Source organism: Etheostoma cragini, chromosome 20 (assembly GCF_013103735.1).
Source record: "Etheostoma cragini isolate CJK2018 chromosome 20, CSU_Ecrag_1.0, whole genome shotgun sequence".
Classification (NCBI taxonomy): Eukaryota; Metazoa; Chordata; class Actinopteri; order Perciformes; family Percidae; genus Etheostoma; species Etheostoma cragini.
The window spans coordinates 20201083-20262704 of NC_048426.1; the positions used below are offsets into that span (position 1 = coordinate 20201083).

Below are 61622 nucleotides of genomic sequence, written 5' to 3' on the forward strand. Positions count from 1 at the left end.
ACGTACAGGTGCCCTGACCACAAAGGAATCGATCAAAACAAAGGATTTGCTGGTTTCATTTCATCCTTCTAGCAACAGGGGAAAACATCTATTTAGTCAATAAAACTGCAATATTCAGATTGGGGAGCCTTGTTTTTTATTTCAATATAACATACAAAACTGCTCCAAACAAAGACTACTCACTGGATAAACAGTTTTCAACTGCGATTCAACTGCAATCTAAACATGTACTTACTGGACATCTTAAAAGAATAAAAAAAGATTTTTTTTTTATAAAGAGATATTTCTACAACTACAATTTGGTTTTAAATATTTTCAAGTCAAAATCAGCAAGTAGGGCACAAACCAACATGTCAGAAATCTGCCTGCACAGTGGCTCAAGGGCTGTGTTAAAAAAAGAAATTAAACTCATCATTAGCAAATAAGAGCCATTTTTGATTATGAGAGAAAAGACATAAAAGTGGTCTTTGAATAGCGCCTTTCAGAGCAGCCTTAGGGAGGATATAATCAAATGTTGATTCAGTCATTGGTGAGGGATAATTAGACTCCTCTCCATATGGAAGGAGCTCGCCACGCTGCGACAGGAGGCATCCATCCAGACAGGGTTGGGTGCGCTGATAGCCACTTACGACCTTCTTTCAGCTGCGGAGAACCTGATGAGCCAGTCGTCTGCCTTGTGCTCCAACCCCTTCCTATATACACACACCCTCGCACATACACACGCGTCTTGTAGCCAGGTAATTGCCGTGTTTGACGTCGACATGAAAAAGATGTGATTAAAATTCAATAATGTCATCTATTTCACCTCTCAATCACATCCATTGTCTGGTTGGTTCCTCAGTTCGGTGATGCAGAGTAACAACTCAGCTCCATATTAGAGTTAATAAGTTCAGGGTTTAAATAAGAGGAAATTAACAGATTGACAGTCACATGTTCTCAAGGTGCCTCGGAGTAAGGGTTAGCTCGACGGGTTTCAACTCATTGTTACTACAGGTGGAATATTATAAAGAGATGTGGCTGATTTCAGGTCACAAAAACAGTATTTAAAATGTTTTCTGAAAGCCAAGGTCAACCCTAAGGTGGCGGTGTACATGGTTGTTTAACTTGAGCCAAAAACCAAAAATAAATAACATCATCTGCTCATGCTTTTGACTTCACATCAACACGTCATTGTGATGATCAATCAAGTTGGAAAAAAGGTTAGTTTAGGTCTAGTGTAAGAGTTAAACAGGAGCATTTACATTGCTTCATCTGATCTGACTAACAATGGATACAATATAAAAGAACCAGATAGGAATGCCTGTTTTTGGTGATTCACCAAAATGACTAAGGATAGCTGTGGTAGGATAAACAAAGTATGGCAAAATCTCTCATTTAAGACAATATTATATTGTAATGTTATTTCATATTGAATTTTTGATTTTAAAATCCCCAAAACATCTGAACCCTAGTGTATACACATCCCAAAGCTGTGCCTCCAATCTAGCAGTCCTGATCAGTAGCAGTTGAGCTTTGGGGAGGAAAAAGGGGGACAAGGGGGCCGGTGTATAAATAGCTTTGGTGCCCAGTTGCATAGCAACCGATGCCATCTTGCCGAGGTGTAACGCCCCTCACCACGCCCCTTGTCCTGACTGTTCTCTTCCATTTTCCTCCCTCTGCAGTCTGCCTTGCCATGAAATACAGCTTTGCAGATGTGAGTGTGTCCCTGTGTGTGATGTAAAGAGGTGGCCTGGCTTTCATTTGTCACAGGAAATTAAGAGGTGTGATCGGTAAAAGTTGACTATCTGTGAGAATCTATCTATCTATCTATCTATCTATCTATCTATCTATCATGGTGATACTTTGGTGAATCATCAGTGTCAGGCAGCAGAGTGGGAAATGTTTTACAAATGCTGCCTGTCAGGAGGGAGGAGACCATCCCCCGGAGGTTTCAATCACCCCCTCAAACCCGCCCCACCCCAACTCCCTCTATCTCTCTCTAATGAGCTCAGGAGAGGTGGGGGGAGAAAGAGAGCCAGATAGTGCAAATGAGGTGATCAAGTCATGCTGTGTGTGTGTGTGTTTTAGGGTTTGGACTATCCATCAGACATGAGTAAGGGAATGCATGTTGGATTGTGATCCAGTGCCACAGTAATGCTAGTGCCAGGTAGTGACATGAGGTGAGTGTGTAATAACTTGTCCTGTAGAGAGACCCAACCTGCTGACACGGCTCGGCCACACAGCCTGAAAAGGATCGGACTCGAGTGCTTCCAGGGTGCCCGGGTTATTCCAATTAGTTCTAATATTAGGATGTTTCTGCACAGACACGGCTCCACTACACACATGTGCTTTGTGCCAGCTAGCAGTAAGAAAGAAGCCTTTCAGGCACCCAGCGCGCAGCCATGCCAAACACAGCAGTCACTTCTGGAAACCACTTGGAACACACCCACATCCCTGTTCAGAACTGCTGTTCCATGTGTGTGAGAAAGTCAGAGAAGACCTTGGGCTGCTACCTTAAGCATTTTACCAGGAGTACATTTATACCATATTGAAATACTTATTCAGTATTCATATAAAATAACAAATAATTGAATAAATGTTAGTTTGTTACATCCTTGCCTAGAAACTTCATAAAGCAATTTTCTATCATTTGTTATATCAAAACTAAAGAGTCTACAGCCATACTAGCCAGTCTGTGAGACTGTAATGGTCACTGTAAAGAACTCTAAACACTCTAAAAGATAAAGGTTGACAACCAAAAATAGTTTTTGAAGATGCAGTGAAGTAAATGTAATAATTAGCCAGAGGGTGGTGTCAGAATCTGAAATCTACAGAAAAGTCAGGGGACAACTTAAGTCATTAGGATTCATCCTCTGCGTAACACAAATGTTTGTACAATGTTTTGTGGCAATCTATCAAGCAGATGTAAAGATATTCTAATTGGATAAGTGCGAATTGTGACCTGTTGGTGGCACTGGTCAGTAGAGTTCTTTTCACACTTGCATTAAAACCCCAAAGGTATCTAGACATTACCCGTATGGGAGAATGCAAATGTCTGAATCTGTTGGACTGGACATTAAACAGAATTTACCCAGCCAGCTGACCAAGTACAAAATCTGTGTAATGTCCCATTGAGCCCATGTGCGAATAGAGCAGCTTGCTGTCTGGAGAATTCAGTGAGTGAGCGTTTCTATCATGCAGCAGGCGCGAAACCGGAAAAATACAAACATCACAGAGTGAAGAAGATGGGTGATTTACACAAAGACGGCAACAAAAATGTCCAACTGGAAAGACAACAAGATTGATCATCAGTAAGGGGCAACACTGAAATCGTCAAGACAAATTATTATATAAATATATAAGTATATTATGTGTCTTGGCAATTTCATGTCTATATATATATATATATATATATATATAAAATATATATTTTACTGTGTCTATTTAATGTCTATCTGTGTTATTCTGATGTGTGTGATTTTTTCTTTTGAGTTGCAGTAACAAGTGAGTGAGGGATTAATACAGATGAATTCATTAAAAAATACCTTATCTTAAATTCAAAGAATGGCAAGAGACTTGCTTGTTTGGGACTGCAGTGTAATCATGTAATGTAATCATGGGTTTATCTTCAAATTTAATGGCAATCTGTCCAAAAGTTGTCAAGATATTTCCATCTGAACCAAAATGGTGGACAGAGCAACCAACGCCACTGCTAATACAATACCGTCATACAGCCCCTATAAAAGATAATACTTTCAGGCTAATTCATTTTAGATTATATTGTTAGCAACAACTGAGAAATGTTGCTGAATAATGGTTGCTCTGTCTAGTGAGTTTCTATTAAAAAAGATTTGACATTTTTTATACATACATATCATTATAATTAATATAGCAGTAAATGCAAAGAAGGAACTGCAGGGCGGACAAAAAGTTAGGTACTAAAAGGACTTTTTGAAGAAACAATTAGCCTCACCTACTGTAAATATAACCAAATACAAAAACCTATCCTAATCTTGTAACTGCGGTTTTATTGCCTCCACATTCCGTCATATTTGCAAGATGATGTAGTGCTTCATTTACAGGAATTGATATGGACAATAACCACAGAGGACAAGATAGAATTACCTGACACAAGGGTTTTATTTCACTATTTATCCTTCAGCAGCCATGTAACAGGGACAAAAGTGGCATCGCCTTTCGTGGTCTGCTTGCCCTGCACATTTATGGCATGTTTACTGCCCAATGTTTTCTCCCAAGCATTACATACATGAGAATGGAAATATGTGGAAGCCAGAAAGATCTGCTAGTGTATGGTTACAGATATGAACCATTAGCTGTGGATTTAAACTAACAGCTTGGTTTGAATGTATTGAACCAAAGAACTTGCTTGGTGGACACTAGCTATGGTTGATATGGCCAGAATTTTTAGACAGTCTATGATTAAGGTCGGTAGAAACCTTTTTTTAACATTTGAGAAAATCCTCAAGGGTATAGTGTTTTTATGCAATTTCTTTTATGCAATAGCAACCAATGAGATGTTTCACAGTTAACCAGGCATTAGGGAATTTCTTGCATAGGTGGAAGATTCATCGGTGCATCCTGCTGATGTTGATACTTACACCATCTAGAACTGTAAAGTCAAACATGCAGTGTTCAGGGAGTCTACCAGCTGGCAGGAAGTGTGAGAACATCAACAAACCAAAAACAAAGGCAGAACAGCAGGTTACTGGATGGCTGATGCCAGTGGCTGCTGAAGGAGGGGGGGCTGTATTTGTTTATAGTGAAATGGGCTTAGTTAAGGTATGTCAACTAGTGCAAATTCTTTATAAAAATGATCTTTTTTTATACTACAGTTTGTAATGTAGACCTCATTTACATTACATTTAGACCTCTTAAGTCACACTCCCGAGATTCTCTGTTCTTGGTTTTGGTAGCTGGGACTGCCACACTTGTGTGTGAGGGAATGTAAGTGCCCCTTTAGTCACCCTATATGTAATATTTACCAGTGCTGTAGTACTCAAGATCGGTCTTTGTCTCAAGACCACTTTTTGAACGTCTCTGCATCGTCTCTGAATTGACCACATTTTTACTCGGTCTTGTCTCGGTCTCAGATAGAAGAGAGAGAAGAGGACTCTGGATTTTATTTCAAGACCGGTCAAGACCACAAGTGATGGGATTTCGCTAGAATGCATTGTCTGATTTGTGCCTATGTGTTAAAACTTGCAAATGCAACTAATAACTTGATCTTTTCTTGGTCTTTCCCTGAATTGGTCTCGACTTTGTCTCAAAACGTCTCAGTCTTGATACGGTCCGGTCTTGGTGATGATTTTGTCTTGGTTTAGGTGGTTTTGACTACAACACTGATATTTAACTTGCTCATTTAAAAAAAAATCTATATATATTTCAAATAATTTTTTAAATTAAATTAGAGGGCCCTAGCCGGCGCAGGTCGATGCTTTGACGGACATTGGATGGATCTAATTAATAATGGGCAAAGCTGCAACCAACTTGCCATCTTGTGACTCAAACCTATGTAAAATAATGCAAACATTTATCCTGAACCTCAATAACTCAAGTTTTATTTTTATGTATTTACCTAGGATAGATACCGCTGACCATGCCCTGAGACAGAAGATCGGAGGCTGTGTGGCTCGGCCCTGCAGCTTTCGACAACAACAGTACGATCAGTCCCCTCAGCTGAAGGTTGTTCCTGTTGTCGTTGACAAAGCCCCTGCAAAGAAACACCATCAGTAGATTAAAATACAAATAGATAAACATTAAAGACTTGATCCTTTAGTCAGCGGTGATATGGTCCCATGGTCCGTTAGCTCTGTAAGAAAGTTTTTTTTTTTCCCCTACAATTGTCCTCGACAACAAAAACAGACACACTTTACTGGCAAGCAAACTGAATGTTAAGTTCGTCCCTGTGTTTACAAAATGCCACAATACAGTATATAGTCCGATCTTTTAAAGCAGCAAAGGAGCTTTAAAAAGGGGAAGCATGTGGAATTTATGTTTCTAACATCTAACCCTACACAAGGGCTTGTCAAAGTCCGGACCAAGGTCCGCATCCGCACCGAACGGCTAGTCAACTTCAGTCCCAGCCCATAGCTTGTGTTATGAGTAGAAAACGTTTCGTAGTGTAACATTTTCTACTTTGAAATAAATGTTCTGTTGATACATTTTTAGTGACATTGAAAATACAGTAGTGGTGTTAAGCTGACCGTAGTTGATCAGTGAGCCGTCTGGATGGACTTATTTTTACAACTAGAATTATTGTTTTGGTATTTATAGAGAAAGAGTAGACTACCAAAAAAGGTACCGTTGGTCCAAAAGTTGACCACTACTCAATTCAGTACCTAATTCAATAAATGCTGCTTAAATGTTATAATTAAGTTGATTAAATGTTATTTTGTTTGAATCAGATGCTTTGAGTAATAAGTCTGAGAACCGCTGTCCTACTCCCTGCTGCCATCTATTGTGAAGTGCCTAATTGCACTAACAACTGTTCCCACTGCTTTACCCTGTTTTAATGAGCAATGTTTAAGAACCAGTAACAGCTTGAAAACACCCCTCATGCATAGATGAAACTATGTGGTTCATAGTTAAAGGAAAATAAAGTTGGCTAACACATTACTTCCAAAGTATGGTTTATTTGTCCTTTGTGGTGAAAACCAGTCCCGCTGACTTCCATGCAGGTCGGCAGTGGGAATTGCAATCTAAAGGCGGCTAATCATCAAATCTATCAGTAAATAAATTAATAAAATGATTGAGACGGCTATTGAGACATGAAACTGAACCAAAACAGTAAAGTTAGTGGCTGACAAAACACAAACAATGACTTTGAACAAGCTAATAGAGTGCTCCATAGAGCTGAGGGAGCCGCATGGAGGGGTGGTTGGTCTCTGTGGGTTTGTCACTATGAACGAGCCATTGTTAATGTCAAAATATTGATTATAGCAGCTCTAAAAAGATGTTGTAAAGCTGAATTACAGGAATATAATTGATCTGTTTTGCTGTAGGACTATACATTTCTTTTGGGTTTGAAGGGGGGGGGGGGGGGGGGGGGGGGGGGGGGCATACCCACAGAGATGCACACAGAGCCCAGAGGTAGCTGCCTGTGTAGTGGGCAGATTAAATATCTTTTTACACTCTCTGGGGAGCGGTTAGACACAGCACCTCTAATCCTGTCCCTATGGGAGCCCCTTGTGCCATGAATCACGCTCTCATTAGGGGCTCCGAGGCAGACAAGCGACCACGCCCCCCTCCGCTCGATGCCCAGACACCGGCCTCGCCACCCCACCTCCACCCTCTATGACCCACCCCTCTGCACCACAGGGGGAGGTGGAGGCACCCGAGACAGAGAGTGGATGTGAGAGATAAAGCATGAAGAAAGGGAGGGAACGGAGAGAGATGGAGGAAATAGAGGCCGACAGAAATGAGAAAGCCAGAGAAGATGACAGAAGAAATACAATGGTGATTCAGGGTTCTGGTGTAAGAAAAAAAAAAAAAAACATACCCTGAAGCTTTGTTCCTTCCCAAAAAACATAAAACCCCTCACGCTGCCTTTCCCAAAAAAAAAAGAGAAAAAAAAACAGCGTTATACAGCTGGCATTATGTAGGGCTGTCTTTCATTGGAGCTCATGGGGTTTATTTAGTGTTACTCTAAATTGTTACTCAATTGGAAAATAGGGACTAGCCTGGCTAGTGGTGAATGCAGAAGCATCGCCCGATGAACAGAAAACTAAAAATTAAGAAGCTGCTTTCCTCTTGGGAAGTCTGGTTAAGCCAGTGGCCTGAGGGTGGTGGATGATTAATATTTATGTCACTATCCATACCGGCATACATCAATCAATCATAACCACCCTCCCGCAAAGGGGTGGGGCAAGGATGATGTGGGAAAGGAGAGATAGTACAGAGAGGTAGAGAGGGAGCAGGAAGAGAGAAATGGGCTGCTGTCATTTTAAAGGGTTGTGAACAGGTCACCACGCCTTCTGCTCCGCAACGGCAGCGCAGGAATTCAGGAACTTTAGTCGCTGTATCCAGGGGCTGGAATTAATGGATACAAATGTATGACCTCAGGACTGTGGTGGCATATTGATCCTGTTATCATCTTATCCTCTTATTGATCCCATTTACCCCTTAAATATTGAAAGAATTAAGGTGCCTGCACCTCGAATGTATGCAATGAGTCTCAACTGTGCACAGCAGATAGCTTTATAGATTATGATTATGTGTTTAGAAAGTCAGTTTATTCCGATTCCCAGGGCTTGATTCTTACAATTAAAAAATGACACAAAGTAACGCAAGTGGTCCTCTGAATGGTGTGTCTGTAATAGTGCTGTCAATCTTCCTTTATACTACCATTCAAATTTAAATTTATTTTAATGTTCAAACTATATTCAACTATCCAATGCAGCCTGTTATAAATATGTACTACACATCGTAGGCTTATGTATCGTCAATGCCACTATTAGCATGTGGTTGTTGTTACACCTTCTGTCCACTAGAGGGATTTCCAACATTAGCCTGTCCTTGAAGGGGACCTATGTTATGGCGCATTGCATTTCTGGCACACAACTGTGTTTATATTCATTTTCCACCACGAGCACACAGCAACAAACACAAATCAACAGAGATCTCTGTGATGAAACATTATCTAACAAGAGTAATGAAGCGGCTCTGTTGTAAAGGCTAATGGTGCTCGGTTAGCACAATGACATCATGTTAGAAAGCACAGCTAAAACGATTTGTAACAAACAAACAATGGTTTTAGCCATGATGCTAACGGCATTGATAACTTAGCCAAACGGTGCTGCCATTACTATTTTAGTGATGTATAAGTTAACCTGTTTCTTGCAGATTGTCACGTTACTGAGAATATAGCTATTAGAAAGTAATATATGAAGTTGAAGTTACTCTCCCAGCTAACATAAACTTAAGCTGTATCCAGGAAGCTCCCACTCAAAGTTAGGAAACACAAACAAGCTAGCTAATTAATGTTAACATAAGCCTTTTGACTTGGTGGATTAGGATGTTAAAGTCATGTTAAAACTACTTCCCATCCTTCTTCCTTCCTTCTACTCTTAGTTTAACACTAGAAGGCTGTTGTCACATTCATCTGTTGGAGTGGGGAGGTTTATCTGAGCTTGAGTTAAATCGAGGTTAAACAACATCACAACTAATTTGAAGGACAGTTGTGGTACAATGTGCAGCTAACACATTTGTGATGCGGAAATCTGAAACTTGGGTGAAGTTTTAATGGGCTAATAGGATTTTCTTTTTCTATCTACATACAACAGACTGGAGAGGATCTTTAATTTAGATGTAGATGTAGATGAAATATGCAGAATAGTTGGGCACCATTTAACTAATCTTAATGGTCATCATATTGAAGATCAAGCTTGAGACTGCAAAAAGAAAATATGAGAAAACACTGGAAGGAAACACTAGTCGAAGTCAAACTCTCAAGGACTGTCCTTAAAACAAGTTCCTTCTCCTGGGCCGCAGTACCCTCGCTGTAACTCCAGACTTTGGGGCAAAGTTAGCTGAGCTGCAGTTTTTGAGAATGAAAGGAAAGGAAAAACCGAAACCCAACTCCACGAGGGTCTGCCTGTCTGCTATTGTGGATATTTTTATCTGCCGTGTGTCTAAGGCCGAGACACAGTGGAAATACGAACCAGACAACCCAAGCTGACAGTGAGGAGTCAGACTGTCAAGAGGTCTGCTTTTCCCCCCTCAACACCCCCGCCCCCTTGCTACAACACCCAAATGGATTTTCATATCAGATTTAGGTGTATAGGTTATTACACCCTTGGGCTCCTGTTTCCTACACAACCGTCTGCATGGCAGGATTGAGTTTAAGGACTCTCTCCTCTCGTTCCCTTTCCTTGGTTATCGAAGTTTCCGAATTCTTTGATAAAACTTTAAAAAAACTCTGGCAACTCTTCTGATGAAGTGACTGGAAAATAATATCTGGAAGATGTGACCTGTTGTAGTTTCTCCTTCATCAATACACAATGGTGGACTTGGAGTTGCATAACAAGTAAGCTCTGTTGGCTTTGTGGTAATATAGCCAAATACTGGATATAGAAAACATATGCCTGGTATGGTCATTGGCCTGTTCAGGAACATCTAATCAAGTTGATTTATACCAAAAAAGGAGGCGGCTATGACATGCTTCTGCCCTCATCTGCAAGAGAAATCAGTGAACAGTAGGCCTGCACGATTCTGGGAAAAATATGAATCACGATGTTTTAGCTTAGAATTGATATCACGAGTCTCTTGCACAATTTTTTTCCACACAAATTGTAAAGTTTATTGCACACATGAACCATGACAAAAAGAAATTGGCAGTACCAAACAGATTTTGTTGGCACCTATAGCACATTGCGCATCACCACAGGCCTGTAAACATAGAGGCTTCGATGAAAAGAAGGGAGAGCATTGCAGCGCTTGTGAGTGCTCTAACACGTATTCTATACGGTTTAAAACTCACAAAAGAAAGTAGTGTGTTTGTGATGCAGACGGCTCGTAAAATTATATGAGAATCTACGTTTTTTTAATTAAGTTATGTAAAACTGAAATTGTGAACAGAGTGAATCGAGATATTATAACAATTGACATACTGTATATTATCAGTTGAATAATCAGTTTTATGTTGTTTCTGTCTCAGAGTACATAATACAGTTTTTGGCTACATTTTACAGCTGTAGTTACCAAGGGGGTAAGCCGGCCTCTAAAAAGCGTACCTACTATGAAGCCATTTTGATGCCATCGAGCCATCACCAGCCGATGCTTCGCATTAATTGCCATTCATTTTGGCGCCACTTTGACAGTGAATAACTTTACATCTGAAGCGTTTAAAGACTATTTGTCCAGTTTAATTCTATAGAAACATGACAATGTAGAAAAAGCCTCAATAACCTTGCATCTCACATTATGGCTCGTTATGTAAAGTGTCTTGAGATAACTCTTGTTATGATTTGATACTATAACTAAAGTTGACTACAACAAAAGTGGTTTGCCAGTAATATTTGCATGCCTTCATCTGCGGGAACATGTCAGGATCTGAGCTTTGTGCCACCTTGTCTAATAAAGACCATGTGTTTTGCGGGTTTTAGTCTAACTGTTTAACTGTGCCTACATGACAAACCCAACACCATGCAGACCCCCTCCCCCCCTCTACATCATGTACCTCGGCATACTACATACTCCTAATTAAACTTGGAGTATGATGCACACAGGCTCTTTTTAGATGGTTATTGCAAAATAATACACACAATATATCATCTAATACCATAAGAGACTGAAAATAGCTGTTGCTTGACTGAAAATAAATGTATTGATTTATGGATGCAAACAATTGTTGTTTACCCACATGCCTAGGAAATGAAAGTGGATACTATGAATGCATCTGCAGGTGGAATCAAGTGTGTTTGTTTGTTTGTGTGTGTTGGTCTTGTAAGACACAACATAAATATCAAACCCCAATTATATGAGTTGCCAAATAACCTGTGGGGTTTCATTTTAAGTTTGCCTTGCATTTGTTAGTTTTTTTTAACAAAACAGTGGCTAATCAATGTTTTGAATGCAATCATCCGTGCAAAAGAAAAATCGCTGATTACACAAGAGGCACACATCAGAGTGAGGCCCAGTAATAATGGAAAACTAGCTGCACTCAAAGATTTTGGCCATGGTTTTGTTGGCTCATGTGTTTTTTTTTGTCATGCTTGGCACCAAAGCAGTTCCTCTGCTTGAAGTTTCTTTCACTTTTACTGTTCAATGGTTTTTCTTAGGTAGTTTTTCCTTTCTTTCCTTCTTCATGAGGGTCAAAGGACAAAGGATGTTGTATGCCCTCTGTGGCAAACAATAACAACATTGACTTAACTTAATTTGAATCCTCCTTTCAGGGTTAGTAGTAGTGGTGTACGAAAACGATTCACAGTATGTCAACGTAGTTACTTTTCCCATGTATGTATTCATATATATATTATTTTATTTTTTTAAATCCATATTATTCATGTGGATTTGTTATTTTAACGCCCTGTTATGATGTATGTGTATGTTGTGTGTGATGTCTTGAAGCTTCTAGGGCCTTGAATTTCAATAAAGTATCTATCATGTGATTGCAGTAGACATCCAATAAAAAATAAAAATAAATTAAAAACCTATAGATTTTTGGCATTCTATGAATCGATTTTGAATTGGTAGAGCACGAATCCCAATTAGAATTGACTTATTTGCACTCCCCTAGCTTAGTAGTTGTATTATCTAAGAGGAAAGGTAATTAGGCCCATTTCCTTTAAATTGATAGCTAGTTGGGGTTTTATGTTCATGTCGAAATAGAGCGAAACAATAACCCTCTTTTAAAAGTGTATTATCTATTTCGAAGCTTTGCTGACAGATACACAGTCTCGTGCTATGTTACCACATTTCTTAATAGTGTTTGGTTTGGCGGAGGACAACTCGAAGCTCAGCGGAAACCAGCAGAAGGTCAGCAGGGTTAACGTTACCTTGCAGTGTTGAGTAAAGGGTGTTTAGTCCCGACCAGCTTCCTGACGTACATGGCAACATTACTGATTTCATCACTGAGCAGGCAGCGGAGACTCATGAAGGAGGTAGGATATCCGACAATCCTCTCTGCGTCGGAGACCACTTTAGTCCAGTTAGCAGGTTCAGAGCCGGAGAACAGACTCAGTGTGCTCTGTCTTCGGCTGGACAGAGCCCTGCAGGTAAGTCGTGACCATGAAGCTGGAAACATTTCTTCTCGCTGTATCTCTCTCTCTCTCTCTCTCTCTGGCTGGAAGGTTTTTGTACTTTGAGACAGTTGCTCAAAGTGTTATTTACGTACCTGCCACCATCTTTAAAAGTTATCACCAGATTCAGCTTCTAACGTTGCAAAATATCCTTAAACAGTGCCGCATTTGTATTTCTTAATCTGTTATCCTAACAAATATATAGCGTCACAATCTATGATTCACAACACACGACCTGTCTCTGCGAGCCGCCATCTTTAAACGCGTAATATGTTACGTCGCTGTAAAACGTGATGACGTCGGTTGCAAATTCCGATACGCCCCCTTATATGGAGAGCGCTTCCGGATAAACTTCATTATGTGACACTTACATTCCAGGGGTTTTTTTTGTTGTCAAAGTTCAACACTGATAGATGCCATGACACTATTTATACATCGTATGTCTCAGTGCTTCATTCGGCATGTGTAAGATTTACAAAGCGTCTCTTTTGGTTATTCAAATATAAACTTTTACACTTGACTCACACTTCTCGTCACTGTCCACCACTGAAACGGTTGCACAATGTGATTGTAGAAGTATTATAATTCAGTTATTATTCTTTTATAAGTCTGAGGTTGGGATGGAGTAAAATGATCATTCACTCGCCACCAACAACCAGGTGCCAACCACAGGGTTAGTACCTGTACCAGGTACCTGTAGCTCTCTCAAATTGGATGGCTATGGATAGATTTAAATTGTCTATTTTTGTAGGTAAATTACCCAGAATAAACAAGTAAACTGGTTTAAAAAAAATATATTTTTACACCATTAAATGTGTTGTAAATGAGTTGTGAAAGTTAAAATAATGTTTTTTTTTGTCTATACATTTGGGTGGCTTTGCTTTAAAACAAAAGTGTAAGTGAATATAACATTCCAGTGAGGGTACAAACCAATAATGAAATCATATTTTTGGACTGGGATTAAGATTTTTTTATACATAGCCTAATGGATGAAGATATATTTAGGGCCCATTAATCTAAAGAATTGCAAAAAGTAATTGGATACCCTCAGCAGACTTTGCAGGAAGGGGGCTGATGTATATATGTACACAGGTTTTACATTGCACTTTTGTTAGTAATCTGATGACCCATCTGCTTTCCATTTGCTGAGGATGTTATAATGTTTACATCACTTATGCAGGAGAGACCCCCTTAATGTAATGTTTTTGTATAGTTCTGATATGCAATTCTTCTTTTTTGATAGTTTAAGAGCCAGTACTGCCTCACAGTTTGTTCTTCATTAAATTAACACAACAGGGACATTTTGTGTGTCTTTGTTTCAGATGAAGTCTGATTTTGTAAATAAAAAACATGCTTCATGAGACTTTATGACTTAGGAATAGACAGACTTTATTGTCATTCAACTGCACATTCCCAATATAGAGTTGAGCAACAGTTTGTTGCAAGGCTCCAAAAAAAGAAAAGAAACAGAAGACAAGTAAAAAGAAAAACAGTATAAATAGTATGTGCAATATAAAATTGAAAATGATAAATTTTTATAAGAGGATTATGACAAGTGCTAATATCAGTAGCGGCAGGATGTATTGCAGTGAAAACAGGAAATGAACAATACTACAAATAAGGTTCACAGTGTCCATGTAAAGTGATCAGTGTCATAGGTGTGAGAGGGGGGATTATTGGGAGTTCAACAGTCTTATGACGTGGGGAATGAAGCTGTTGTGGAACCTGGTTGTTCTGAATTTGAAGCTGCTGAACTTCTTGCCAGAGGGCAGCAGGGGTTACATGGTCATGGTTGGGCTGGGAGGGGTCCTCTGTGATTGATTGAGCCCTGGTCAGGCAGCGTCTGCGAGCAGTGTCATGGATGGAATGAAGTAGCCTACTGTCCCGATGATTTTCTCCGCTGGCCTCACCACTCTCTCTACACGTTTCCAGTCTGAGGCGGTGCAGGCCCAGACCAGATAGAGAGTATGGTCAGTATGCTCTCTATTGTCCCTCTGTAGAAAGTGGTGAGGATGGGAGGGGGGATGTTTGCTCTTCTCATCTGACGTGAAGTGCAGATGCTGCTGTGCTCTCTTCAGCAGAGCAGAGGTGTGGAGGAACCAGGTCAAAGTGTTGTGATCTGTACCCCCAGGAATTTGATGCTGCTGACCTGCTCCACTGTGGTGTTGTAGATGAGGAGTGGGGTATGACTTGGCTGATTTTTCACTGAAGTCAATGACAATCTCTCTTGCTTTGTTGACATTCAGGATTAGATTGTTTGTGTCCCACCAGTCCACCAGGTGTCTCTCCTCTTCTCTGTAGGCCAGTTTGTTAATGTCCCTGATGAGACCCAACACTGTTGTGTCGTACGCAAACTTAAAGATGTGGTTTGTACTGAACCTGGCACGGCAGTCATGGGTCATAAGGGTGAGGAGCAGTGGGCTCAGTACGCAGCCCTGGAGGGACCCGGTGCTTAGGGATATGACGCTGGAGGTGTTTTTTTCCAATCTTCAAAGAATGGGGTCTGTCTTTGAGGAAATCCAGCAGCCAGATATACAGCGGGGTGTTGAGTCCAAAGGGGGCCAATTTGCTCACCAGGTGTTGGGGGATGATTGTGTTGAATGCTGAGCTGAAGTCCAGAAACAGCATTCGCACGCGGGTTTCTTCTCCAGGTGTTCCAGGCTCAGGTGGAGTGCGGAGGAGATGGCGTCCTCTGTGGAGCAGTTGGAGCGGTAAGCAAACTGTAGCGGTTAAAAAGAGGTGGGGGGGGGTGATGATGTGGTCCTTTACCAGCTTCTTGAAGCACTTCATGATGAAAGGCGTAAGTGCGACGGGGTGCTTCCATGCCAACGTGGAAACACAAAATCTGTCTAAGTTCTTTCCTATCTCCTTATGTGTTGGCCAAAGTCATATTACAAATCACAAGTTTGAACTTGTAGTTACTCAACTGAGGTCGAATATAATTTAACAGCAGATAAAGAAAAATGTAACTATCCGTTTAAACCAAAGCGTCTAAATTGTGAAACCCCCCTTTATGTTTCAGGTCATGTAATATTATCCTTGTGACAATAGGACCACAGTATGATTGGGAAATGCCCCAGCAGCATTAGGTTTAACAATGCTTTCATTGAATCCCACTCCATCTGCTTGTTACCGGACTAGAGAGAAATTCTGTCAAGGGCAGCTTAACATGGAGCTGCAGTCTCTTTTGGTGAAAAGACTCACAAAACAAACACACATAGTGTATATTCATGTTTTATATGTTAAAAAAAACTGTATTTGTACATTCTGTTATTGACCTTTCTGTTCTCAGCATCTACTGTCATTAATGGGGGGGGAGACAGAGTCACTTGTTGTGTTTTTAGAAATATATGTTACAACAATGTTATAGCAAAGAATTACACCAAATTCCACATATGCTTTTGTTGCAAGACCTTCTCACACACCTACTGCACAGTGTCATCAGATGCATTACAGTTAGGCCTATATTACACTATGCCAAACTGCTGTAGCTGGAGGGACAGTATAAAGAAGGAATCTTGTGATGCAGGTTGCTGCTAGGCTGGGCAAGAGCAGCACTGTAACACACAATTCATCTCACCCTGACCCTGCATCACGGTTCACAGCTCCTGTTTCCGCTTATTTTCTGGCTCAAATGGGTGTCACAATGCCATGAGCAACATCCCCCTGCACTCTCAGTGGCTTTACACCTGCCAACTCATTGTAATTCCAGCTAAGTCAGAGGACAGCATGCAGGAGATGAATTAGGCAAATTCATGCCCAAAGCAAAAATTATTTATTAATAATCTGCATCCGTTTCATATGCTAGTAAAGACTACATTAAAACAACTGTACAAAAACATACATCTTCATACATGTGTATGGAATTAGATGTGGAGATATATGTACATGAATGTGTATATTTGACCATGTGTTTGAGTACAGACCTTTTGCACAGCAGACATTTTGACTTGTCATTGCAGGAAAAACACAGGTGAAATGAATGTTGTTTGGCTCAGTTCTTGTTCCAGTATGCCACGACAGTAAACCAGCATGCACAATATCAGGGCCCTGTTACCAGCTCACCTAAATGGAATTAAGTTGTTTTTAAAGTTATCAATCAATTGCTTTTCTGAAGTGTCCGCTGTGAAAAAAGGTCTGCAGGCCTAGCATGCATCTGTATGTTTCCCATGTGAGACATTTGCAGGCTGTGGAAACACAGCTATGTAGCTACTACATTATAATATTTTTTGGAATACATTTAAAAAAAAGAATGGTTGACTGACGGTTTTGGTACGACTCTAGTTTTGGACCTTTAACCTTAGACTGAAATGTAGATGTTCAAAGTTATAATTGATCAGTCCAATAATGTGGAAAAAATCTTTATAAATCGGTTTTTAGAGTTGTTTGTTCTTGAGCTCAGTTCTTTGGGACATGTTGAAAGTAACAAACTACAAAACTGCTTTAAGGCTCAAAGTGTGATGTGGTTTGAATGTGGCTTAAATGAGACCTTTGTGAACTTATCTATGGGATTCCTGCAAACATGTTTAATGAGGACAAATGTTGATGGAAGCATAGTCCCAAGGTACCAAAATGAAAACGGAGAAACCTATAATCTTTATTGTGCCATGCACCTTGTTATGAGGTGCCAACCGGATGGAGAAAAAGAAACCCTCTGAAGAACCAACGGAAACTTTATTTTTAGCATGATGGTTCAAACATTACAAAAAGTCTACTTTGGCCTTGAGAGAGTGTTGAGCCTTTTCACTCACTATGAGGAAGGATTGGTTTTAGGTTGCACTTCTATTATGATTGCACATTTCTTTTTCTTAGTTAAGAATACTGCCCTCATCATGCACCTGCTCCAGATTCTCCTGAATTTGCACTATAATAGGCTGTTCCTCATTACAAGAGAACCACAGTCATGCTTTTAATCCCTGAAACATCCACTGACCAAGTGTCTTTGAGCCAGGCACTGCACCTGCGCCCCCTGCAAAGTTGCTCGGCTCAGGACTGAAAGTGACATTTCTGAGACTGGAACTAGAACTTCCAGACTGGAACTTCTTGAGTATTGTGGTGTTAGATAACTGAAGCAGTTAAGTCTGTAACCGATAGAAAGACCCAATTTCATTATGACCAACACCAGAAGGTTTTAGGACTCCCCTGAAGAACAATGTGTGACTGGACAACTGTGTGTGGGCACCTGTTTGCTGCTTGCAGACCGTCCCCATGAGGGAGCAACGTTAAGTGGATGTGACTGCTCTGATTGCACTCCATGGGAAAGCGAGAAGAAATAGCCAACCTCTGATCAACAACGCGTCATATAATGTTTCAACGGACGCCCCTCCCCCTGTCTCGTTTTCCCCCCTCACTCAACCTCTCCTTTGACTCACAGAGGCGGCTCACCACTGGTGCACGGACCGTGGAGGATACCGGCAGAAGATGGCTGACTTAGCCGCGCACCTCAAGCCCTCGGCGGCATCACCAGCGTCACACGGGCCGCTGAAAAGCTGCAAGACATCCGCCGTCTGGCGAGTGTAAACAGCTGCCTCTCTCACCCCCTCCTCACCCCTCCTCACCGCAGAAGTATCTCAGAGAAAACATGGCAGAGATGGAAAAAGAGGGCAGACCTCCGGAAAATAAAAGAAGCCGAAAACCAGCTCACCCAGTGAAAAGGGAAATAAATGAAGAGATGAAGGTAAAAGGGGGTCTGTGCCCAGTTGCATGTGATTACGCGTGGAAACAGAGTGGTTGTGAGGAGCATGCATGTCTGTAGAAGCACTAAACAGGCGTCCTCAGTGAAAATATACGATACACTCAAGTGCAATTGGCTGCATGGTAGTCAAACTTTGATTTATGATTTTTTTTCACCCAAGTTCTATTGTCATATATCCACGCTGAATGCCTGCCTGAGCAGCGCACCCTGCCAGTAAACCGCCTTGCACAATGGATGCGGCACCCATTCACTGCTACTGTAGTAAGTTTTGAATCAATGAGGAATAGAGTGTACGTTCCCGTCGCTTCATGCCATAATTCGCCGTTTGTGTGTCCTGCCTTTCATGGCTTGCCCAGAGTTAATGGAAAATCCAGTGCGTCAGTGAAGGCGTCAACAGTGCCTACTATTACTATTAATACTGTTACACTACGGCGCATCGGAGAGCAGCCAATGTGCATAATTTGTATAAATCAATGGGGGACCACTCAGCTATTCACGACGCTTTTGCGGGTCCATGTCGACTGCGTGGGTTTGTGTTTATGTGTGTTGCCCAGCTGCCCAGAGGCGTGCAATCCAGATGTGCGTCTGTGAGCTTTACGCACTCGACAGGAGCACATTGTCTCGTGTGTTCGGCCTGCACGCTTATATCCCAGTATTTACCCACACGTTTGAATATTCGTTTTTGTGTTTTGTTTTGTTGCTCGGTGCACATTGTGATATTTGAGCCCTGAGCTCCGTGCGGTTCATTGTGGAGAAAGAAAGTGTTCCGGGCATGTGTGTGTGTGTGTGTTTGTGTGTGTGTTTGTGTGAGGCAGGCTGTGTGTCCGCTTTGTCTCCATCTATTCATTGTTTGTACACATTTGGCTGGAGACAGATATGCACTCAGTGCTCTGCTGTTATGGGTGGATGTGCAGGGGATCACATCGGGAATAATTTGAGAAATTGGGATTTTAGGTTGTCAGAGGAAAAGCAAGGGTGCTGGCTTTGAGGGAGTCCTGAAACAACCCTGACTGGAATAAAGCCTTTTTGTATTTAGACCTTTCCAAATACCAGTCGCTTAATGTGTCACTACTTCTTCTCTCTTACTGTAAAACAGAAAATATACATTTTATTGATGGCTATCTAGATGTTTTGTTGATGATTATCCTAGAGCAACAAGGAACTGTTAGTGTAACCTTATACAATTTATCTAAATTTATATATATATGTGTTTTAAGTATTTTTGTTGTTGTTGAGTTTTCCACTTACTGCATCTGCATTCGGAGTAGTCCTTGCTTGTTACCTAAAAATGCATTGAATGTCTGGAGAAAGGGAATTTCTTTCAATTACAGAATTTTAACTGCTTGTTGAACAGGACATTTTTCTTGATAGAATTAAAAAAAGTGATGGTCCTCAGTTGAGAAGAATTGCAGTTAACCCATTCTCCTGTTGTCTGGAAGGGAGGGATGGAGGGTGGTGGCTGTGTCAGGCAGGGTCTCGCCATGGAGACATTTCCTTCTTTCTTATCAGGGGAGCACTTGAGGTAGTCTCAGTGGAGCATTTAGAATGAATGAAATCTTTATGACCATCATTTAGCCACAATAAAGTGCTGTCTGTCCAGGTTTTATCTGCTCATTTTTATCATTACAACAGAGAGCAAATATGACCATAAATCTATTTGGAATGTAAAAAAAAAAAAATTAAATTAAATGTATCCTCATATAATTTATCAGATTAGCCAAGTAATTATAGGACGTCATTCAGAAATGATATTTTATTTGCAGTTACCTTTTGCTGTCAGATGACGGATGCTGTGACACGGGTCATCATTCAGGGTTCAGTGAAATTGACATCTCATGCAATATGTTTAGAAGAGCAGACATTTCAGTTAAACATCTCATTTGATGAAAGCAGCTTAATTTGATATTTGATTTGTAAGCACTTATGGTAACAATGACAAGTCTATATTGTGGATCTGAGTTTGGAATATATAAAGATGTACCTGACCAAATAAAAATGGCAGTACACTAGCTTGTGGTTTATGTTATTTAGATATGTCAATACAAAATACAGCAGATATGGTGTAATATTGTCGGTGCATAGGGAAAAACACCACTCTCCCGTGACACCTCCAGTATCTCCGTCAATACCAGGGGAAACTCCTGAATGGCGCAGCAGATGTGGTTTAGGTGTCAAAACACTTTCAAAGGCTAAACAAGTTCGATTGTAGCTCATTATGCAACCTTGAATTTCATCTCCTATTGCACGTGCACACACACACACACACACACACACACACACACACTCACCTACACATTCACAAAGAGGCTGTCTACAAATTTAATTTAGGAAAACACTGATCCACAGATACAAGGTAGGGAACAACTAGTTAGATGCAGCTTCTCCTTCACTGCCTTCATTGTCAATGAGACAATGTGTGTTAATAAGTTCAATGATGTTAAACAAATACTGATGTTTCTGACATGATACAACATGAGGTCATTGGCTAGTTATGAGAGCATTGCACCTCAGACTGTAAACCGGAACCCAGCATTACGAGCTGCAGAGTGGTTGCTAATTAACACTATGACATGGTTGCATGATTAGGACCTAGAATAGTAAGGGAAGTTTAATGAAGGGATTTCCTGTTGAAAACTTCTTCTATTATTTTTGTTCATAACAAAAGGACCCAGTTTGTTCCCTTCTCTCATCTTTAATATTTCAGACCAAACACACACAAACACACACACACACACACACACACACACACACACACACACACACACACAATGTGCCCTTGTGAGGGATCATACTCCGCAAAACAGTCTGACAGTGTTTCCTTCATCTGGCTGCTTAATGTGTGCCATGGTAAAATAAGGCAGCAAGTAATCAAGGACAAGGAGGAGTGGGCATAGAGGGGATATGAGAGGCTGGAGAGTGGGGTAAGAAACAGTGGAGAAAGGAATGTATACAGCGTAGGGCTGGCTAAGCTGTAAAAACTGTAACTTGAGTGTCTCTGCTGGATCAGATATCAAGGAAAGTAGAGGGGAATGAAAGCAGAGGAGAGGGAGAGGCAGCAAAGGAGAGAAGGAGCAGGGGAGTGGAAAAGTAGAGAAGTGGAGGAGGAGGAGGCAAAGGGAAACTTGGCGTGTGGATTCGGGAATTTTATCATGGTGTACAGTGACCTGCTCTGGTTTCTACCCGCAAGGTATCCAATTCCCACCATCATCATTACCACAAGCCCTGCTGGCCACGGCTGGGTCTTACTGGAGGGAAATAAGGGGGAAGACTGTGGAGGTTTTAAATGTGTTTTTATTACTATCTGCTGCTGAATATAAGGCAGAGAAGTGGCAGCTTGTGAATCTGTCATGAAAATATCTTGAGTGCGTCTCTAATTATCATGCAATGGCTCTGTGAGACACCATCTTGTCTTTGACTGTTATTCCGGCCGATGATAACAAGGGCAAAGTGAGTATTTTTCTGCTAAAGATTTTTTCTTCTTGAATGCACCAAAATATTATCATCGTATCCGAGGTATAACCCACAGTGCACCAAAATGCATCAGCAGAGGCAGAGCAATTTAAAAGATAATGGCACAAATAGCTTTAATTGTACACAATAATCATAAAAGATCACACACTGTGTTCATTGAGATGTCAGTTTATAAAGTGCAGCAAGCTAGTGCAATCCAATAATGACACATGGGGGTGGTTTAAATGTTAGAAACACTTTTCAACACATCGAGATACAGTTCAACAGCACAGGTGCTCAAAGTGTCCATGAAGTTGATTTAAAACCTCTGACATAATATGATGTCTCTAGCTATGCCTCCATCTACCAAAGGGATAATTAAGCTTCTATTAGTCTAGTTTATTAGCATGTCCAAAGGTAAAAGGAAAACAAAGAAATCATCAAAAGGTGTTAAAAAAAAATTACAAACAAATGCTCATACAAAATATATTAGGCATCTTATACACATGGAAATGTCAGACAGCAGGTACAACAATATTAGGAGAATAATTATAATCGGAAGAGTAAGTTATTTCTTCCTTCAAAAGTTACACAGTACCGCTTTAAAAACAGCATTTAATAATGTGTGATTCCTTGACCGACGCATTGATTAGCAAGTAATCAGTTCTGTCATTATAATTTATTCAGTCAGTTCACTTTCATAACCAGACCTCATGTGTAAAGCCTGCCATGGGCCCTAAAGGCTGCAATATTCGTTACACCCCACAGTACCAGTGGATGAACCTATACAGCGATGATTTTGCTATCCTCGGGCCTTTTCCAGCAGTGGGTTTGAATACTTAAACGTTTATTCCAAGGGTTATGTCACAGGAAAGATCAAACTCTCATGGATATTAAAGGAGTTTCTACTCGGAGAGAAGGATGAGCATAGTCACTGCATTTCATAGATTGATATGTTAGTCTGATGGTGGCACGAGAGCAAAGCTCTTGTGTGTCCAAAATGGATAAGGATTTGTCCCCTTGGCAGTATTAATGAGTAATGGCAATATGTCTACTAGATTTGTACATTTATTGTGTACAAGTGGCAGTTTCGTTATGATGGTGGTTCTATGGATTTTTTGTGTGTGGAAATAATCAAAACATTGGGATTTACATTCATCTGTCGACCATGAATAGCCACAACAAATCTCAGGGAGCTCCTGCCTTTTGGTTTTTGAGATAACACTGTCATGAATCAAAACTTTGGTCAAGGAGAAATTTTGTCTTGATGATGGCAAAAATGTCAACAGCATAATTAGGACAGATAGACAGACCAAGTGAAGTCACCATCCCAGGGCCATGCATTGTCGCCTTAAAAAAAAACAGCTTTTCTTACTTGATACATAACAATCTTAGTACGGCAGCTTGAAACACAAACCGCACTTCCAGTTGATCTGTTTTGCAGGAGGCTAGAGTTTGGGATGAATAAAAGCTGATAAAAAAAGAGATTTTTATCTGTGTTAAACCATAAAAAGGCTATGCATCCAGTGTGACATAAAGACATCTCTAGCTGCCTCTGTGCCTCTAACGCCTCTTCCTCCCTAGCTCACCCAGAGCCAAAGTTGGTGCCGCTGCTTTGATGAGCCGCCAACCAGGATTAGATTCCACTCTTAATATTAGACCCACTTTCTCAAAGTAGTAAGGTGACACAGAGGACAGGATGGTAGGAAGGAAAGGGAGACACAGAGATATGCTGTGTTTTGGTCTCCGTGATGTGGCTAATTTACAGCTACATCCGTTTTTTCAGGAGTACATTCAGCTTGGGTTATGCTCCAACTCATTTCCTCAATAGAAGGAAGTTTTTATCTGAGCAGTTGGGCTAGTTGCAGTCTTGCTTTGCCAGACCCTCCTCCAAAGCACGCTGGAGGAGGGTCAATTGTCTTGGACGGTGCTAAGCATTGGTGAAAAGCCGCACTGCAGCTGCAAAATAGGCTCGGAAGGAACTTGTTTTGGTGGAACGTGTACATTTCAAAGTTGTTTTAGTCATACGAATGAAAACTCAGATTTGACAGATCTAGTTAGCTGTCTGTATTTACCTTGCAGAGATCTGAGAAAAGGTAACCATAGTCCTCATAAATCAACCAGAGTTTAAAATGCCAACACAAAGGAAACCCAAGGCAACAGATGAGTGAAATCCGGTGGATTTTTAAGCGCAAACGGAGTTATCCCAGAAGGGGAATTTCAAGGATATGCCACTGCAGCAGTGATCATATTAGAGAACTCTCAATTTAGATATCGTACATGTCCTTTAACTCATTGCATTTTTTAAAGAATTGTGTGCAATGCAATTTGTGTAGTCTTGGAAAAACCCACACTTTATGTCCACTTGCATTTGCACCGGTATACTGTTTACTGCATCCAGTTCATCTGGTCTGCGTGTATGTGAAATTTGAAAGGAAACCCTTTTGAATACAAAGACAACATGCAAATGCCACACTGAACGGACAGGAAGTAAATTCCCCCCACAGTATAAATTGAGGAATGTATTGACCGTTTTTCTTAAAACTTAAAGGTCCCATTTTGTAAAAAGTGAGATATCCTTCTCTTTTTTTATTATCAGCAGGCCAAGCTGCTATACAAATGCTGTGAAATCAAAACGCTCAGGCCACAGAGAAAAGCCCACAGTCTTTTTCCAAAATTGTTCCTGTAAACAAGCTGTCAGGTCTACTCTGCGGTTGTGATGTCACAACTATACCATAAATATCCAGTATATATATATATATATATATATATATATATATATATGTATACACAGTATGTATGTAGAAAGTGCAGCTACAGTGCCGTTACAGTACCTCCCCGGCTGCAATGCCGGTGCAGAGATGCCTGGAGTGCAGATGTGGAAATGCTGACCAATCAGAGCAGACTGGGCTTTTTCGGGAGGGGGACTTAAAGAGACAGACTCTAACATTGAGCGTTATAGACAGAGGGTTAGTACAGGTATATTCACACAGACAATATAAGTAAATGCAAACGTGTTCTGGTAGAAACCTAAAATACAAGTATGAATAAACACATGACTACAAATTTTGCTCCCTTTTAAGGTGGTTCAAAACGCCATGGAAACAATGGTGTCTCCATGGATGAAAACACGATTTTGCATATTGCTGTCAAGACCTAACTTGAGCTCTGCTCAGAAAGTGGTTCCAAATCTGACTTCCAGGAACCTTCAGGCAGAGTAAGCACTGCTGTCACTCAGCATTCTTCAAGCTCAAGTGCTGTTACATTTGCAAGCATGAGCTGTCCTCATTAACAGCCTTCAGTACTTAAACCAGCATCATTATTTTGTAAATGTCTTTGACAAAAAAATTGAGATTGTAAGTGTTCGGATTAGACTTTAAATCCTGTAAATAATCTCTTCAAAGCCTTTCATTGTTCAACACTGATACTCAGAGTTCCAGATGTTCGTGTTCAAGTGTTTTGCGTGGACTGCATTGAAACGTTTTTACAGATAGTTGCATGCATGGTGTTGGGTGGGTCTTTGACTTCACCTGTTGATGACTCGACCCGTGTGGGTGCTCAGTTAATTAAGTTTGTATCAAGTGATTGAGTCAGTGGACCAACCTGTTGCCTGCAGGCTGTGTCAATGTGCATGATAATCCATTCTAGATAATTGTTTTATTTATATTTAGAGTTGCATAAGGTATACATCATATCCAGACCTTGTAGTTTGATTTTATTTGCCCAATTTAAATTCTGGTTTCAGACACAGTCACTTTTCCACCCAAAGGAAATCCCAAATCCATGCTTCAGTCCAGCGTCCAGCAGTGAGTGTTCACTCTCCAGAGAAATATGCACCCAAGTTAGAGTTTTTTTCTCTCTCTCATCATTTTGGTTTAAAATATCGAAGATTGGGCTGGTTGAAAGACATGAACTTAACTTGTTGAAGGCACTTCACACCTAGTTTTTTATTTTTTTATTTTTACTGCCCAACATGGGAAGCTGTACAGTGTCCCTGTAAAGTTAGCATGGATTCTAAGGCTATTACATATGCCATGTCTTCCAGCTTTCTTTCTGCCAAATTTGACATCCTTCTGAGATAGCAATGCTCTCTAATAAATCAGCATTTATTTCCTGCTATATTACAGATGAAAAGGCAACAGTGATGGCTAATACACTAACATTTTGCTTCACAAATAATCTACAGTGGAGGCACATTAGGCCACAATCTGAATTAACGTGTTCCCCTTTTGCTCTCAGAATGAGCAATGATTTGAAGAACACTAAAGAAAACAGATGCAGATACTCTCTTCTCTTCTGTGGATGTGTGTGTCTAATTTTGCTGTTAAATGTAGATCAGTTAAGAGTCAGATGTGCTGGGTGGCACTCAACCACTTCAACATGATCACTCCGGCTCTGACATATCGACAGGAGCTGTCTGTTATTGACATTTAACTGCTTGATGTAATGACTGATGAGTGTCGACTGTCACCATGATAAGATAATGTACGGTGTAAAGTGGGACTGGCTATAAAACAATGAACTGACTCGAGTCTTGTCAGGTTGATCTTGAGCAAGCAAACAAATCTGCACTGTATTTTTATACCTTTTTTGTAAGCTGCTGAAAATGGCGGCTGGAAATTTCAATTGCCTTGCAGGAGTCGTCCTAAAAGGATCAATAAAGAGAAGTCTAAGTCTAGTCTAAGTCTAAATGGCAAGACAAGGCAGGTCATCTCCGTGGCAACAGACTGTACAGTACAAGTGTTGCGTGCTTACCTCAGGCTAATTTAGTAAAAATTTGAGCTGGATGTGTTTTTCATGAAAAGAATATTTTAGGGTGCTTGTGTGGCCCACCTGGTAGAGCGTGCGCCAACTTATTGAGGTTTACCCCTGGACCAAGCGGCCACAGGTTCAATTCCAAACTGCGGCATGCTTTGCTGCATGTCATTCCCCCGCTCTCTCCCATTTCATATCTTCAGCTGTTCCCTTTAAATAAAGGCATAAAATGCCCCAAAAAATAATCTTTAAAAAAAGTAGAAGATTATTTTACAGAAATGTATTCAGCAGCAATATGTGGGAAACATTTACTAAACCAAGGACCAGTGTTCGCATTGCATATAGTTCAGTGACCTGTGATGTTATATCTCATAGAGCAAATAATTATAGCAGATTAATCCTCAGTCGCTGCTATAGTTTGTTTCCAGAAAGAACATTTTCATCTATGTTTTAGAGTCATTTGATACCTGAACCATTTACCATAGTTTAGGGTTCAGCAAACAGACGCTTCTGGGAATATTCCAGCTGAGAGGTGTATGGTGATAATGGGTCTGTATACATTAGTGGGGTTATGGTTTTGTTTTAAGTACAGTGTTTATTGACTGTGTTGTGAGAGGCTGTTATGGAGGAAATAGTTTTATGTTTCACCTGCATAGGGTTGTATTTATTTTTGCATACCTGCACTAGCTATCTGCATACCACTCTACATTGCTGTGCTGCTAGAATGTTGGCACTTTACTGTCCCGCTCACATTTTTTATTTTATGTTTACTGTGTTGTGATTATTTGTTGACTGTGATGAATTATCAGAATCAGAATCAGCTTTATTTGCCACGTATGAGGACACATACGAGGAATTTTTCTTTGGATTATTGTTGCTCACACTGTGCTTACACACAAAACAACCAAAACAAAAATACACACACTAATATATACACACAATATATACATTCTCTAAACAGAATAATATAGATTACGTTATAGATTAGAATACAGAAATACACTGTTGTTATTAGTAATGTAGTGTATCTTCTTATCTACTCTAATATTTAACCAATAAAATATTGAAAACAACTTACAGGAAGTGTTTGACATTTTAGGATGTACAAAGGTTTTCCCTTTCTTACCTGAGAGTCAGATAAGCACATCAATGCATTGTGTTTGTACGCTAAATACAGTGGTGCTCATAAGTTTACATGACCGTCCTTAAATTGACTAAAAAGAGGAAGAAAAAAATCATCTTTTGTAAATAGATCTTAATGCCTTAATGTAAAAAAATTGAAAAATCCAACTTTTAAGGACAGGAATAATGTATTGTAAATAAATAAATATTCCTCCTTAAAATGCAGTTTGTTAAATTCCCAGAGAGGCAAGCAGATGTTTTATTATTAAAGGCCAGTTATATCATGGATCAGGATACTATGCATCCTGATAAAGTTCCCTCAAAATAGCCCCATATCATCACATACCCTTCACTGTGCATAGAGATTGGCATGGTTTTATTTCAGTTAGACTAATAGCTGGTTTGATTTGCATTGAGAGAGGATTTATGGAAAGTGGGCATGTAAACTTATGAGCACTACTCTATGAAGCGATAACCAGCAGGCAATTTGCTTAGCTTAGAATTAAGACTGGCACCCGTGGAAACAGCACAGTAACCCTGATAAAACTGCGGCTTGTTGTTTTATACACTTTGGGTTTTTTGTACGGTATCAACAATGATATATAGCACTGCGAGCGTTTCTTTAAACTTTAATCAGGGCCAGGCTAACTGTTTCCCTCTGCTTCCAGTCTTTTTGCTAAGCTAACCTAATCACCTGCTGGCTGTAGCTTAATATTTAGAATACAGTTATGTGAGTGATACTGAACATAGAGTAGTATCAATCATCTAACTCACCGCCAGAAAGCAAATAAGCGTATTTCAAAAGATTCTGCACTATTTCTTTAATAATCAGCAGCTACAATGGGCCAGTCCGTAACAGTCCTTCATATTATGATCACTTTTAAAACCATACTTGTATTATAGGTTTCTACTAGAAAATGTTTACATTCACTTATGCTGTCTGTTGTGCAACAAATGTTCAGTTGTAGCGCCTGCTTCTTTAAAACTCCCTTGACTTGCCTTCAATTTCTTACTATTTACGTATTTACAACATCCCTTCTCATCATCACGCTCATCATCCGCACTTCTTATATTGCAGGAATTACAGTTATAGTATGATATTTTTTACATTAAAGCATGAAGACCTGTGGCTTGACTCTCACCAGCCAACTGTTTGTGTTGCAGAGTTTTGCAGAGAACACCATGAACGAGCTGCTGGGCTGGTATGGCTATGACAAGGTGGAGCTGAGAGACTCTGACAACCTGGAGATAGGGGAGACGCCACAGCACATCTCTGTCCTCAAAGGTATGAAACGCTTAACATACAGCAAACAAATTTTAATTAGAAAAAGAGCATGCATTTCTTGCCTGGTTGGCCCATCAGTCATCACTCACAATTGCTTCATTGTCCACCATGAGATTGTGTACTGCATTAAATGAGAAATAAATGAGTTAAAATAATGTGCTCATGAATAGATTGTGCACGTAACGTAAGTAAGACACCTGTTAAGTCTTAAATTATGGAACAGCTTCTAATAACAAGTAATAAGGGAACATGAAGACACTTTTTTGCCTGCCAAAGTTTTACAAGTTTAGGTTAGTACATCTGTGAGGTTTCTGTATGTCTGTTCTATTTATCAATGGTTAGAATTTTCACATTCCCATCAATTAGTGTATTTTATGTTGCCTGATCTGTTAATCTTATGTGAAGCCACATCCAGTCGTGACTTTTTTGAATGTTAAACTAAAAAGCAATTATGACTAAGAATGTTTTCTAAACATTGAAACTGTGTTCATTTTTTTTTTTAGCCAACTGGGAGCAATGCAACAAGCTGCAAACATCCGATAAAGTTGATTTGCTGAGCAAACAGTTGCCTACATATTCATCCAGGAGACACAGAGCGATATAAGCATTCATTTGGAGTCACATTTGTTTCCACCTCACAAATCTGAGCCTAAAATTAATTCTCCGTCTAGCTCTGTTTTTGTTTTCACAAACCCCTGAGGGAAATATCTGACTCATTAGCTGCTAAATGCTCCACTATGTTAAGCAGCTAGTTGCTAATCAATCTGCCATTTAGTGCTGGGCTGTTAGTGTACAGTTCAGTCCAGTTTTACACCTGTCTGCTTCAACAAGAACAGGGCTAATGAGAGTGGTGAGATTGAACCAAAATAGAAAAGTTGTGTGCTGGAAAACCAGCTAATATGCTCTGCACTGCAGCATTGTGTGATAATGAAATGTTTGAGGTGCTTTGAAGGTCCCATGGCATGACAATTTCACTTAATGAGGTTTTTAACAGTAATATGTGTTCCCCCAGCCTGCCTATGGTCCCCTATTGGCCAGAATTGATGTAAACCGATCCCTGGGTATCCTGCTTTGCTATTGAGAAAATGAAAGCTCAGATGGGCCGATCTGGAATCTTTTCCCCTATGAGGTCATACGGGGCAAGGTAACCTCCCCTTTCTCTGCTTTGCCCACCCAGAGAATTTGGCCCTCCCATGAGAGAGAGATATCATGGATTTTAAACGAGCAAAGGGGCAGTTGGTCAAGGCCACACCCCCAGCCTCCACCTTCCTCTTCTCTCCTCCTCAAAAGCTACAGACTCAGAAATGGCACATCCTAAGGAAAGCTCATTGTAGGACTGGCTCTAGTGGCTGTAATTTAGCACCAAGGCTGAATTTTGGGAAAGAGACTTCAGATATGCTATTAGGGGACCACTAAGGTCTATATAAAAGCATCCAAAGAGCACCATGTTATGGGACCTTTAAAAATGAACTTTTCCAAGCCAAACATTATTGTGCCTCGTGTGGTAAAAACTGCCCCTTTTTGTCAAATGTTAGGCATACTAGGCTCTCACAGTATGGCAGGCTTTGCCACATATCATCAGTTGTTCAGTAACATTTTAATTTGCTCAATTTCCGCTTTCTAGAAAACTTGTTGCCAAAAATCCCAGCTTCAACAGAGAGCAGCGAAGCCTCTCCGGATCGAGCCAACAGCTCCCAGTCTTTGCCAACTTCCAGGAACGGAGTCACAGAGTCCTCCACCACTCCGTCCACCTCCATGCCCAGTACCAAGGAACATGGCAACCTGCCCATCATTGTCCCCATGATCCCCCCGCCACTGATCAAGCCCCCAGCAGGTAGAGAGCACTGACACCTTTTTGGAAATACACATACAGGAGATGGTAGAAAAGTAGTTTAAGTCATTGTTTGTAAAGAAAACATGATGCCTGACAGCAAAATTAACTCAATTGGGCAAACCAGCTCACCTCCAGAGCCTGTACATAACGTTTCAACAGTTGTATGCTTACCCAAGTGTGTGTTTTGAACAAGGCTACATTTTACATTTCCAAAAAGATCAAGGTCATTTTCAGCCCATTTGCAGATTTTTTATGTAGTCGCCCAAATGCCCAACCACGAAGCACACACACAGCCATTTCCCAAGTCAAATCCCCTAACTAGAAGACCACACAGCTGTTGTCCAAAAATATTTCATTTTATTGGAAGTACAGTAGCCTACTGGCTGATTCTTCAGCACTTAGCAGGGAAACTGAAGGAAAACTGAATGTTTATCCAAACTAAAAAACTTTCTCTGTTTGCAAAGGCCTTAAAGCCTCCAAATCAGGCAGGGGCAGGCGACTAATGAGCTCGCTACCTGCTGTACACCTTGCTTTCCTCCACCTGCCCAAGTTTCAATATAACCCCATCAACTCTCTGAGAAAATGTCCGCGTTCCTTGGCCAGACAGAGCGCTTCATTATCCCTTGCGTCTGCTGTGGCACAGGAGGCTGGTACGCCCCGGCGGAGGGAGCGCACCACCTTGGCATCGCCCAAGAGGAGTCCCCGCTGGCCCTGCCTAGGCGGGGAAACAGATGGTGTGGTCCCACTTAAAGCCCAGCACCAACACACCACCCGGCCGACACCCCTTCAACTCGCCTCCCACCCCCGCCTTCACACATGCTGAATTATTCATGTTCGTGTGCCCCACAAAAACTGACAAAGGACCTTTTGAGGTGCAGGTACCATCGGATGATGGTGGCATTTAGTACGGAGGCAGCATAATTACTAGAGGTTTTTTTCCCCCTTATGCAGATGTGAGTGTTTTGAGATCGGCTTGTTATGAGATGCCAGGACGTGGGAAGACAAAAACAGCTCCACCTCAAGATGTCTCTTTGTCTGAAAATGTTGCGATTTTTTAAAAGATGCTGGCCTTCGATCCTGTTCATTACACTGTGGTACAGACATTATTCCAAGCAATGTACAAACCCTGATCCACCCACCTAGTCAGCCCAGAATGTCTTGTTTTTCTATTATCAGTGGGCAGCAATCCAGATAGACACAAAACGAGAGAGAGACTAAAGGAATGAGCTAGAGCACAGACAAGTGGAGAGACATAAAATATGCATGTTAGGTCCACTGTGCTATCTTTAGGGCCTCTGGGAGTTATATCCTTAATTGTGAGTTAGTCTTTACTTAAAATCTGATGGCCCCATATATCCATTAAGCTCAACAAGAGGTGAAAAGCCTGGCCAGTGTGCGATAAGGAGGTGAGCGGGGCTGAAAGACTAATGGGCCTGTGTTTTTTTGCCCTCACACCCGCATAGTCATAATGTGATAATTGGGAGATCCTGGAGGGAATCTCGGAGGTTCTCCCCTACAGTAGCAGCGACGGCACTAAAAGCCCGCAGCTCATCACCAGCAGTCAGCTTACCCAACAAGCTGACTGTAACTGATGATACTGTATGTGGCACATACCTCTAAATTTAAAGTTAAAACAAGGAACTAGACTTGAAGCTATTATTGATTACGGCACTAAAAGCCCGCAGCTGTGGCTCAGTGGTAGGGCGGTTGCCTGCCAATTGGAAGGTTGGTGGTTCGATCCCCGCCCGTGCAGTCATTGTCGAATTGTCCTTGGGCAAGACACTGAACCCCGAGTTGCCCCCGGTGCTGCGCATCGGAGTGTGAATGTGTGTGAGTGTGTATCTGATGAGCAGGTGGCACCTTGTACGGCAGCCCCGGCCACAGTGTATGAATGTGTGTGAATGGTGAATGTTTCCTGTAGATGTAAAAAGCGCTTTGAGCAGTTGTTAAGACTGGAAAAGCGCTATATAAATACAGCACATTTACATTACATTTTATGGATTACATCATGTTTTTCCTAAAAACGTTTCTGTGGAAAAAAATGAAATTCTTTTGTTTTGGTCAACTGTAGATTTACTCCAGATTGAGTTAGGGCTAACCATAAATTTTAAGACGGAAGCGATCTGGGTCAATTCTTTATGACTAATAAATCTAAAATTAGTTTTTAGAACGCCTTTTCACACAGGTCATAAATTTGGACAAAGCAACCTTATCTTTGAAATCAACCTACACACTTACATACAGTATATCAACTGAAAAGACAAAATAGTGGAATACTCATAGATGGACCCCATTCATTAATAACCACACCCAAGTCAGGGCTGTGCTACAAAAATGCCCCGAAATACCCACTAACCCCCAACAAAAACCCGTTATAACTGCAACTGGCAATATTAACGTGTAATAACACATGTATTATTTCTTACATGTATTATTTAATACTTTGTACTTTTATATTGTAATTTATTAAAGAAAACTACTAATTATCACTGTCTCATTTTTTCTTCTTCTAACTGCCTCAAAGTGCCTCAAAGTGCCTTCGTCATAAATAATTTGATGATAAACAAGGCCAAACGATAAAACAAAATTAAACTGTGTGGAGTTTGTGGTAAATGGATGGGTGGAGTTTCAGGTCAGTTCAGATCAGAGTTGTGTAACTTGTCAGCCAGAGAAAATGGGTCCAAATTGTCTTACAAATACTTTCTTATATCATCTTGTTAGTCAAATGTAAAAATGTACCTCACCCATCCCATGTGACCTTTTTGTTACACACAACATGTAGTGAGAATTATTTAAAAGAAACCACACCTTTAGTCGGAGCCTCCTTCCGACTAAACACCCGTCATCTCCAGCATCATCAGAGTACATTCTTGTGTCCACTTCAGGTTCTAATACCCACAGAGCACAGCCACAAATAGACATCTTCCCATGTCCCCGGCTCATCCGGTTTGGCTACATTTACCCATGGCAGGCCTTCATTATAAATCCTGCAGTGGTTTTGTGGCTTGAGTCTTGAGTGGATTTAACCAGCTCTGCAGCTGGGCTGAGTCAGTGGAGTTAATGCATTTTGGTCGTTGTGTTTCATACATCCAGTTGTTACATGTGTTTAATTATTATTATATATATTATTATATTATTATTATATTGTTATATTATTATGCTTTAAAGTGCCCACATTATGAAAAAAACACTTTTCTGGGATTTGGTAAGATACGGGCTTCTGAATGTGTCTCGCCTTCAGTCTCTGCACAGCTTTCTATGTCTAGGTCTTTTTTTTAAATGAAACCACGTAAACCTGTTCTGGTACAAACTCAAAATACAATTATGAACCTGAAAATGAGCATAATATGGGCGCTTTAATAAAAATGTATATAAGGCCTAAATTGTCAAATATTTGGGATTAACCACAGATGGCACCTTGCATGAATGTCCAGGATAATGGTCTGTGGTTTTCAAAAAGATAATGTGGGAAATAACAGTTGTTTGTCCCCAATAAATTATCCACTCAGCTCAATCCTAACTCACTTTCACTATTGTTTGTTTCTAGATGAAGATGCATCCAATGTGCAGATCATGTGCGCCTGGTGCCAGAAGGTCGGTGTCAAGCGTTATTCTCTGAGCATGGGGAGTGAGTTGAAGAGCTTCTGCAGTGAGAAGTGCTTCGCCGCCTGCCGCAGGGCCTATTTTAAGAGAAACAAGGTAAGATTCCTTCCTTCTCATCTGCTGGACACTTTAATATAACATCTTTCATAGGCTTTGCAGATACAGGATGTCCAAATCTCCTTGCAAGTACATGTGTTCATCCATGAGTCCCAGAAGAGAATATAAGGTTGACAGCATGGTTTAAAAAAATCATAAAACAAGCATGAAATAAGTCTAAACTTGTAAGTGTGCAATGTATTGTTACAATGTAGTGAACGATCGTCAAGAATAGCATAAATTGGACATTATCCCATTGTCATAGTGTTCATCAGCTGAAAATGTTTTTGCTTTTGAAAGGAATAGTTTGACAGTTTGGGAAATACACATATTCATTATTTTTCAAGCGTTGAAAGATGATAAGATTCATACCATTTTTATGTCTGTGTGTGTGTAAGAAGCTTGAGGAAGGAGGCCATTAGCACATCTTAGCATAAAGACTGGTACAGTAGTAAAGCTAAAGCTCACAATGAACACAATATATCTCATTTGCCACAACATAAACACGTAAAACCGTGTAAAAATGTGTGGTTTTACTGGGAGTAACTTTGTGTAACATATTCTTGTTGAATAAGCATATTTCCCAAAATGGTGCACTATTTCTTCAAGTTTAGGCAAGTAAACAATTTTCTGCAAAATAGTGTTAAGTTAGGTAGCTAAAAGAACTTTGGTCTGAATAAAACTTTGGTTTGGTTAAGTTGGACTCAAGGTTGTACTGAACACGAGAACTTAACGCATGGTGCACAAATTGCAAAACTACCCCACTGACTACACTCCTTTGTTTCAATTTGCCGTTATAGTTTCCGAGCTATTTCCAATTTACTGTCATTTTTGAATTTAATGGAATATTTTTATGTACACAATACCGGGCAGAAAAGCCAAAGGCCCAATAAGGTTCAGTTATTTCCAAGTTTACACTGTAAACTTCTGTCTACAACGCTGCTATACACGGAGTAAACTGTAGCATGAGAGGTATTCTCAGTTAATCTCAGGGAGAGAAAAACACTTTTGTCACTTGTAGACAACTGACTAAATTATTTAGCAGACCAACCAATGCTAATGAAAACAGACAACAACTAGCTACCTATAACTGAAGCTAATACCTATCTTTACCTAAGGGGCCAACCAGATTTGTAAAACCGATGGTTAGCTAACTAGATACTCTGGTTATATGAGTTTTCAGTGTTCATTTTAATGTGTAAAAAGAGTACAAATAAACAATGTCTTATAGGTTCTGTTGGGATAGCAAAGCTCAGAAGTTCAATTAATGTTTCTGTCTTGGAGCATAAACAAATGGTAGATGCTAGACCCTACCCACAAAACGACAACACGGGCATAGGCTACTGTGCAGGCGTCAACACACTGACAGTTAGTTAAACTTGTAAGTTATAACCTTATAAGTAACAAGATGTAGTTCTTCAACTAACCCTTACTTTGACCTTCACAGCTAACTTTAGCTAGCTGCTAATTTAAGTGTTGACGAATGTTTAGTAGCCTGCGCCTGAATCGTTTTCAGTGGGTACACATCTAGCATTTACCAGCGCGGGGAGCCTCTAATATGGCTGCCGGAAAAGGTGACATCATCTGGTAAGCTTTTTATAAACACACACTATATTCTGCTTCCGACAGAGCTAAACGAAGCTTTCATGACATTTGGTACAATAGCTGTAATACTGTGAGCAGGAGATTATTTGTTGTAGCTTCAGAAATCACTGTGTAATGCTTAATTCTCACATCAAGACATCAAAAGGTAATATGAACAAAAAATCTCTCTCTTTCTCATATAATCAGAATTCAATAAACACATTGTAAAAAAAAAAAAAAAAAAAAAAAAAAAAAAAATCTCTCTCTTTACTTCTTCAGGTTTGGCTTGAATATAAAATGCATAGTAACCTACAAAATAAATTGAAAACCAGAAACCACTGAGAATAAATCATGGATTTACTACAAAAAATATCTTTAGGCAGTCAACTCCAAAATGAGTTAGGTCACTGTGGTGCATACAACGCAAGACAGCAAATATCAAAGTTGTTATTGTGTTCTCATTCCCAATGACTGTAGTTAAACAATCTCCTTTCTCTCTTGTACCAAAGCTGGGATATATAAGGAATTACACTGTGAGTATGACGTGTTTTACTCTCCTGCTTGTCTGTCCTGAAGTCAGTTATTCATCTAAACATAATCACTTTTTAAGCACTGCACTGGAGCAGGGATAAGTAGGGGTGCACTTAGAGTCTGTCTGTTCATTTCAGTTAGTGATACCCAATTTCTTTTTATTTTCTGACACTTTTTCCCAAAGCATGATAATCAAGCTGAGCCTTGCGTCTACTGTACTGTTGCTCATACTTTGTGTTTTTTCATTTTCTACCTTAACATTTTAGCTCATATACATTTTATAGAAAGTTTCTAGTTGTCATTGTACTAAATGTTGAAGTGATGACAAATGATCTGTCTTCTCCTGGTGATGACAAGGACAGCCTGACATGTTGAAACCTCGTGGGGGAACGCAAACGGTCTGTGACAGAAAATGGCAAGAGCTTTAAAGCTTCATATTCGATTTAAAACGCAGCGTTTCAACTGTTTTTATTTGGATCTCTGTGCTTCTGAGAAGGGCAGAAACAAATCTATGCCATTTGACACAACAAAGTTGACAAGGAAGCCCTGAATCAATCAGAGATCAATCAGGGAGGCTGCTTAACACGACATTAAAGGTTAAGCAGATGAAAAAGAAAGCACTTTGCTATGAATCTATTGGCCTTAGTCTCCAGTCAAACATATTCTTATAAAGATAGTATGCAAGACAGAGTCTTTTAACATATTTCCATTCCTCGAACCGTGATTGTTAAACAGTATATAGTATATTCTGTAAGGTACAGTTTGTTTAGTTCCAATATGATGTCATCAACTCTGCATTATGCTCTGACTTTATTTCGAACATATATGTGGATAGTGGAACTGGAAGATATTGAAAATTCATAAGGTAGCTTTTAAGGTACACTGAGAGAGAAAGTAAGTGAAAAAAACAAAGATTCAGCAATAATCTTTCCAGTCTGTGCTCTCCTCTTGATTAGCCTTAGACTTTTGACAGACCTTTCAAAGCAAGTCCTCTCACTGTGGTGACAGCTCTTCATGCAAGATATAGTTGAAAAGAGGTCTGAATTTCTAAGTGACAGGCTAGATTTTATCAGTCTTAGAGAAAATCTTATACCCTATGTGCTCTAATATGCAGCATGCCAGTCAACTAGTAAAAAAATAGAGATTTAACTTATAATAGTAATAGTAGAGATATTAAAAGCAGTAATAGCAGTAATAATAGCAATGATAGTAGAAATATGACTAATAATAATAATAATATTGATAGTAGTAGCAGGGGGCATCAAGCAACATAACATTTACTATTAAACTAATAGTTCCAAAATACCTTATTAATGTATTTTCATTGTTTAATTATCGTGAGATTCAAATTTGCAGTCCAGGTACTTTAAACACACTTTGTTCATTACAGTAACTGATGCAATAATATGATGAATTTAGTTTTATATAAGAAAAAATAAATGACAAATACATGATCAGTAGTGCTCCATCATAAGACTCTGACCTGTTGATGATTCCTGATCTGCGGCTTGCCCTGATTAATACAGTGCGGGCCCAACCTACTGGTTACCAAGCTCAAGTGAAACTTTGCCGATTTTCAGCCGTTTTGCCAGCGGACTTTTTTCAGTTTAAGTGAGGAGTTTTAGGCACTGCGGCATGAAGGGAAGTAGGCGCCGTTCACCTGTCTTCACCGCTCGCACAACAGTGACACAGAGCCAGATGAAAATTGGCAAAGTTTAAATGGCAAACCACTTTGACCATGTGCTTTAGTTTACAATTATTGACTTATCTGCATCGAGACATAATGAGAATCGTCATGCATCTAAGAATCAATTGTTTTCCCCACCTCTAAAAAAACACACAACTAAACTATGTTTATTTAGTTCTGTCAAATTGGCCAAATTAATAGGTTCTTCAATTAGGTGTAGTCACCAACATTAGGCAATCCAGACGATTTCTCAGAAAATCAATCTTGGAGATGTTCCTGTGTGCAGTTTATAGACAAAGTAAGCCATGTTGGATGTTTCCTTCATCCATCAGCAGAATGCACATGTTCAAACATCACAAATACAGGAAAGGCCTGCTCTGCCACAGCGGCTCAGATTCTATATTTTGTCTGGCTCTCGCACATTCATGCAGGCCATTTCTGTAAGCGATACCCACATGTTTCTTTTCTCATTCACCCACAAGGTTGGCCACAACAACACGGCCTGCAAGCTTCCAACTGAAAAAAAATACATTGTCAGAGCTGAAAAGAAATATCTCAAATCTGCGTGTTCTTTGGATAGGGGAGAAGAGACCAGGGAGGAGGGGGGATGTAGGGGGCGGGCAACAGCTCTGGCATTATGTTGCATGAAATATCTTCAGCTGCCTCATCTATGAAACCCAATCCCCTCTTAGGGTGACTATGGTTGCTACTTTCTCACTTGTCTGTATAACTCTATATTATGTAGTGTGTGTTTGTGTGTGGCAAAAGATGATTGATAGTTTAACTGTAGCTAATCACTTATGTGCCCGTTTACTGTACGCCTAAAGCTTCTGGATTAGTTTGTATGGAAGGTGCAGCTTTCTCGCCACTCGTACTACTCAATTATTCTGTCTATCTACTCACTCTGCGTACTCACTTTCATTTACTTTTTGACTGTCCATTATTACACCAGACACATAGCTTGGCTCTTTTCTTATTTTAATGTGCTACAATTTAGGGTGTGTGTATTTTGCTGGTTTGTGCTCTGCAAAAGTCATTTCGAGGTGGTATAACAACAGTGAAAGTTCACTGAGAATTGACATGTTCAACAGCTATGATACTGAACAGTTTCGGGGATTAAAAACATTAATTTAAATGAGGGCGGAGTTTTGCTTTCAGCTGTAGGAAGAAACTGCTAAACTGTAATGCTTTTACACGCAGCCGTGCGGCTTCTCCGCTATCTTACACCCACACATACACCGATAAACATGCATGCTCATTGGACACACTGCCAAGATTAAGTTAGGCAATTAGCAGTGATGAATTACTTTCTGTGAGTGTGAAGCATGGCGGCAAAAAGGTGTAGGTTAGAGGAGGCATTTCTTTCACATTGAGTCAGTCAGCCTTACACATGAAACATATCGTCCACATTATTTAGGGTTGGAATTCAAATGGTGCGTGCATGTCTGTTTCCGTGACATTGATTTTGATGAAATGTAGCTTGTTGCTGTTGCAATAGTTCCCCAACAATGTGCTTTTTATGCAGTTTGGTTTGTGTTCAGGAGTTCTTGGGCTTGAAATACACTAAAGAAAAAAATCCTGGTTGATTGTAGGCTGGTATGTTGTGGTTGAAAAGCAGCTAGAGGGAGGACTCATTTAAAATCCTAATAGAAAGAAGTGGCGTACGTGAGGATCACATAGTATTCATAGAGTATAATTATCTTTTTGCATCATGGCAATAAACATATATACCATGTTATGTTTCCACAATATTTAAAAGAACATGATGCAGGTAGTGAGGACAGTTTTTGGGTCGTTTCTGCTTCAGCGCAGGGTTGTTTGGTTCACACCATGAAATTCCCCCCAGGAGACCCCAGTCCTCCATCAGTGTTTTTCCCCAGGAGCTCCCTCCAGGCGCGAGGGGGCAGAGTGCCGCTTCATGTCAGCCCAGAAATGTCACATCACTTCAAACACACACGCACACGCACGCGCACACACGCGCACACACACACACACACACACACACACACCGTGGTTGCCTCCTTGCTACTGAACACTCCACAATTTACTTTGCATCTCCATCGTCTGCCAGGGAGGGCATGCACGCAAAATGAATAAGAGAGGAGACGGTGTGTGAGCGTGTATGTGTGTGTAACTGTGTCTTGTATATGTATAAATATGCTTGTGGAAATGTTTTGTGTGTGGTGAAGTGTGAAATGTGTCTGCATATTGCAGCTCAGACTAGGAAGACTTGAGGCCTGCCTGACACAGCTTTAGGGCACAGGGAGGATGGTGATTATCTCATAGCTGCCAGCCATTCAGCTTAAATAAAGATAAAAGTAACTCTGGCTAACTAGGCGTTGAAATTGTATAAGCAGAGCCACGCACATGAACTGTCATCTCTTTGTGTCTATTTCCAAACTTGTAGGTGCGATAAACTAGACTCAGATACAGTAAAGAATGTACCTTATTTGTGAATTTATAGGCGCGCCTCATGTTGCACATTTCATATTGTGTGTTGATGATGACTTTAAGCAAGGAAATACTCTTTGCAACCTTGTGAAGCTCCAAGAACACTTCAGCAATTCACAATCAACATGCAAAGATCTTTATTGCAGACTGACTCATATTGAAAAAAAGCATTTTTTACAACCTTTAAAAATGGCATTTAGTACAAGGAAATTGCCCTTCCTGCAATAAAGAACAACAATATAGATGATAGCCAGTAATGTGCTCAAAATAAAAATGTATTGTTGTAACAAAAGCTCCAAACCAGCTAAATATTTGTTTTTAAAGAACCAAAGTGCTTACCTTGTTCTTATTTTCCAGTTCTTTGAAATGTTTTGCTTATGCTTAATAAAGTGCCAAAAATAGCACTACCCTTACCAAACAACCCTGGAAAATCCATTTTTTTTGTGCACATGCAATATTCCTGTGCATATGTGTGAAAATCTCCACAGTGCACTGCAAACAGAATTGAACTGGTGTTGGGATGTTTTTTCATAAAAACATAAAAAGTAAAAACAAACTTGTTTTTTTTGTTGGAAGGTTGTGTTTTTTCACCTGTCGTACGCGTAGTACCAGGACTGCACCTTAATTTCAGGATTTGGGATGAGCCCTAGCTGTGCTCAGCTGTGTTGGTCTTTGGATTTGGAGAGCCTGTCTTCGAGCATCTTTCTTTGGGAAATGCAGCTCTTTTGGCAGGTGACAAGCACACACACCTGGACATGTATCCATGCCCAGATGGAAGCTAGCACATTGGCAGCTGGTGTGACGTCCCCTCAGGACGGTGGAGTTGCCAGAGGGGAGCTAGGTGACCGATGTCCTGCTCTGTCGTTCAAATAAGGAACTTCAGCTGGGTGGCAGCTGTAGTTTGCTGGCATGATGGATCACCAAGAATGGAAAAGCACCTTTAAAAGAACATCCCAACTGGCACAGAACTGGATTTCCCCAGTGTGCTAAGCAAAGTGTTGATCTATCTATCTATCTATCTATCTATCTATCTATCTATCTATTGTAATCCCATCTCCTTTATCTGTGTGTGGGTCCCTGTGTGCGCTTCACGCCTCGTTCACAGTGCCAACACCTCATTAGTACAATATGCAAATGAACTGGCGCAGGGCCAGAGGGTCAGAGCACAAACTGGAGACAGAATAATAGTACAAAGGTGTGTGTTTGTGTGTGTGTGTGTGTGTGTGTGTGTGTGTGTGTGTATGTATCCCTAAATGCCTGCCCAGGTTCATGTATGTTTCTGTGCGTTTTCCTGTCTTTTAGTTTGTCCGTGTGATGTGTCTGTGAGGAGACATGGTGTGTTTGTGTGTTTGAGGGGGAAAGAAAGTAGCTGAAATGGGTCCGTCTACACCTACTGTTTATTTAGTGCACTAACAGCTTCTAAATAACCATGACCTCCATAATCTCTAGTTAAAAATCTCCTGTTACATTGTAAAAGTCAGTGGTGGACAATGTTCTTCTCAGATTCTTACACTGTATCCTTTCCGGCACAAATGACACAAGACAGCAGTATTTGACCTACGTCATGCATGGAATGGGAAACCCTAACTGGAGGTGACGGAAGTAGATGGATGCAGAGGAAAACTCAATTAGTCTTTGGACAAAAAATTTAGAACATCCACCGATATATAACAGATCAAGAGTTGCAAGTGAGCAATTTAAAGGTAACATGATATGAAAGAGAGCTGCTCAGGCCAGTGGCTCATCTGTCAATGGCATAGGATCAGTGTAAAATGTCAGCTCGGAGGCTGAAAACGGCACAATGATCATGGTTAACGCAGGTTGAATCTCCATTTCTGATAACAGTGGCTCAGTGCCCCGTGGCTCTAAAATATGAATCAGTTATATCCCACTAAAGGTCAATATTATATAAAAGTGCATTTCATTTAATAACAAAACACAAAGAAGCTATTTGGCATTGTGCTTCAGTCAGACAGTGCTTCTCCAGTAACTTCTTTGTAACAAAATTGCCCACACCTGGCATAACAGCATTGACTGCCTTGGCTTTCACTCTGTACATAATGAATGACTCACAGAGTGCAGGAGAAGGTGGCTCATTTTCAGATGGTATACATGTTTAAAGGAGTGTATTGGTATACTACAGCATGGTGAATTGAACCCATAAAAGTTACTGGTCTGTAGTATGCAGCAAATTAAATATACTACTTAGTTTAATGTAACTGTTATTTCCAAGAATACATAATGTTGCTGTAAAATTCTGTCAAATATTGACTGTTAACAGGCAACACATTTTTGGCAAGAATCACTAAGTGCAGGGATTCCCCTATTCTAATAATATTAAGTAATGTCAACCACAGTATTTCATTTCTTTCATCAATGTTACATTCATCTCCAAGCCAACAAGCTCCAAGTACTGCATATTTAACTGACTCAGTCGTTTTCTAAAAACTAAACGAGACGGCATAAAACAACAGTGTCACTACAAATTTGAAATTGTATTATTTTCATATCTGCCATTAATTTACAAGGTTCTGCACAACATATTCAATGACGTGGCCATGGCATGAACAATGTGTCCTTGATTTAAAGGGTTGTTAGACGTGGGATGTGCATTACTTTTTCCATTGCAATTATTGGTGCGTGAAACATTTCCGCAATGCTACCTAACCTCTTCTTACATTGTTCAAAGACAAAAAGTCCTATGTTTAAAAAAAAATTTAATCACATGCAACATTACAACTGCATGAAGACTCTGATTAGCATTATTTAATGGTATGGCTTAATTCACACATTCATTCATGCATACACTTAGCTCAGTTAGCTTTGTTAGGGGAGAAGAACCTCCACCTTTAATTTGAATCACAACGTAATTAAGAGCAGCCGTATTTACCATTAGCGAAAATACCACAGCGTCATGGCTGCCATCATCATCTGTCATCATGGCTGGTTTTTAGTGTGAGCACACTGCTACATGTACTGTATGTAACACAATAAAATGGGTAATTTAGGCTATGGATACAGCATGGTGTGACCATAGACTGTGAATGTTATGTCCATGGATGAGACTATAAAAGGCTAGTCTTGGAACAAGTTGGCCTTATAGTTGGTTTAGCAGGAGGTTTTCCTCTTCCTTTACTCTTTTTCAGCTTTTTTTGCTGAAAAACAGTTTGACATGCCACAGTAATAAAAACACAGGTGTAAACAAATTCACTTACAATACTGCATTTGGTTCATATCGTTTAAAACGTACTACCTCTTACTTCCAAATTCTAAACATAACAAAGCCATGGTTAAAGGTATTAGTAACACACCTGTGCATTTCCTACAGTGACAAATTGAAATGCTCATATTATGCTTTTTGGTGTTTTCCCTTTCCTTTATCGTGTTATATATCTTTTTTTGTGCATGTAGCATGCTTCCAAAGTGAAAAAGCCCAAAGTCCACCTCAAAGGGACTTACCATCTCCAACAGAAAACAAACTGCTCCTAACAGCTCTGTTGTGGTCCAGCCTTTACTTCCGGGATGAACATGCGTCACCTTGTAATACGTGTTATAATGCTCGCCTAGCTGCTAGCGTGGCACGCCCTCAAACTCTTCTTCTGAGTAGTCCTTATAGTCCTTACCTAGGTACTGCGCATGTGCGACTCCCAACAAAGATGGAACCAAAGTGAGATGTCTCACTCTGTAGCTAAAACAGAGAGCTCAACACAAAGGAAATGAGCATAATATAAGCGGTTTAAAGTAGTGAAATCAGGTTCTTTATATTTCAAAATTCCACCTAAGCAAAAGCCTCATCTGCCTGTGCCATGTACAGGGCCTTTAGATATGGGATCTATTCTTCCTTTGAGTTTATGAAGCAACGCAAGACACGTCTACAAGGGTGACTGACGAGGTACTGACTAATGGCTCCTGTTTTGTACACGTTACCATTGTAGGCTGGTGCTTCTGCAAATAAATGTATTAAAAGATTTTTTTCAAACATCAGAACTTTCCATTTAGTTTAACTTCTTCATTTTAGTGTAGTGTGATTACTAAATAAAATTTATATTTTAAATGTGTCTTATTTTCCATTTTTAACTGAAATAAATGGGTGTTTGAATGAACACTGCTGTGGTAGCAGGCAGCACTTTGAATCTGAAACTCACAGCCCTGTATCCTAAAAAATACCATTACCACACAACTAAACAGTATTCTCAATTACTTTTGGAAAGTATCCACACATTCTCGTACCAGCCACAGACACATGACGTGTGAAACGGTCGCCCTTTAAAACATGGTGTTAACATTGTGAATTGAAACAAAACTACTTGATTCAGGTTAGGAAAAGATTGTGGTTGGGGTTGCAATAAATAGCTTATGTTTGTTTCGTAACTCAAGTTTCGCACATAAATTAAGTAGCTTACGTGACATCAATTTTGTATGTTAGATAACTTCTGGTTTCACATAGGGCACAGACAGTTGTCTCCTGGGTTTGTTCAACCTGTCAATCCACCTCGACCTCCCCCCACTTTGCAGTCTTTGATTAGAAACGTACTTGTCACAGTAAAAAAATAAATAAAATACATTACCCTCAAAATGTAATGGAGAATGCAGTTTTGTTTCACAAAGGAACGTACATTTTAGGAGACAGGATTGAAACTAAATGTCTTGCGGACTCCTCAGCTTTGCACATGCATGCACACACACACACACACACACACACACACACACACACACACACACACACACACACACAGAGTTTTGTTTCAGAGAATTGTGTTATGACTGTTCACTCATTTTGCAGTCACCATTTCTGTTCATCTTTCTCAGTGTTGTTTTCCATTTATGAGTTTCCTCTTTGCCTCTGTTCACCTGTTTATTTTGTCCATTCGTAAAAAGAAGCCATTATTTCTCCCCCCCCAGGCGAGAGACGACGATGGCCTCGGTGGGAAATTACCCCAGCACAGCTTTACTCAGGACACGGCCAGGCTTGTCTTCAAGACAAACAGCGATGTGCTTGTAAGGACCATAACCATTTAACACCAGATAGAGTTTAAGCTTGATGGCTACTGCACAAATATGTTTTGATGTTGTTCTTTGTTCAAAGTGTATATTTTTTTAACTCATTTCTTCCTGACATGTCAACAGACTGGTTTTTATTTGGGCATAAGTGTAAAATTAGACATCAACCATCAGATTCAGGTCAGCCCCAAAAAATAAGACAACACACAAGCGGGACTTATGTTTTACATAAAGTTTTCACACATTTAAGTTTGAGCTTTTCATAACCTTTTTCAATGTAATCATTTGCTTTGCTCATTTTTCATAATACATCATATTCAGTGACTTGTGTTGGGGATTTGTAGGAGTTATCAGACAAGGAAAAAAAAGGTGAATGGTGTGAAATATTGGACATAGATCATTCATAATTTAGTGAAAGAAAACTAAAAGACAATGTAGTTGTACTAGAAATACCACTAACAAAACTTAGTTTTAAAAGAACATTCACGTTTATTACCACTTATTTCAACCAAACCCTGGTTTCCCATTTGTTTGTAATTCCATACAAAAAGTACACACATGACAAGTCTTGTGTGCACTGGTAAACAGATTTAGTTACACTTGGACAGGCTAGATGTAGCTTGATTTTCTCATCTAACTCTCTGCAAGAAAGGAAATAAACATTTTTCCCAAAGTGTACCAGACAGCCACATGCCAACCGACATATTTTGTCTCAGAGAAGTTGTGTTTGACATTCAAACACAATCCACCAGGTCTGTCTCATCCTTCTTACAGCTGGAGTTATTTTACTCACTGTGCTTGCTGTTAAATATAGTGTGATAGAGGTCCACCTGGCCAAGTGAGAAAGGCTTTTGTATGTCACATCTATAATGACTGATGGTGATGGCTGACTGTGATAAGGGTTGCCTTTAAGGGAGTATAGCTTTGGTCTTTTTTAGCTTTTATCTACACTTTAAACTTTTCGTGCTCCATTCGGGTTTTAATGATGACATCAGGTACACAGTGTAGCCAATTTAAAACACTGGGAAAGGATATGAACCAGATATGTTTCCACTTATGTAAGCCCGGTAATTATAACCATCATGATAGGTATTCCAATAAATGAGGCCACTGTAAACTGATATTTTGGCTGATCATAATAACAAGTCCACATGTTGCAGATGGTCTGTTATACACTGCCAAAGCGTAATTTTCTTGTGTAAACTTTAGTGGAAGCTTTATTCTGTTTTCTGTTTTCAGTCGACCAGGTGCTTTAAGATGGCAGACTCTTGGTACATAATTTAGGGTTTGGACTGAATAAACAATCCAACAAGCACAGTGTTTGTGGTTGCCATCATTGGTGGACTTGAATTGTCAAGACTGGATACTTTTCAGATCGTTTGGAAGATCATTTTAACTTTAAACCAAGCAACTGGCTCACTTTAAGCACCTGGTTCATTTTCATGCCTTGTGTTTTGCACAATGTGATTATAGCAGCAATCTGAGAAGTGTCAAAAGAATCACATATCGCCCTTAACAGGGGGATATACAAGACTTTCCCTTTATGCACGTATACAGCTTAAACCTCTTCATTCCACCTATAAAACCTCTACAGGCACTACAGCCTCTCATGAAACCTCACAATCTCTGCTGCACCCTCTGAACCCCTCCAGCTTCTTAACCCTCTGCAACCGCCTCCTCTTGTTCCTCTTCATTATCTACATCTTCTGCTTTCTCTTTAAAATCCGCAACCTCTTTCTCTGCTTCATTGCCTACTGCTTTCTCATCCTTCTGTGCAACATGTTGGTCCAGCCCCTGCCCCTTTATCTCCGTGACTACAGAAATTTAATACTCTTCATCCAATCCCCTAACCCCTGAGAATGGCCTCCAATCATCATCTCACCTAACTTGTTCATTTGAACTGATGATTCACTAAAACTAGCTGTTGTCTGATCTTGGGATTCTTAAATAACACCGACCTTGTCACTGGGCCAGAGGGTGGGAGGAGGAAGAAACCATGACTTCTGCCGAGATGGTTGCACTTTTTTGGAACCACGATAATTGTTTTAATGCAAACGGTTAGACTGCACCACCAATGCTGGTTCGTTGGCCACGATGGAAATAAATGACCATAATTACACTCAACTGGAAACATCTGTGTAGTGGGGAGAGAGCGAGCAAGAGAGAGAAAGCACAACTCCATTAGCGTAATGCGCAGTGAAATTTCACACACAGTGCAGAAAGTCGTTAAGTGCTCTCCATCTGTCTTTCTGAGTCAAGGAAAATTTCAGCACATTTATTATTTAAAATATCCTAGTCCTACCATTATCAAACTCAACTTGTGAGAGCACCTTTTTGAATTTTTCTCAGTTATGGCTCATTGAATTAGCCAGGACTAAATGGGCAGTTAAAACGTGTAGAATTCAAGGGACTGACATGTGAGCACTACCAACGCTCTGTTTAAGCATAGCAGTCCCTTTGTAGTCCAGTCTCCTGTCTGTGGTTCCTTATGCTCTCCAGCCGCTTGTCCCGAGCTCCGTACATGTGTTAGCGTCAAAAATTCCTCCTGAATTGCATTTGTGCAAGTGATCCCACCCGAGTGACACTGCATAATTACTTATTACAAATGCAGAGGACATCTTTCAAAACTTTTATCCTTTTGGAATATGCTTCTGCTTGAGTCAATCCACCTTAAACCACACAATCTGATGTAAAACAGATAATATATGCAAAGAGCCTGATGTTTGACACGTGTAGCAGATACAGGACAGCATGCTATGTACTTGTTCTTTTTTAAATCCTGGCCAATGCTACAGTACATCTGCCCAAACAACCCATATGAGTCCAATGTCTTTTAGCTGCTGCCAGACAGGATCCTGCCAAATAAACCTAAGTTGGTGCATGCAAAAGGAGTTTATCCACCTTCCGGTTGCATCCCTAAACTTATTAACATTCAGTAGGGGGGCTTAAGGGTCTGTGTGATGGATGGATGTCGTTGAGGGGTCTGACAACTGATTAATGCCTTAATTATCTCCAGCAAGGACCTGCCACTCCTTTCAGAGCTGACAGAGTGAGCTGTGTGTGGCCTGACGAGTAACGCCGTGTTCAGGGCTCGCCCACTGCTATCTGCTCTACTAGGGTCACATTCATTTTCCTACCGAAGAAGAATTTGCACTTTTTGTGCTGCAAAGGTGTATAACAGTGATGAAACAGTGCACCAGGGTGTTTTGGGATCTTTGCCACCACAATGAGCAAGAAAGACAACTTTTCAATTTAGCCTTTTCATGTTTGCTCTCTGCATTCAGAAGGGAACCCGTCTTACAGCACAACATGTGACAAGAAATTTAGTTTGAGACTGAACTTGTAAAATATATCCTATTATCCTAGTATAAATTAAATAATTTATCTTATTTTGTTCTGATTTGTTTAAGAGTAAAACAAGATTCATTACTACGACATAGTAAGTGCCAAGAAGAACAATGACAATTTACTGTTATGTGACTAGATAGCAGCATAGAAATAGAAGACAAATGTAAAAATGAAGCCATTCATACTCTACTCACATAATTGTCAAGGGTGTAGCTTCAGAGGTGTTTAAAGTTCAGTTGTAATTTCTGAGGAAATAGTGAACCTGATCAATAGTGAACAATAATTGTAGCAATTGTCCATGCGTTACACTTCTCTAAAGGTTTCTGTCAAGATAACAAAAATTGTATTTCCCAAAAAAGATGGCTGCATTGCATTCTGGTCTTTTGAGGTGACTGGATAAACTGATTTCCCAGTGTAACAATGTTGAACATTGTTCTGAATTCGCAACTCTTTTGGATGCTTGAAAAACAATGCTGTTTTCAACACAACCTATTTGCAGAGTATACACGCTAAGGCAATATGCATTTGTGTTACTTTCCATTATAACATGCATTAATGGCATAATATTTCATATCTTATATAACAACATTTTTGCATTAAGCTATTGCAACACTGACGTATTGCCTAAAAAGAGGTTTAAAGTAAAACACCAAGGAAATGCCTTCCCAGATCACTACTGATTTGGGATGTGACCTGATGTGCATGACTAATAGCTTAAACTTGCAGCAGCATATTTTCATGTAATCTAGAATAGAGCTTTCTAGGATTTAAAGTGACTTAACTTACTAGTTGACACACACTTCAATACCAACTGTGGGAGGACATTTGAGGGAAATCATCTTATTGTCTTGTTGTACTTGGGGTGTCAGTCTCCCAGGGCTCTTTGGTTAAATGAGACTGAGAGTGTTTTTATTACCAACAGAAGGTGTAAATGGGCAGTTGTTGTTAGGACACAAAGTTAAAGACAAAGTCACTTTAATACCACTTAGCATCAGAATGTCATTATGTGCACATTTACCTCTCAGTAAGGAAAACACATTGATTCAGACATATGCAAAGAAATACACACACACATACACACGCACACACACACACACACACACACACACACACACACACACACACACACACACACACACACACACACACACACACATTTAAGCACATTTCAAAATTAAGTTTTAAGTGCTTTTGACATATATGGAAAAGTATTTAGAAACAGCATCAGTTTCCTTTAAAATAATCTTTTTTAAATGTGTTTAGCTCCAGATGGTTTGGAGGCTGAGCTTCTGCTTACCAGGGTACTTCAGAGGAGATTGTGCTGTAAAACAAATTACAATTCTCTTGTATGCCGTGTCACAGGTGCTGATGGATTGTGTGTACTGTGTGTGTTTTTTGTTGCAGGTGTGTGACTGGTGCAAACATATACGCCACACTAAGGAGTACCTGGACTTTGGTGCTGGTGAGCGAAGGCTGCAGTTCTGCAGTGCCAAATGCCTGAATCAATATAAGATGGACATTTTCTACAAGGAGACCCAGGCTGCACTGCCTGGAGCATTGTGTAACCCAGGACATGGGGCTGGTGGGGATGGTAAGATGGATTGCAGTGGAGGGGTCCAGCTGCTTACTCCTGAATCCTGGGGGACACCGTTAACAGACTTCCGGCGTAAAGCTCCTTCACCAGGGGGGCCTAACAACACCTCTGCACTTGCCCCTTCCACTTCTTCGTCCACCCCACCCTCGGATACTGCTGCCGTCTGCTCCCCCTCCTCCTCCTCAGCCAAGATCCCCACACCCAGACCCCACGAGAGCCCCACACTTCACCCTCCGCCTGTTCCCACTTTGCATCCACCTGTTGGGGTTCCTCCTGGTAGCCCTCCCATGGTGATGACACCCCGGGGACCCATGCCCCTGCCACTTTTCATGGAGCATCAAATGATGCAGCAAATGCGTCCACCATATCTTCGACCTTCTGCCCACCCAGGGGGGCCCCATAGCCCCCTGTCAAACCCTATCATCCCTGGTATTGGTCCACCACCTCCTCCTAGGACCATGGGTTCAGCATCAAGCCCCATGCACAGGCCCCTGCTGTCTCCACATGTCCACCCCTCATCCAATCCCAACCCTGGCATGATGCACCATGGTCTCCCCATGCCAGGCCTACCCCCTTTCCCCCCAGTCAACATGATGCCCAATGGACGCATTCCTCTGCCACCAATGATGAACTTTGGCATGGCGTCCTTGGCCCCATTGGTACCCCCACCAACTCTCTTGGTCCCTTATCCTGTCATTGTACCCCTCCCAGTCCCAATCCCTATTCCAATCCCAATTCCCTTCAGCCCCAAAACATCCAGGGACCAGCCAGAGAATAGTGGCACTTTTTGCAGTGCTCCAGAGTCATCCGAAGCTTCAGCTTCTGGACCTCACTCTCCACGTTCCTCTGGTGGTGACAGAGGGGAGCAGAAAGTAGAGCCAGCTGATGCAGAGCGTCTCTCTCCTGGAAACTCACAGAGAAGCAGGACATCGCGGGTGGACTTGACAGTGAAGGCAGAGGATAATTCAGGCAACCTGTGTCTAACCAGCGGCCCTGGAATGATGGATGGGGTGATTGATCTAACTGTGGGCCAGAGGCCATGCCAACAGCAGGTAATTCAAAGGATGCTACCTGGGGTCCAGGTCAAAATAGAGGCAGAGGCTGAATCAAGATCTCCACCAGCTGCTGGGCTTTTTTGGGAAGGAAAGGGCAGTCGTAATGGGGGGAAAGGGGCCCTCTCACAGGACCTTCTCAGTGCTACAAAGCTAGAAGGGGTCACACACCTAAACACACTGGAATCATCAGGCCCACCCTCCAGCAACAGCAGCTCTTCTTGTCATGAGGATCTTCCAGTGAGCCAGCTAAATCCTTGTAACTCCAACCATACCCCACCACCCTTGCCCAGCACAGGACAGACCCAACCCCTGCCCCACCTCCAAATAAGCCCTGCTGCCCCACGTAACGTCATAGTTAATGGTACGGGATGGCATTCCCTTCTCACTCCTGCCTTTGAGTCTTACCCTGATCGAAGGGGAGACAGTGTTGCAGGAGAAGGAGAGGCAGAGGAGCGGACAGCCAACGGTGAGCTGGAGCATGAGGCACTGAAAGAGAACAATTGCTCAGTTGGAGATTGGGAGCCAGGGAAGCGGGGCTCAGTGCAAGACGAGATGGCGGACACAGTGGAGGGTAAGCCAGATCCTGACTCCAACACGGAGGAAGGTGAGCACGCCTATGCCCTGCCGCTGCTGTCTACCGGAGGCTGTGTGGTCATCCAACCTGTGCCAAAGCCTGGCGCTGACAAGACAGCCATCCTGTCCTGCTCCATCAGTGCCCCTTTATCAACAGACGGGAGTCCTGAGCTGGAGCCGCCGCTAAAGAGAAGGTGTCTGCGAATCCGCAATCAAAACAAATGAGGTGGGTTCACCCCAGTGTTCTCCCACAAACACTTATGCAGTCGCGCAGACTTCTTTGTTCATTGACAATTTGTAATTCACAGTGGGGTATCCAGCAAATAATTAGTCGGTTTTGATGTTTCAAATATCCCTTACTACCTGGCATGCATCTTTAACCATTTGAAATGATCTCCTTCATTTCCAAAATGGCCTTAAACGACTTGCTTACTACTCATATTTAGTTTTATCATATTAAAATTGTGGAAATTCTGACAAGAGGGTTATTTATTGTTTTGTCCAGTGGAGCAAACAATAAGTTTGAACACCATCATCAGAATTTTACTATGTGATGCTAAATTCAAGGGCAGACAGATAGTAAACAAGCAAGTGAATTATTAGCAAAAAAGAATGTCAGTGAATGTAAGTGCATGTTTAAAGACTCCACTGTGACAGACGGTGTGCAGGTGGTGTGATTTGAATGTTACTTGGAGCGACACTTGCACGGAATGACTCTTACTCTCTGAAAGGTAAAGTGAACCAGGAGGATACATGATAACAAGCTTGCTTGTAAATTACGTTGAAATAACATACATTATACATATAATAATTGAAAACATCCTTAACATCAAGCATGTGCATTTTGTGTTGTTTTGATTTTTTATGCATTTCCTAATAGAGCATGTGTTTAGCCAACACATTCAATTTCCAAATTTTCACACACATATATTTCCTCATGAAGAGGCACATTGCTCTCATTTTACAGAATGATTACTTGTTGCTTTACTTTGACTGGCAGATTACACCTCTATGAGCTTTAGAATGGAAATGTGAAGTCTATCATGTCAAAGGATTTATTCAATACTTTAATACCAAATTTAATGATGCACTCCTCTAGTTGTTAATTAAATGAAAGTGTAATCAAGAGCAATTGAAGACCAATTCAAGTTGTGGTTACATGAGGCGAGTGCTCTAAAGAGAGTAATTAAGAACGACAAAAGATGGAAATCAAGCCCCATGCACCATTAGTGCTGCTAAACGGAAACCAGCTGCTGAGAAAAAATGTACACTAATGTTCAGATACCTAAAGCTACACAATTTTGGATTATAGATAAGGGCGAATGCAAAATAAGTTTGCTGTATTTCACCTTTCCTATTTATCTGCAATATCAGAAGGCATTTATTATGAATTATCTAAACTTGGCCCACAAATTATGTAAAATGTATACCACCAGAGAATTTTTAATTCTTTATTTGCCCAAAAGTGTCCTCAAGCAGATACTGATTGCATGTACTAAAGAGAACAAACCCAAAATTAGGGAGGATTTTTTTTAATTTGATGTGTAGTGGTTTTAAAACCCAAACTGTTCTTAAATGGTTCTTGTATGAATCTTGTTGCTCTGAACTGAATATTCCTTATTCTCCCACCTTGAAATGAGAGTTGGTTTCATGCATCGAAAACAAACATCCTTGGGGGGGGAGGGGGGGGGGGGGGGGGGGGGGGGGGGGGGGGGGGGGGGGGGGTATGACTCAGTCTAATTCTCCTCCCACTCTGTTTCACAGATGGACGCTCTGAGGACCACAGTGCCATCAACGAATCTCACTTGTCCACCCCATACCTCCAAATCCAACCCTTCCCAACTACACCACCGCACACACACACACACACACACATGCACATTTTTCTTGTTCTCATTCATTGTCCAGTCTACCAGCACCACAAATCGCCTTCGACGACTGATGAGAGTCCAACCAAACATGTTGATGTGTATTATAGTAGAGCAGACAGGACTACTTCTGTCCATGTGACAGATCCTCTGATGGACTTGAACTTCCACGGACTTGATGTTGTGGCCAGCAGGATTGCTTGACCTTTGAACTGCAGACAGTATGTCCCAGCAACAGCAGGACGTTACCCAGCTGCTTCTCTCCTCACTTAGGGACTCTCAGCCCGCACTGCCCCTTCTACCTGATCTCCCCTCCCCTATCAAAGCAAGTGCTCTCCATATTATCTGTTACTATGGAAAGCAGCAGAGTGATAGGTGAAGGATCCCCAAAGACAGATTTCCGTGCACCAATGAAATGCTCCAACCTGGTAGCACACCACAGGTACAAAAATCTCCAGTAAGTGATCATTTTTCTTCACTCAACTTGTCACTAAGGTATAAACTGATCTTATATAAAACATTATTTTTTGGGGGTTATTCCCTTATTCCAGAGTGACAGTGGATAGACAGGAAAAGTGGGAGAGAGATGGGGGATGACATGCTAAGGCTGCAGGTCGGATTCGAACCCAGGCCACTGCAAAGGCCGCTGTCTATATGAGGGCGCACATGCTCACTGGGTGAGCTAGAGGTCACCCCATCTTTCAATGTTTAGAACGTAGAGCCACAGAGCTGAGAAGAAATAGCCGAAAGTCTGCTCTATCTAACCAGCAAAAATGTACTTGCCAACCTGCCACAAAATGTTCCGGGTGATTCTGATGGGTGGTAGCTAAAAAGAAGCATAACAAGCATGAATACAGTTAATGCAATATAGCTAAAGGGCAAATTAAAGAGATTTTTCAATCAGAGGCTGGAAAACTGTCCTTGGACATAAAATCACCAATTATTCCTACTTAATCACTAAACTGGAGAAAACAACATTAAATTTCACCAGCAAGTAATAGTGTGTTGGTGGAATCAGGCAATATCTGCCATATTTTCCTGTAGCATCTATTTGTTTGCTCTTGAATTAAATTGAAATATAAGTTGTTGCATAAGAATGAGACGGAGATTTCATGCTAATCATTCATACTATTGACATTTTCACACCGTCTGGAATGCTGTCTGTGTTCTTAAACAGTAAGCCATACTAGTAACAGTGATTGGTTCACTGCTGTTAAAGAAGATTTCAAGGCTTACTGCACCTTCAAAACAACTGGGATGGCATGGCAAGGTAGAAACTCTGCCAATCTGCAGTGGGTCCTTGCTACGGCAGGCTAGTACTCAATCTTTTCTATAATACATTACCAGTGATGTTCCTGTAATGGGCTAGTTTGAAACTGACTGTGCTGCATTTAGAGGGGGCAGAGGGAAGCCTTCTCCTTCATAAATAATCATTTTGGGACCTGGAGGTAACTTTGCACCACAGTTTTTTCTACAATTAACACTAAAGACAAATTCATTTTGGAAATAATTTGAGAAATATATAAAACATTGCCTCTTGCTCGTCCACCAGTTCTGCCAACTTCTTTTGCCAATAATTATTTGTTTTAAGCCAAATTTAAAGCCAACATTGTCCTTGATTCCGTGGCGTGCTTTATGTACAGCTTTTTGTCACCTACCCAGTTTGATCTGTTCCAGTTCCACTACAGCTTAAGCCTCTGAGCCAGCATTTAGTTTACCCTCCTATGGAGGAGGTACATTGTACCAGTGCGAGACAAGGTGTTTTCATATGTCAAAGGATTCTGGTGTGTTGAAACAAATCATATCACCTAGTTTTCAGTGGAAACAGGATTTCAAACTGAAGATTTGACCAGATAATTTATAGTTGCCAAATTACAAGCACTTATTTAAATAAATAAAAAGATACCGAAAAACACAAGTGGATGTCAAAAACAATATTACCTGATCCTTAGTCATGTGTAATCATGTGCATTGCTTTGCATCCCCATCCTATCTATAACTGTTTTTCTTGTAGCCTTTGTTTGATTGCTGTCACAGTGAGACAACGTGTGATTCATTCTGTGTCCAGTACAAACACACATATTCATATGTCACAAGCATACCTACAGTACTCATATTCATGTCTCACGCTCAATGCACATACTACCTGTAACTGTGTGTACGTGTTTGTGTGAGGGAGGTGCAAGCAGAGAGCCCAGTTGAGATTACAGAGTGTTGACTCAGAGTAATCAGTGTGCAACTCTATCTGTTGCCTGTTAGTTAGGCATTTAGGCTTAGCTTGCTGCTAGCCAGGGCCCAGCTTTGGTGTCACTTTAAGCAATTCCTTGCACCCGCTTCATTCCTCTGCAAGCAGAGGCAGTGAAAATGATCTTTTTAAACTGCCTGTTTATGTCTTGTCTACCTTCTGCTGAATTTTCCATTAGTAGAGATATTCTGTAATTCTTTCTCAAATACCCATAAGCACATCATTTCTGAAATTAAAGATGATGTCTGAAGAATAGATATTGAGCGATTGCACCCCTACTCCTATAAGTTTTCTTATCCGGAATCTTGCTAGTGAAAAAAACAGAAACCAGTGATGATGTAACCAAGAAACTGGACACTGTAGTTTCCGTACTATGGGGGTCATACAAAGACAAGGCCAGGATTTTAGAGGTCATGAGCCCTCCAAACCTAATTTTGTATTTCATGCTGTTCAATTATACTTTCTGTAAATGCCATCAAACTTATAAAATACCCACTGTTTGTAGGTTTTTATAATGTTTAGTCCCCCCAGGTTGCAAAATCATACTAAGGACATGGCTTTAGTATCCTCAATGGTAGCTAACACCTACAACCCTGTACAAATCTGAGCCACCGATACAGCCCTGTCCTTTGAAGCAGGACGGGTTACAGTTTCCTATTTGTTAGTGTGTGGGCCTGCATCATGTAGTTAAAAAAGAAGGTGAAAGGCTATTCTGTTGGTCAACTCAACTGTTAGGTGAGGAGAACATAGTTTCTTTATTTAATTCTTTTTTTAATTATCCATGTGTCCTGGTTAGTTCCTTTGTTAACTGCTACAAGCTACAACACTTTAGCATAGGCTGCACTAAGGCTGACAGGCTGCTAGCATTTTCAGGGAAGGAAGACCAACTTTTTGAAGGAAAAGGAAGACGTCAGTCAGTGTTGTTTTTAATTGACATTGTAGACTGACCATTCTAGCAGTGTGGAGATGAATAATGGCTATGTGGGCAGATTGCCAAAAAATGTACAGATGTTGATGTTGATCAGAAGATGAACCCTTTCAAATTTGGATTCTGCATGAGCTGTCCTTAAGCGCCCCCCCCCCCCCAGGACAAACTATCTATGTCGTACCTAACATACAATATCCAACGCTAATGACCAGATTTCAAGATTTTGAGTTAAATGAAAGGATTTTTACCCCCCCTGCCAACTGTCGCTTAGCTTAGCTTAGCATGAAGACTGGAAACGGAGGTAAAGCTTGTCTAGCTGTGTCAAAAGTTTAAAAAACATCTGCCTACCAGCATCTTTAAAGCGTATTACTTAACACACTATATCTTGAATTTTTCCAGTCTTTATGCTAAGCTAAGCTAACCAGCTGCCATCTGTAGCTTCATAAGTGAATTTCCCAAAATGTTGATTCTTCTTTTTAATTCGCTCCCCTGAAGGACAAATGGACTTTCATTTTTTGGGTGATCTATTCCTTACCCTTCTTTTGCAATCACCAGCCAAATGTACAACTGTAATCCTACTGGCTGATCTCCCAGAATTTCTCTGAGCAAGTCATTATCTATACCAGAAATTTCATGTTAATTTAAAAGGTGAGGGGGGCTTAATTTTTGATGAGGAACTAATCAAAATCTTTTGTAATGTCTGGTTTTTCTCTTGATTCTCTTGTTACACACTTGACACACACAGACGAACCAACGTGCATGTTATGTCTGACCCTAATCTGCACCATGTTGTGTTGGCATTGCAAACGGTATGCTGTCCATGTCTTAGACAGATATTGAAGATATGAGAGCCTAACTCTCACGTGGAAATCCTGGACCACTGAATCAGTCTTTGTGATGGCAAACAGACTCGTGACAAATCTCCAGCACTCCTTTTTTGATGATGGACTACAGGCCTGGTCAACAGCCTGATTTATGCAATGACAACTAACTCCAACCTTATTATAGACGAGTGGTCCACAGACAAAAGAAAACATGACATGACTTCATGTTACTTTTCAAAAACGACAGAGAAGTTGCCTTAACTCTTGCTTGTATAATCTCTACAGTTAAGACAATGATGCTCGCTTGTAAAGAAGAATCTCCCTACTTTGTACAAAAGGAAATATACCAGAAACAACAACTTTGTTATCTAGCTAGTGTCAATGTATAGATGATCAGCTTTTTCTGTAACTTGTATGGACGGTCAAATTTTTGCTAAGAAGAAACCCTCCTCCCAACTTCCTTGTTCCTAAACATACAATCTGTTCAACGTTTTAACTTGTGGTGGACTGTCAATCTTTTTGTGTACATTTTATAGTATTATTTATTGTTGACAAGTTTTGCATTTGCAAATAATTAAAAAAAATGAAGGTGGTTTGACCTGAGCATTCTATTCCAATGAAAATGCCTGGGGAACAGTGAACAGCTCTTTTTAATTATTAAAATGGAGAAAACAGTGATATGAGGAGATGATCTTCTGTCTTTTTATTATGACGTTGTAACATGTGCATAACATGTGGCCAAAATTGCTTTGGAAAATAATATTTTTTTGTGTTGTAACAGTATTTGTTTTATCCAGTGAATTGCTCATGAAGACAAATAAATAAGAGGCGAACACAACTCTGTTTCAGATGGGTCATATCTGCTTATTCAATGTGCATGTTCAGTACAGTACAGGGAACCTGCACACAAAAGGGATTAGCTCTGTACAGTAAGAGATCACATCACACTGTAAAAACTACCAGCTATCTTTTAGCATCGATTTTTGGAAGATTTGGCCTTGATGAGTCACTTCATCAAATAATAACAGCATGGCAGAGGACTGCCTAGAATCAGTGGAAAACTGTAAAAAATCACAATTCATAAGTTGCATGTGAATTTCAAAGGTATCGCATTTTGAAGTCAAAATGTTCGACAGTAAAACTTTTAATATAAACACTGATCAGAAATCAGAAAGCTTTTATTTTCTTTGCATATGAATGCAACTAAACAAGACAAAAGGCATTCAGTGGTATACAAGTGCAATAAATAAATAAATAAGTATTAAAGTGCAGCAAGTGCCAAGTGGACTGGGGTATGGCAGTGATTCCTTAATTCTTTGTTTATAAAGTGTGCTGGTGGCTTTGGGAAAAAAACTGACTTTGTTGAAAAGAAGGAAATGTGAAAAGTAAAAAAATACTTTAAAAAAAAACCACAGTTAACAGGAGTCTTGTTCATAAAAGAAAGTCAGAATCTGCAGAAATGCCCTTTAGGCCTAGTATTTGACTCTGTTCAAGGTACTCAATAGCAATGGGCTACAAATGCTCTAAACTGTTGTTATTAATAATGAATGCACAAGTGAGTATGTGTTTAACCCCATTTTAGACTATTGAATCATTCATAACTTTAGGCTTTGGTAATACCATTGAAATATTGATGACTAAGATGGAGTGGATTGAAAATAAAAAATGGCAAATAATGAGCTCACTAATTGTTTTTAGTGACAATTAGCCCCCAGATGCTAGTTAGTAATAAATTATAAATGGGACTGATAAAAGGTCACAACATATTTAAAATAATTTAATTTTATCAACTGGGGCGAATGATACAGCAACAAGTAGACATTATTTCAGAAATATGCCTACTGTCAATGAAACAACAAACCCTTTTTAACAAATGCTCATTTGTTAGCGTTTACAGCTGGAGGGATATCTTAGGCCTTCAGGTCAGAGCTTTGCAGATGAGAACTGTGGATTTAACGGTCTCTAGCTCCATCTTATGGCTCCCATAGGAAACTAAGGGGAAAGGGTTGATTTCATTGTAGGGGAAGATATAAACAAGAAGTGGAAACAATTTAATAAACAAACAATTGAATGCATCTAATACAATAGATGTGTGGGGGAAGCTTTTATGATCATTCTTTTAAACTGTTAGGTTTATTTAATATCTTGACAAAAACATTTTTGAAGATTTGTTGAAGATTATTGCACTGCATAACACTGCTCACAAAATACATTGGCCAAAAAATGAGGAATACAACACACATAAGACTTATTTTCTTCTTTGGCGGTCACTCAAGACGAGTATGACTGTCCTCTCTGTCGGGTCGTCTTATTTGGGGATCCTCCGGTGGCTGTAAAGGCCAATCCGTGATCCTTCTGCTGCAATGTGGACATTAAAAGATTGAGGTGGTGTGTGGTGGTGGAACCTTTCTCTGTTTGTCCTTGCAGTGTTGCTGCTTTACCTCGGCGGCACGGCGGAGTTCTGTTTTGTGGTGTGATGCACCTTCCTGCACTGCTTTTCTCCAGTAGTCCGTGTTCAATGCATCCTCCCAGTCGCAGGACGTGATTTCAAACTTTTTCAGGCTGGTCTTGTTTTCGTCCTTGAAGCGTTTTTTTGGCCCACCAGGGGCTCGCTGTCCTTCTTTTAACTGGGAGTAGGCCTACAAGATCTGCTTAGGGAGATGGTTGTTGGACATACGGATGACATGGCCTGTCCATTGGAGTTGGTGCGGCCTTATGATGGTAGTGATACTGGGCATATTCAATTCCTCCAGAATACTGGATTTTGGACGTTTTCCCAGTTGATTGTCAATATATCGTTTAAGGCTCTTTGATGGAATAGTTCCAGGGCTCTAAGGTCTGCTGAAGGTGCTCCAGGACTCCGCTCCATACAGTAGGGTTAGGAGAATCACAGCTCTGTAAACCAGGAACTTGGTTTGAGCCCTCAGGTCTCGGTCGTCAAATACTCTTGTCCTGAGTTTAGCGTTGGCTCCACTGACACAGCTCAGGCAATGGTTAACCTCAGGGTCTATATCGGCTTTGGAAGAGAGAATGCTTCCAAGGTAGGGGAAGTGGTCCATGCTTTCCAGAGTGGTTATCCACTTTGATGATGGGCTGTAATTGATACAAAACCTGGGTTCTCTTGATGTTGAAGGCCAACCCCAGGGCTCTGGATGCCTTGGCAAAGGCATATAGGATGCCCTGGAGGTCTTCAGTGGAGTGTGCTGTATTGATGTTATCATTGGCATTTTGCAGCTCCCTGGTGGTGGTAATCTTGACTTTGCTCTTGGCTTTGAACCTGTTGAAGAGGTTGAAGAGCCTGCTATCAGTCCTGTAAAGTACTGTGATCCCCTGCGGCAACTCTTGGTCAGTAAGGT

The 61622-nt window shown here is 40.5% G+C and overlaps 2 protein-coding genes across 5 annotated transcripts in view; one reads left to right on the plus strand and one right to left on the minus strand.

Moving 5' to 3' along the window:
- pdss2 (prenyl (decaprenyl) diphosphate synthase, subunit 2) overlaps positions 1–13023 on the minus strand; it is a 26915-nt gene extending 13892 nt beyond the window's left edge. The window contains exons 1-2 of the mRNA XM_034857447.1: positions 12495–13023; positions 5576–5710 (exon numbers count right to left, since the gene is read on the minus strand). Of these exons, the coding sequence (XP_034713338.1) occupies positions 5576–5710; positions 12495–12742 (383 nt within the window). The 5' untranslated portion in view covers positions 12743–13023. The remainder of the gene's footprint in view (positions 1–5575; positions 5711–12494) is intronic.
- A 4772-nt stretch (positions 13024–17795) lies between these two features.
- sobpa (sine oculis binding protein homolog (Drosophila) a) lies at positions 17796–55020 on the plus strand. Of its 4 annotated transcripts, XM_034857406.1 has the most exons (8): positions 17796–18414; positions 28924–29044; positions 30669–30878; positions 34426–34577; positions 36671–36694; positions 45733–45828; positions 50584–52627; positions 54166–55020. In XM_034857406.1, exons 1-7 carry the CDS (start codon positions 18319–18321, stop codon positions 52624–52626), a joined length of 2742 nt encoding a protein of 913 aa, XP_034713297.1. In that variant the 5' UTR covers positions 17796–18318; the 3' UTR covers position 52627; positions 54166–55020. The 4 variants fall into 4 exon arrangements, with proteins under 4 accessions (XP_034713297.1, XP_034713299.1, XP_034713298.1 ...); XM_034857408.1 differs by lacking the exon at positions 45733–45828; XM_034857407.1 differs by lacking the exon at positions 36671–36694.
- The last annotated feature ends 6602 nt before the right edge of the window (positions 55021–61622 follow it).

Excerpts from the sequence above, each read along its gene's own strand:
- sobpa (XM_034857406.1), top strand. The coding sequence starts at position 18,319 with ATGGCAGAGATGGAAAAAGAGGGCAGACCTCCGGAAAATAAAAGAAGC. Across the intron at positions 30,879-34,425 it reads ACTGATCAAGCCCCCAGCAG|ATGAAGATGCATCCAATGTG; the intron begins GTAGAGAGCACT and ends GTTTGTTTCTAG. Across the intron at positions 34,578-36,670 it reads CCTATTTTAAGAGAAACAAG|CTGGGATATATAAGGAATTA; the intron begins GTAAGATTCCTT and ends CTTGTACCAAAG.